This window comes from Pempheris klunzingeri, chromosome 10 (genome assembly GCF_042242105.1).
Source record: "Pempheris klunzingeri isolate RE-2024b chromosome 10, fPemKlu1.hap1, whole genome shotgun sequence".
NCBI classification, from domain to species: Eukaryota; Metazoa; Chordata; class Actinopteri; order Acropomatiformes; family Pempheridae; genus Pempheris; species Pempheris klunzingeri.
Window position 1 is genome coordinate 5,712,416 of NC_092021.1, and position 71,530 is coordinate 5,783,945.

Sequence of the window (71,530 nt, forward strand, 5' to 3'; positions counted from 1 at the left end):
GTCCTCCTAAGCAGGTGCCAATCACAGCAGGCTAACTCGCCCAGGGCCCCGAGCGGCTGGAACTCATTAGAAAAAGCTGGGCATGTTCTGGTGCCGGCACAGCCCATATTCATCCAGAACCCAATGTGAGACATTCCTTGGGGCGGGGAGAGGTTAATCAGCAGGGCAAAAACAATGAGCTCCAGTCCTGCAGGTAGGGAGGGGGGGGGGGGGATGAGGAGGAGAAGGAGGCAGACAGAGGAGGGCGGATGATAGCGGGTGTCCGAGAGGGTGCGAAGGACGGCGTGATGGGTCGACTGTGAAATGAGGAAATGCATCAGGAAATGCACAAGGACATCCAGGATGCTACGCATTTCTGTCTGCAGCAGATTTTTTGTAATGCATACAAAGCAACAGCTGTTACAAGCGAAAGGTCTCATGTTTTAGTAAGACAGCACAGTTCTTCGGTGGCCTCTGATCCCCTGGTATGCATTTGCCATTATTCATTTTCACTCCTTCGCCTTTGTGTTGCAAAGGCAATTGTTAGGCAAATGGTTGCACCTCATCAGAGCAGCACGCCTCTTAATGTTATTGGCTGTTTCGTTACAACAGCATAAAACAGACGTGCGGAAACTAAGCCACATTTGCGAGTAGAAATCAATGCTGTAAAAAAACTCAGAAATAGAAATCGAGTGGAAAACCGAGGAAATGAAGAAACGTGTTTGAGTTACGCTTTATTTTCTTGTTCGCTTTTAAATCATTTTTACTTTGACTCATTTCAAACGGGAGACTCCATCCATGTAATGTGGACGCAGATCTAAAATAAAAATGACTGGGTAGATTGCGCAGTTGGATATTTTCACCACGGCCCATTTTAACCACTAATGGTGTGGGCCTAGTGTCGATCCAAGGCCAGTCCAGCTGTAAGACTGTGTGGTTAGCGCTTTATGAGACATTCAGTGGACAAGCCTCTGGCCCTAGCCCATGACAGGCTCACCACAGTTCCCTGGCTCAGTCACACATACTTTATAGGACAAAAATATATTGACCAGCAAACATAGTTATAAAAAAGAATTATTCACATAAGACACCAATGACTAATCTACACATTTTCCTGGGTGACTGTAGGAAAGACAATTAAAAGAGACCATTAGCTGAGGAAATTAGGGATAAATCAAAAGTATCTCACTCACACTCGGTGATAACACCCGCCTACCTTTCTCCAGTCCTCTGCCTTCACCTGCTGCCACAGCCGCAGCTGCTGGAGACATTAATTAGCATATCTGGTCATTTCCCTTGTTAACATGCACCAGTCTTATTTGTTCGTGCCTGAGTTATCAGCCCGCACCTTATGTTGTGTAGGTGGTAGCACAGAGTCCAGACAGCACCTTTAGCAGCTCTATCTACTGGCCCCCGCGACTTTCCTCTTAGTTTGACCACTTCACAACATGAGTTTATTCATCCCCTTCTTATCTTTGTGTGTGTGTGTGTGTGTGTGTGCATCTGAAAAGGCTAATGATGCACATTATGCGCTACAGGCATTAGTCATTCCTTGGCAAAAGTGTGCAAGTGCGATGCCTGAGCTACACTAGCTTGTTTTCAGGGTTTCTTTGATGTCACCTCTCGTGAGGCTGAATGATGTGTTAAACTCACCACTCCTGTACAACTCTGTCTTTGCTGCTTTGTGGTTTCAACTTAATTTGACTTTGATGGGGTTTTTTTTTGAACGCACATCAACTCTATTCGTCGATTCGGATCTCCCTCTGGCTCAACTTCTTTATCGTGTTCACTTCCAGTACAGTGCAAACAGGTGCGTGTTCCTCCCTTTCTCCAACAATTGCAGTCTTTGCAGTGTTTTTTCCCTCTAATTATAGTTGACTGAGCCCCGACCATCTTAGTTACTGATTAGTCACCGCTAATGACGGCAGATTTATCATGCTCAGTTTCGGTTTTTAAAGATCCGGGCTGAATTTGTGACAATAAGAAACCGTAAAAGCTTCCTAATATAGGGTCACTATATACATTTAATAACTGCATATATGATTAGGTGCTGTGCATTGACCCAAGTGAAGCATCTTCACCAGCTAATTTACTAGACAGTAATTACAGAGCAGTATTGTTCTGGTGTTCCAGATGATATCTGGTTCTTCAGTATTGTAATATTAAAAAAAAGATGATATATAAAAACAAACTGTTTTTTTTCTTACATAATGTCATCCAGATGTTGACTATAAATTAAAAATAGATAGTTGGATTACCAACACAAAGGTTATTGGCACAGATGTGTCCATTCCTTTGACTTTTGCACCACCATTTGTGGTTTTACAAAGGTGATAGTAAGACAAAGCCTCCATACCCTTCAGATTCAAGCACCCTTCAGAAGTATCACCATCTCAGCACCATGCACACCGCTTTGGAATGTTGAGAGTCAAAGCTTGACAGACCTGCTGCGGTCGGTTACACTTGCTTGGAGAAGGGTCAGACAGTAAACGGTCAGTTATGTCTTTAAGTCTTTTTTCCACATAGAAAATGAGACATCCAAATGGGGCCCCAGAGTTATTCCCACATCGTATTTACAATATGTACAGTTTGGCCCCACAAGAAAAGTCCTCTCACTTGTACTAATTTCAGTTGTTACCCCCTCATAAATCTTTGAATTCAACATTCTACAGCTAATAAATGTGTGTCCAATGACAATTACAGTAGATGTATTCAACAGTTCATCTGGAGTCATTTTGTTCCCAAATGACCACACCACCCTGTGAGTTCCCACAGTGGCCTCATTATGTTCTATATATATGTATCAATTTATTTGGCCCCTTTCTGTGGTTAGTTTTCCAAAAAAAAAACCCAATGGAGCTTTGACTAACATGGGAATCATTTGTTAATGACTGAACGATGGAGAAATTCTTTTGAAAGCATATGTTAAAGAAACACCAGATGGAGCATGTGGTCAGATCCATGTTCCCATTAATTTGTCAAAATGTTGTCCTACGGATAGTACAAGACTGATTCTTTTTTTGCAGGGAGTTGATGGTGTTTTCCTTAGCGCTCATAATTAAATGACCACACATGTCCGTTCTTCACACCCTTTCCGAGTTTGTAGGGGGGAGCAGTTGGAGCAGAGAAGTTACCGACGTGACATCGGATCTCACCTGCAGGGGCTCCATGATCTCAGCTGAAGCCAGATTTCAGATAGAGGGGACGGGTTGCCCAGTCAGGCAGCTTGGACGTGGGCCAGTCGCACAAGCTGTGAAAAGGTCCTGCGGCCTCCCTCACATTTCGCAAGCGTTACATTTGTTCTAGCTTCTCTTCACTTCCCCCGCCATCTGTGGTCTTAATGAAGCTGTCAAGAAGCTGTCATTCACTCATGAGTGGCTGTGCCTCACAGCACGATGGCTAACATTTAGCCAACAGGGACTCGGCAAAGCCTTGAGCTGTGGCATAAAGTTCCAGAACTGCTGTGTAAACGACTTTCAACACACCAGACATCATCGCTTGTGAACTTCTTTTTGCCTGTGATGATGCGAGCTGGCTGAATTAAATAATATAGACAGGCCTTTGCTTGTACTCGTTCTTGGGAGAATAAACTCTCAGGGTGTATTAACCGAATGAATAATGACAAATCACAGCATGCCATAAAGTCTTGGACCAGACTGAGATGGTAGTCGTGATGAACAAAAGATAAAGTCCTACTGTTGGTGGCTGAGGAGTCATGGCAACAACAGACTGCTGGGAAGTTGATGAATGACAGAAGGGATTTTGATTCTTGTTCACATGGTGTTGCACATGTCTACAACCAGACCAGAGGCTTTGTGCCGCTCCGTGTGTCCACGGCCTCTGTTTATTGACTGCCAATGTCCACTATTTCACAGGCTAAGTGCCCCCCCCCCCCCCCCCTGTCTAAAGGTAATTCACCAAAGACAATCTGGAGCTAGAAAGTAGATTGTGGTTTGCAAACAACCATGCACTGCACTGTGCTAAAATAAAACCATTTCACTGGACAGTCGGGGTCTAAATGAACCGTAATAACTGAAGACATCCAAAATGTTGGAAATCAATTTGAAACCAAACCATGGAGAGCTTACCTGAACCAGATGTGCAAGTTATTTAAAAAAAAAAAAAAAGATGTGAAAGGGGTGTGAGAACAGTCACACAGAATCCAAACGATTATCACAGTAGACGCCATTCAAAATGAGGTCTCGGGTCTTACGTAGGATCTCGGTTCCTTGGTAAGAGACTTGTGGTCCCAGTTGTGGGTCGGATAAGACCGCCGCTCAAATGAGCACAGGCTATGTAATGCCTCCTGTATAATGAGCCTAAAATTGCACCGGCCTGTATTCTGCGTCTGTGCATGTCCTTGTAAAAAAAAAAAAAAAAAAACCTTCACTCTTAATTACTGTTCTAATTCAGCATTATGTCTCATGACCATCATTTCCACACTAATGTCATAATACCCGCTGGCTATAGCTCTGATGATGGTGAATTGTGGAGGAAAACGAAAAGAAAAAAAAAAAATAGATTTGGATAAAAGTTCAATGTCTTTGAGGGGAGACTTTTGAGTATGGGAAAGAGGTGTCGCTTTTTCCACCGGAGCTTGTTGGGATTGTGAGAGGTGGAGGGGTTGGAGGCTTTTTAGCGAGATGCACGGTGCCAAATGGGGATGAGTAAGCAGTCCTAAGAGCCAGAGGTTGTTCTGGGCTATGAGGAGTGTGGCCACACTGACATTAGCCAGCGCTCTCCTTTTATAGAGGAGAAGGGTATCGCCTAGCCAAAAGAGGCAGGGAGCCAGCCAAAGCTAGCAGCACATCATAGTGGCTGCGGCCTGCTCTCATCCGTGGGATGCTAAGCCTGGACAGACACCCACAACCGCAGAGCTTGGAGTGGGTTGTTGCTCAGTCCCTTTCATTTAACCAATCACTCTGTCATTTCTCCAAATCCGGCCCTTCTCTTTCGCTCTCCACACATCTGTCTCTGTCAGCGTCTCCCTCCACCTTTTGGCTCCTTCTCTATCTTTCTTTTTCCTTCCCACTTTTTTTGGCTCCCCCATTTGTCAATCTGCTGCTAAACCTATTAAGGATTACTAAGAGGGCAAAAATGTGGCGTCATAAAATAACACGGAGGAATAACACTCCGCCACGGGGTGAAGATGAAACCGGTCTATTTATGAGCTCAGAACAAATAAACTAGCTTTGAGGGTGTGCCTGTGCTGTGTTTGCCACAGAGGAGTGACAGGGCCGCAGAAAGCAGCTCTCTTCAGTTCAATAAAGCTGAGGGGAAAATCCATTTCACACCCATAACTGAGGTCTTTACGACCAAAAAAGAAAAAAAAACATTGGCATTAGCAGCAGTGTTTCTGCCCATCTTGCCTGAGGCACTGATATTTAAAAATTGTATGTATCCAGGGTAGAGTTTTAATCAAAATGTCTGGTCTTGCTCTTTAACACTCAGCTTTACATTTCACCACTTATACAAATTAGCATGTTTGAGCTACTGAATGCAAAAATAATCATCCCCTGTTGGCCAACTTAAGAAGATATCCATCCTCAAAGTCTGTAGTGGCTCTAAAGAAAAAGCAGCTAAGAACAGTATCTCATTATCAGCCACATTTTTTTGACGGTGTATGCTTTCTTTTTTTCTCTTTTACGCAGATAGCTGACATGCTGTTACGAAGCTACACCCGGCGCTCGATAACATTGTCTCTAAAATGCTGACAGTAAATTACAGGTTCTACAGTTGGAATCAAAGAGCAAGGGCTTCTTTCCAGACATCCATTATAGACAGACACCATTTTTTTTCACCACCTTCAATAGACAAAAATGCAATGCAGCCAGAGAAGTGCTCCTTTTGTTCTGTCACGAGCACCATCACTGCTGCTCTTACCACCTTAAAAGCAAAGCCAGGCCTGTTCTCTGAAGATTGCTGAAAGGCATAATAAGACTAACTAGAACTGTAGCACGAGGCACGAGGATTGCTGCTATGGTTACTTGTAAACACTGATTAAGAGCAGCAGTTATAGAATGTTTGAAGTGGACAATTAGAAACCAGTATTTTCGGAATGCTTATTATCTGTCCATTACTCCATTTGCAAAAGCAGGATGAGAAGATTTATATCGACTTCGTGCCTGTGAATGAAGTGGAGTGACGCGTTGGTCCACCATCTTCCTTTAGCATGTTAGGAAGCAACATTTTCAAAGTAGCCCCCGTGGTGGAAATGGAGGAGGACTGCAGTGAGACTCCATCCCGTGAGCGAAAATTAGGAGGGAAACCGTGTTCCTCCTCCAATTTTGAGAGTGCATTGAAGTGAAGCATTTATAATTCATTATGCTCGAATGCACCACAAATCCAGCCACGGTCCGTACGGCCGACGGGAAGGCTCGATACCACACAAGGGTGGTAGTGTGGAGTTACTGCGTCAGCAACAAACCGACGACAAACTGAAAGCTTCTTACTTGTGGCTGGCAAGTTAAAGGGACAGAGAGTTCTGTTAGCAGTTGTGTTGAAGAGCAGTGTTGACAAAGTTTTAACTGACAGTACAAACTGCGAACGTCGCTGAGCATCTATGTTATGAGCCACGTTTTGTGATAAAAAGACGAGTTTGTGAGTTTTGCGAAGGCTTTGGTGCATTTATCTTGCTGTGGTAACACCAGTGAGCTTTGCTACATGGAGAAGGCGTCTCAGAGCTTTTCAGCCAGCTATGGCTTAAACTTTGATGTCATTTATTTAAATGTGCCTAACATTTCAAGGCTAATGATTAATTAGTTGCCAATCAGGACTTTTTTCATGTCTCAACATAACATATATTTTATATTTGGAAATCTCTCTAATGACATGAGCAGCAGCTGGTGAGTCAGCGGACCGTGAATGAATGAAAGATTTCATTTCTGCTAATGTAAAGGTTAAACAAACGAGGTAACAAACATGTTAATAGGCCTATTTTTCCACGTTGGATGGAGCGATGCTAATTGTTTCCCTCTGCCTCCAGTTTTTATACTTAGCTAGGCTAAACATGTCCTGACGACAGCTCTGTACTCAGAGACGTAACATTATCAATCCTCTCACTTACTTACAGAAGTATAGCAAATAAGCAAAACCTGGAGCTGCGCCTGTATTATAATTCAGCCGTCCACCAGCTTACCCTCTTGTACTTCCACTCTTTCCCCTAACCTTAAGTTTCTTCTGCACAGCATTGTGAGCTGTAACTCAGTATGCCAGCGCAGGGCTCAGGACATAACGCTTACAGCTACAGGACAGATTTATTCCAATATTCTGGCCGTGTACAAGGCCAAAAAGATCTTCAGCACCTCCCGGAGCACCGCTGTCCTCTGGAGCAATGAGGACAAAGAAAGGGAACGAGCCACGGGGGCCTCAGCAGCAGTCAAGTGTGCACTCAGTGGCATGGCAAGAGAGATCAGATCCTTTCCACCAGCGCCGTCTTTCTCATTATACACCTCCCTCACTTTGCAGTAAGAATTCTCTTCCTCTAGTGCGTTCTTTCTCTCTTTCTCTGTCTCTCACACACACACACAAGTATATGGAGGTCAGCCATCCATACAGATTACAACACCCACCGAGGGGGATGAGGATGAGTTCTTGCCTGATACTGAAAAGAGCTCTCCCTTTTACTCTGGTATTTTTGGAGCACCTTTGTCTGATCATCATCAGACTATCTGCATCTCTCCACTGTAGCCTACAGATCACCTGGAGGCTTGTTTGCACACAACAGCCCTCTACAGCCAACGTGTAACATGATAAGTAGAGTGTTTAGAGCTAAACTACTAAAAAATGTGTGGCCCGGAGTGTTACAACTCTGATCTTTGTAATCAACAAAGCCTGGAGTCCTTTTCATTAAGACAATCTTGAATTTGTTTGGTTTTGGAGGAACAAATACACAGTGTTTCAGCATTTTCAGCAGTTAATATGGAGAAGTAGAAGAGAGATGAAAGAGATTTCTAAAGTCAGAATTTAATGAAGCATCTTGTTTAACTTTCTCTGCCTAAACCTTCTCCCCCAGTACCTTTTAGGTTCATTTAATTGCATAATATTTGAGTAATGATGACACTAATGACATTTGTATTTTTGTCAGTGATAATATATATTAAACTAACCGAAGCTGACAAAGCAGCTTTGTTGACTCATTAATGCAAACTTGTACTAAAAAGGAACTAGTATATTACCTGCAACATCCAAGGCAACTCAGAAAAACCTAATAGTTTGTGGTAGTACTTTTTTTTTTTCTGGTGGGAATGTATTCTTTATTCAGAACAGTAACTTGCGCTTAGGATTTGTGGTTAAGCGCCGGTGAAGCAGCTCTGCTGACACATCTGAAAAAGATTCAGATTCAGGAAATAGGTCAACATTAATCCCAGATCGTTACAATCATCTTGGCAGGCAACCACAACTTGAGGTAAAAAAAAAAAAAAATCCTCGTTCCTGCCGCATTTGAAATACATTAACAATGTTGTTTAACTTCGCCCTGTAGTTTGTGCTGCTGTAAAGCCCAAAGAATAAGTGTGTGTTTTTAAATCACGCTTCATTTTCCAGGTGAAAAACCAAGCTGGATCTGCTTCAGCAGCTTCCCAAAAAAAACACGTTTTGGCAGGCAGAATGGTTTTGGGCTCAAGTGTAGCTCATAAGCTGTTGATTTGGGTTTTTTTTTTTTTCTTTTTCATTTTCAAATAATGCTAAGCTATCATTAAAATCAATTTCGTGTAATGATTGTGTTTTTCAAGTGGATTTTATTTGATCCCACTCCTTCTCTTGACCCCAAGGGTTGGAAAGGCGTGTGAAGCTCAGCCTGCGTTTTAGACGGTGATTTTAAAAAAAGCACGCTGCAGAAACATGGCTGAGGACTGAAGCAGATAAATAATAAAAGAATTATGAAAACTGGAATGAGTCTGAGTAACAAGCATTAGGTCTACCTCCCGTGTCTGGCACCTCCTGGGAAATCTTGCAGAGCAACAGATGGTAAACTCTGAATGACTCAGCCACAGTGCGTCTATGCATGGACCTCTACTGTCACCTGCTGGTCACATGCGGGAAAGATTAACTGCGCTTCGAAATGAAAATAATGGAAGGAAGTTGCCTAAACAGACCTTATTTGCTATGATGTGAGATGCTTAACTAGAATGCATATTACAGAGCACCCCTGTACCATCACATAGTTTCAGGAATGGCTTTATGAATCAATTCAGTTTCAATAAATGAAGTTTAGACATCCATTGTGAGTGATGATGAAGAGATCTCCACACAGACATGGGCTCTAATGATAAACACATGTGAGTCTTCCCACTATCTGGCCCAATTATAGACAGCAGACACTTAACAATCAATCACAGTCGTGCAGAAAAATGACCCCCCTGATACAAAAGGAGGATGAAAAATGACATGGAATGTGAAGAGGTGAGAGCAGATGGATTATGAACTATAAATGTATAACAAATGAACCGAGCAGGGGGCTCAGGACTGCCAGACCCGCTCAATCAATCACTGCTCTAACAAGACTGTGGGCAGCATGTTGTCCCTCGGAAGAGAAAGGACCTGCAGGCGGCAAATTCCGTGCTCAGAGGAGAGTGGCGCGCACAAACGCACGTATCCATACAGAAAGAGGTATAGACCTATAGCTAAAGATCGCCTCTCCGCGGGCCATTTGTTGTGTGGCTCTGTGAGGTTGTAACCTCGTCGTGAACCAGCCCTCTCATCCCCTGCTCACGACTCTCCTCTCTCCTGTCCCGGCATGGCCACAGGGACGGCGATGCTCTGAACCTATTTGGTTCAGAATGGAAATTTCTGGACAACTATTTGATGGTTTCATGGTTCCAAGACATTGAATGCTAATGACTGAAATACCTGAACTTGTATCTAACAATAGCTTTTGGTTCTGAGTGAATTGATTTCCAGGATGTTCGGCACTGACGTCCATGTTCCCCACAGGAGGAGTTTAAAATACTTTAATGATGACTGTTACTCTAATCATCATCAAGCCAAAATGTGTCCATTGCTCTGGTTTGTGACAAAAATACATGCAAAACTAAGTCTGATTATCGTCATTTGCCTGTTAGTGTTGATTTTCATGTAAGGAAACCTGAGCATGCTGATGTGCCACGCTAAAATCATCAACACGGTAACATTTGCATGTTAACATTGTCTCTGTAAGCACTGTTGCAGCTTCCAAACATCTCAAGTTCAAAAACAAAAATGTTTCCTCAACTTTTATCCATTCATTTTTCTTTACGTTAGCAGCTAGCGCCGCTGCAGACTAACCTCCCTTCAACCACAGTCACACAATAAATCTAATGAAAGGAACTGAGTGAGGAAGCAGCATTCCAGACGTTCCCGTGTTGTGCGAGGTAGAATGGACTCTTGTGGCTTTAAAGGGAGCGATATAACATCTTATAACAACAAAAAGGTTATGATGCTCTAACAAAAAGGTTTATCCTTTCACTAATGTTTTTTTTTGTTAAGGTTTGGACTGAAAGCAAAGCAAATAGATCAGGCACAATTACATACAAGTCAGGGGATTTTCTTCTTTTGGATCATCTGTGTTTGTAAGACCCTGTAAAAACCCTTCCTCTGCTTACAGTTTGAGATTTTGATCATTTAATGATATTGAAATTATTAATAATATTAATTAAGGGAATGTGATTGTCACTGTTTTCTCTTGGAGCATTTATGTTTATCATAGAACCACTTTCTGTAATTAGACAATGGCTCAAATGCCGCCTGCTAGAACTGGAATGAGGCTTTACTCTGTTTGCCATCCCTCACCTCTCCCTCATCCTAATCCTCTTTGTTCCTGCAGACAGATTCTCCTTGTTTCGCTCAGTGTAAAAAAAGACAGACAGTGTCTTTAAGCCACTACCTTTAGCCTGTATCCTCCCCCCCCCCTGTACCACTGTTTCCTCCACGTCTTCCCAGTATAGATGACCTCCCTGGCCGGACCCCCACCTGCTGACGGCACCACACAGACTGAGCTCGGGGGCCCGAGGTACTCAGGGCCGGGGGATGAAGCGCCACATGCAGCTGTGTCCAATAAACACATTGTGAGTGCAGGCCGTGCTGTCAAAGTCCAGCGAGTCACAATGAGCCAACAGTGTGTACACTGGCTGCAGCGAAGCCATGGGAGAGGGAAGTCCTGTTGTCAGGGCCCTGAAACTTTCTTTAGGACCGGAGGGAACAGAGGGATTGAGACAGAGGAGGAGGAGGAGGAGGAGGAGGAAGGGTGATGGTGATTTGGAGGACACTGCAGCCCTCCTCACCCCACCCTGCACCCCACTGTCTTCTCAGAGAGTCACAGAGGTGTGGAGGAGTGAACAATGAGCCTGAGAGAGTGAGCACACACACAGAGACACAAAACCTCTCTCTGCTTTGTCTTCTTTGTGTCTTTCTTCTTTTTTGAAGCATGATACTATAGCTTACATGTTTTTAACTTGAGAATCACTGAGAAGTGCTTTGGTTTGATCCTGAGGATGGAAAAGCCATCTGCGACATCAAAACTCTCCATTGACCCCCACCCCTCCAGAGCTTTTTTTTTTTTTTAATCAGTGAGCAGCTTTTTAAAGCCTGGTGATCCAACACATCTTCTGAACGGCAGAATATCTGACCTGTAAATGATGCTCAACTGTAAATACAAATAACAAATACATATTTATCTATATAAAGCCAATGTAACTGTTTATTAACTGACTAATGTTTAATGTTAACATTAAAGGACAAATCCCTTCTGCAACAATGTCCTCATTCTGCACAACAATGGATGACAAAGTTTAGATATTTTCCAAAAATTTACAGTCAACATGTGTATGGACATGCACAAATTCGTGAACCTGTCCTTTAAATAATCAGTTAAAATTCTAACGTTAGTTCCTTTTTTTATTCTAAGAATAAAAGAATATTTGATGAGTTCAACTTCAACATTCTTTCTGTGTGGCTTTCTCACAGTTTCATGGGTTTAAGTGCACTAATAGCATCATTTAATTGTCATCAAAGAGGAATCACAGCAACAGTAAAACTATTTTCTTTCACTCTTTCATGTCAGAAACGGAAATGATTCACCTCGAGTGTCAAGGTCAGTACGCACTATATTGGCAATAGAGCGAATGAAACCTAACGCAGACACATGCACTCAGGCATTTGCAAACTTGCATTGCGCGCACACACACACACACACATACACACACACCCACACACACACACACACACACGTCCACACATGCACTTGGGTTCCCCTTCCCTCTCAGCTTCCTCCTGGCTCAGCCTTTATGAGGAGAGCAGTGTGAAACTGACACAGCCATTATCTCGGTTATAGCTTTCCCACCCCTCCATCTCCCCTCCCCGTGCCCATCTCTCACACACCAGCGACAGGAGTCTCCTATCAGAATGAAAGGACTGCGACCGCTTTGTTAAACATTCTGGTTTAAGGTCACTGGTTGGCTTGTGAAGCCATGCAAATACCAGCATGAGTTCATAGCGGAACTGGTCTCGGATCATTGTTCAGGCACGCTGGTCCTGGAAGCCTGCGTGAATATGACCTACACATTTTCTTGCCTTTTGCCAGTTTTTTTTTTTTCTTTCACTGTTCTTATTTTTAGATTCTTTATAATAAGTTCCCTTGGATTTTCAGTCTCCATTAACCATAATGCCCCATCCTCCCGCTATACACTTTGCAGCCAAAGCTGACAATGACCTCCTATAGGTGAAAGAGCCATTACTTTTGGTTATGGGAAAATGGAGCCTCAGGTTTCATTATTTTTATGTTCTGCTACTTAAATTTTTGTCTGGGGTCAACCATGTATCTTCCTTAGACAATTGCAGCCAAGTGGAAACCTTCCCGCCTGCAGTCGTGTCACCTCCCAAGGCTCCTGTGTTATAACTCAGAGAGCCGCTGCAGAGGGCCTTGCTTTGCTGCATCACCTTCATTAACCACCGTGCTGGAAGCTTCTCTGTCATCCCTGATTCGATGACTCTCCTCTCAACTACGGCTTAGTTTCCCCAGTTTATTTTTCCACTTATCTGTTGTGTGGGGGCAGAGGGAGGCGGAGAAAAGGGGAGATACCCGAGGCTTGAGTTGTGTTTTTTAATCTGTTATTCTCCTGTATTGGCACGGGCGTCTCCAGTGCGGGGATTATGAATCCAGACAGAGTGATGGAGCTCGACGCTGACCCTGAGGGCAGCTGAGGACTGGAGGAGGAGAGGGGAGAAACAAAATAAATCATCTCTGTGGAATGAAAGTGAGAAAGACGGAGACACAGAGGGGCGGGTGTAGGATTGTGAGCTTGCGTGTGTGTGTGTGTGTGTGTGACAGACAAAGCCTTAGACAGCAGAGAAAGCGAGGTGCTAACAGTAGTGATGGTCTCGTTGAGGTAGGGAGCAGTCTCAATGCTGGAATATGACCTAAGAAATCTGAAGGTTGCCTCACAGAGCTGTACCATACAGCACTGTGATGATAACCAGCCAAGGGTTGGTGTGTAGGAGTACTTTCACACCTCATTTCCACATGGATGAATGTATCAGATGAATAAACAAGTTCAAGGTTTCGTGCATTCTTGTCTATCAGCTGCAGAGGCAATGCCATTCCTCAGCATACAGTTTTCTATCTTTTTTCACAGCAGCGGAGAGGTTACAGTGTTGCTTCTGAAGGAATGGTGTCCTGTGGTTTTTAATTGGTCTCAGATGCATTTTCATATGACCCGGTAGAAGAAAGATCACATTTGCAATTGTTGTTTCAAGTGTTCTTTATTGTTGGAGCATGTAAACATCAGTTAGACTCCATTTCCCCTTGACCTGTAATGGACTAACATCAACAAACTCTCTGAAATAAACAGATGGTAAAATTAGGACAGTGCGGCAGGAATGAAAACATGGGGTCAACTCTATGATAGCATTATAAAGGTAAAAAGAAATTACACCTTTTACGCTATTGTCTCAACCTGAAAGGATATGTTTGAAGTTATTGCATCCTAATGTGAGTGCAATCAGGGACAATCAGGAACTTGGCTGCGCTCCAATACCCATACTACCATTCTATTAAGTATGCCAGAAAAAAGATGTCTCTCTACGTCTGGTCACATTTTTGCAGAATGCAAGCCAACATGCTTTTCTGCGAGGTGGAGGACACGTATTTGACTGAGCGGGCTACGTCCGAAAATGTCTGCAACCCGACGTTCACAGCCACCTCAGGTAAGAAAGTAAGCTGGGTCTGAACTTCTCATGCTCTCTCTGAAACAACTGAGTGCAACACTATCACTGCCTAACGGGACAATCGCGTCCGAAAACCCACCATCAAAGCTTCCGCTGAACCCTGGGAAACATGCTGCTCGCCCAGCGTGTGTGCACTTCTTATCTGCATGAGACCACTGAAGTCCTTCTGCAAACTAAGGACGCCTTCTCTGCATACAAAAAATCACATAAATATTAACATGTATCTTTGCAGTTTTGTATTTTCAGGCTGAAACGGATATCAAGTGTCTTCTCCAAATGGAGTAGTGCTCCTTAATCGTTACCAACTGGAAGAAAAAGAGATTGCGACAAACATCAAATACTCTAACTTCTTGATCTTATTGTCTTTCGGCAGACCTCACACTGTCACCCCTGAGTCTGTACACTCTGACATCTTCAGTGTTTTGTTTCCCTGCATTTCCTTCCTGGGGCTTTATTTGTCAAGATTGCTTCCTGGCTCAAGGTCATTCCTCCTCATCCCCTCCTCCTCTCCTCGACGTATCGATGCCAGTAGAGCCATGGTTCTTGGCCGCTAAAGCAAAATCGATATCCCTGAGCGCTCGGCGCTTGTGCTCTAATATCCTCCAAACACCACCTGCCAAAATATTTATACTGTATTCATGGAAGACGCTTAGAGAGAGACACAGAAGAACAAGGAAAGACACAGCCAGCGGCTTGGTGGGATCTTAAATAGAACACTGAGCAGCTTGTATCAAAGCAGCTTGTGATTTATACTTTATTTCAACTCTTATTGAATGTCGCAGGGTCTGCACGGCTAACTTAAGCTCTGTTTTTCAGTCTTAGTTCAAGTTTGGTGAGGAGAGTAAATATTATTGACGTGTGGATTATAGTTTGGAATCACCTCATGTGGAACCGGGCTTTTTTTTTTTTTCTCTTTCCGCAAGAGCGATGGCAGCCATTCCTCTGATTGTTCTGTTTATTTAACAGAGACAGAGAGAGTAATGAGGGTGGATACGCTGGAGGGAGCAAGCTCAGGCATGATTAAATGATACAGCATTTGCTTCCAGAAGCGGAGTTCGCCAGCTCTCCACACCCTGACCACTAGTAGATGGAGGATGTTTGCCACAGGTGTTAGGCCTGACAGCTTTCAGCCCAGCCAGATGGGCGGAGAGAAACAATACAGACCGTGTTAATCTCTGGTTGTCTTCTTGCCCTTGAGGAGAGTGTATGTGACAGCCGTGTGTGTGTTTGTATGAGGCGTATTGATGGTTTGACCCCCTGACTTGATAAACTCCTCTGCACTTCATCCTCCTGGACAAACAAAAGCAAAGAACAAGGGGTGGGTTTTTGCTATTCTGGCGGCACATGTCCCATTGTGCCCCTGTCAGATCGCGGCGGGAGGTATCGGAGGCCGAGCAGGGGGCGGCTGAGCTAGGCCTCGGTGGTTAACATGCAAATGACGGGTTTAATGGGTCTGAAAAGGTCAGGCAGGTCGAGCTCTGTGATAATTCAGTGTCAGATTAAAGCGCCATCGGTGTTGTGCATGTGTGGGTGTTTGTGGGTGGTTGGTCGGCGCTGCAGCTGGACTGTTCAACCTCGTGCAACATTGTCAAAAAAAAAAAGAGACCACAAGGCCTTTAAGTGGCTGCTGCCTTGAAAGCCTGCGAGCCTCGTCTGTTGTGCAACAATCAAGCGCAATGAAAGAATGGCAACAGACAGAGAGCAAACAATAAAAGCCACGTGATGTTGGCAGGAGACAGGGACAGAGAGCAAATAAAGGGCCAAAGAAAAAAAATGATGATGATGATGATGATGGTGGTGGTGAGAGAGGCTGGCTTTATGGGGTGGGTGTGCAGGTTGTTTGTGGACAATCAATTTTGTATGATATATTTCTTTATTTTATTGATATGCTCCCTGGGGAGGTAAATGCCATCATGGCGTGTGCAGTAGATGTCTGTTTGGTAGACGATTGATTGGTCTGGCATTTGATCCTCTGGCTCACAGTGAAGGATGGTGTGAGGGAGTCATGAGAGCACCCATGGTCGTCTTCCCCTCCGTTCCCCACCCCTGCCCGTCCCTCTTATCCCCTCATCTCTGCTGCTTCCATCATTTATCTATCCCCTTTGCTGCCATATATTCCTCACTGTCTTGTTTCCCACACAAGTGCCTCTTAAAGAACACATGTGATGTGAGCTTTTGTGAGGTTTAAAGGTTTTGTTCAGGGGTTCATGGCTGACTTCTACAAAACAGCCACATATTTAGCGCCCCATCAGCTGTCCGTTGGGGTGATTCCCTCTGGCCTCATCTGTCTGTCTGGTAACAAAATGCTAAACTAATGCAGCTAACAACCTTTAATGTTCAAATAGTAAGTAACCCAAGAAGCACAGATATATTCTTCCTTCTATTCTTATTTCAGTTGAAGCTATTTAATTAACCGCTGAACACGTGTGTAACACTCATTTAATGATGCGCAAGACACACAAGCAATAAAAGAACGAGGAAGATAGACAGAGACCGAGAGAACAAATCAATTACATCTTTAATTTTCTAGCTTAATAAGGCACTAGATGCATATGAAATCTAGATTCCCTTAAATGGGTGATGAATGAAAAGGCGCAGGCATTACCATGAGGCACGTCAGAATAAAAGACTCCACTGCAAAAGGACAGGGAGAATATGAGAGCTGTAATTGGATATCTGTGAATTAATTTGCGCAGTGAACATACTATGAATCACTTCGGGTCATAAAACCCAGATGGAGCAGAAGGAGAACTGGCACAAGGTGCTGAAGGCAGATATTTAACATATCTGCCTGAGTGTGGAGTGACACTTGCAGTGGACTGCACTGCCATCATGTGGAGAGGAACAGGGTGAACAGACTGTTGGTGAGCCATGACGAATAACGGGGATTCATTTTGAAGTGCTTTGCTTTGCGCTGCCAAATATTTTACCTTTCAAATGAAATTACTTTTAAAACTATTAATCAAAGCTGGATAAATATTTGCAGTGAGCTCTTATCCCAATAGGGAGGAATGCGGGGAACTGGGAGACGAGAGCTAACCACTCTGTGCTCACGAACCTGTGAAACCTGACCACCACTTGAACATGGCTATTGAAGAAACTCCATTTCCTACGGGGAGACTCAGTGTAAAAGAATGCAGAGTGGGAGAGAGGCCTGGAGTCACTCCTATCACTGCCACCTCCTATAACCGAATTTATGAAGACATTTCTTTGGCGTGCTCTGCATAAACGTCACTATTATAATCCTCAATAATCCCCACCAAGAGGGTGACGGAGGATGTGTGTGACAGCTAGAACTGTACCTTTCCCTGCGGACAGGAGACGTTTTTTTCACCCTAGAGCAGCAACACAAGAATGTTTCTGTATGTTTGAGCAGCCATGCATCAATGTGAAGAATGTGGCTGAATCTAAAAGAGGATCCCTGCTCATTAATTATGCCCAAATGCCCCATGCAATATTAGAATAGCGCAGGGATAGAGATGTAATTGCAGCGCCCTGCTTTTAGCCCCCTCGCACTCTCATTTCACCGTCTGTTACTCGAGTCTCAAGGTCTAGCACTTCTGTAATATGACTTCATATTGGGACGTTGCAAAGTGTGCCAAGTGTTCAAATAATGGCCTGCGTCTTATATAATGAGCCGTTAAAAGTGCAGAAATGAAAACGGGGGGGTTTCGGTGCTGAATATCCCAAAAAAAAGTGCACTGCCGTCCCTTGCAGTTACTTTGTGTTTTTAAACTGAAGCGGGGGCCGAGGGGGAATTCTCTGAATCAGTTACAGCATTAGCTGGAATTACTGTGCAAATCCATGTGTCTGCAACAGGATACCACTAAAAGCAGGTACAGTACAGTACAGTAACGTTTCAAAGCACTGAAAGCAGGAAGCACAGGACAATAAAGCACAAACAATACTACTGCAGCTACTACTTTGATCGCTCAGTGAAGGTTTCAATTTAAAATCAGCCCCATCTTTTGCTGCAAGCCTGCAAAATTAAGTGACAAGAGCCCAATAACGTGATGTGTGTGATTCTGAAACAGGCCATTCTGCTTAATGACTACTTTTACTTTTGCTACTATTTCTGTTTTGTTACTAAGTATATTTTCATGCAAATGCTTTTGTACTTTAACTTAACTTAAAATTTTTAATGCTTGTACTGCGATTTATCAGTAACATTTTTTTTACACTCTGGTATGACTAGTTTTACTTCAGTACAAAAAAAAACTGAATTCTTCTTCCACCATTACTGTCTACTACTACTACTACTGAGTTAACTACTACAAATAACTACTTGCACTTCTACAAATAAAGTGGGTCAAACAGGTATCAGTAATTAACGAAGGGTTAAGGCGGAACCCTTTAGCAAAGTTACGTTGTTCGAGTCGGACTCATTTGAACGGTGCACGCAACGGGGAGGACAGCAAAAACATGAATTTCTTGAAGAGCACTTGTGATGCCAGTGGATAACTCTCAGCTGCAGCCCAGCCATGCTTTGTCACTCCGTGAATAAGCGGTGAAAATACTCGACTTTAGGTGAGTCGTAACATGAAACCCGCATTCTAAACGTGTGACGTTAATTTTGAAACGTGCTGTACGTAGAAAGGTAACGTTGTGCTAATGTTGTGCTAGCTTGCTAGCTTGTTAGCCTCACCTGTCCACAGGACCAGGAAACAGACACAGAACCAGCTTTCAAACAAAATATCACACACTTGAACAAACAGTACAGCTCTAGTGTGAGGTGCCTACATAATGCTGTGATGATACATGTGTATATTTTGTTATGGAAGGAATTTAACACTATTTGACTCTATAACACCAGCATCACTGGCTGATGTTAATTATACTGCCTACCATCCATGTCATTCCATTCCTGTCTAAAGTGTAAATATCCTATGGTGTAAATATTTATTTCATTTCATCACAATCCATATATCTATATTTATATTTATATTTATTTTTGCTATTTTTGTCTTTTCTATTGCTTTGTTTTTTTCACTCTCCCTGTCTATATTGTTGCTGCTGTAACAAGAAAATTTCCCCCTATGGGGGATCAAAAAAAGAAGTCTAAGTCTAAGTCTATGAGCACATCAGTAAAATATCCGATCAGGAAGTTGCTGCCATACTGCAGTTCTTCAGAATGAATTGACACTTAGATCCAGAGAAATTGTGACAAAGTTGTAGCTGAGCAGGGCTGACAGCAGCTCACATTTTAAGTTGAACCATCAGTCGAAGGCAGAAGTGATGAGTGATAATGTGATGCTGTGCTTTTCTCAGTTGCAGGCAGATCTGAAATCTGCGGGTGTGGGGGAGGGAAAGATGCTCCTTCTCCGCCTCAGCCTCCGCCTGTGGCTTCAGCCTGGGGCTCCAGCCTGCGCCGCAACCCGGCAGAGTGTCCATAAACTCGCCTCGCTTCAGAAAGCCAAAACGCTGCCACGAAAAAAAGTCCAAAGCTTGCTGTACCCCTTTGGCGAGCTGGAGGCTTACCTGGACAGGTACTGTAACGTTTGGTCAGATTGCACATGGGATCATGCTTTTTGCACTTCCCCCCCGAAGACGATGGATTCTTTCATAGACTGACTTGGAATTTTCAGGTCTGTAGACAAGACGCCCTTCCAGCTCTTTTATCCCAGTTTGGAGAACATGGTCGAAGCGGAGAAGCTCTTTTACTCTTCGCCGTCTCATAAGATCGATTTCTACATCTCTGTGGAGAGGATGGACCACGCTCCTGACCTGAAACAGCCAGAGGTCAGTGGGCAGCCTTAGTCACATTGTTTTTGTAGGTCTTTGTTCAGTAACCTGTTGCGAAGCACTAGTCTCTCCACGTGGTCCTCCTACACCACTGAATAAATTAAGTTGTCATGAAATGTACATATTAACTGTATCTATAATGTGTGGAAATAACGAAAAGTCATTCAAGCATGTTGACGTATTTTCATAGCCCTCCGCAGATATAGACTACAGCTCCAGATTACATCTTAGAGTGTGCATTATCTGGGATTTAACTAGAATGAGGTTCTCTTTTAACTAACCTGATAGATGGGAACCCTGCACAAACATTTCTAATTGGGAATTTGTTTATAAAAGGACAAAAAAAACTTGCTGTGAGCTGCTTCAGATAACATTTCTGCCTTCGTGGCCCTAATTGACGGATTTGACGTGCTGGCCGAGGAGCCGAGGAGTGCTTCATCTCACAATGCCACTTTGTGTATTTTTGCTGTCAATGAATGACCAAACTATGAATGTATTTAACAAGAGCTTGGGAGCTTCCCTCAACAGTACTGTGTGCCTCTGACTAAGGCTGTAATCAGACTGAGATTAGCTCTGCGTTGTAAAACCCTGGTGGGTTTTTCTGCATAAAGCCTTTATGATAGTATTTCACAGTACAGTGCAGCGTTTTGAATCCCCCCCCCCCCTTCTATGGTGTGCAAGGTGTGATACTGTTTACCACCACAGATGTGTCTGATACAGTCCACCGTAAAAACATTTACAAGATAAGACACAGATTCCAAATACGTTACAGAACAGATTTGGAAGTGTTAGTTTTTAGTTGTTTTTGTTTTTTAGGATTTGCATCCAAATGTTCAGATTGCATCCCAACTTTGTGAAGCAAATGTAATTAATCATCTCTTATGTAGAATCAGTGGAAGTCTTTTTTTTTTTTTTTTTATCTGTGGTCGAATAGTCAAAGAATTTACGTCCTCATGTCTTTTCCCGAACATGTTTGCCTGACCTCTGTGGAAGACGTCCTGATGTCAACGACACATGTGAAGGAGAATTCATAAGCACTTAGGAAAAGACAACCGCGATTCTGAGAGAATCCAACTGCCCTTACACTAGACTGCATTATGTGACAGTGGGAGTTATTGATATGAGTCACTTTAAATGCTGCCGGCACAAGGAATTGTGGGACCGCGTTATCCCCTTTCCTTTCGTAAAGTATGGTCTGAGGGAGATAAGGAAGGCAGCGCTGAAGCACCTTTCCTTTATCATTCAGAGAATTTAGATACTTGCGGGTCATTTCACTCAGTGAGGAACCTTCCTCAGACACTTTTTCACCACAAACAAAGTCTCTCTTTGTGCAGCAATGAGCAGGATTCCTGGTGAATGTTACATCACTGTTTACAATCTAGCCAGATTGGACCGATCCAATAAAGTACAGTTTATACTTTTATGACACGGTGTCATCCGGGCTCAGACCGATTCACATTACAGAATCATTCCCCCCTCCTTCATTGGCCTCACTCACCACACCAGTCGGGACAGACATGTTTGGCTTACAGTCGGCATTGTCATTAGCCAGTGTGATTATCGTTAAGAGGTGAACAACAACAGCACGACTAAGAGAAAGAGAATGTTTAGGCATATATGAGGATGTTGAGCAGGAAGTTGTTCACATTGCCCTTCCTCAACCCAGAACACTGACACTCAAGTCTGTGAAAAATGTGTCGTAATGTCTCTTTACCCCCCCGCAGCCGCATACATAATGAAGCATTAGTTGACATTCGATAATAAATGACCAGATTATATAGATTCATAACCGTATAGACAGTAGCGTTCACCAGAGGGCTAAGAATGGAACACTGTGTTCATGGGACAACGGGGTGTTGTTGGCATGCCAAGTTGGTTACCACTCCGCCTCTCTGCTCTGTCACAGGATGATGTATTCGTAGTTTACTGGCAGCACGAACCTCCATCCATCTGTCTTGTGTCGGGGAGATGGATGAGCCTGAGCCGTGTCCTGTGGGACTTGGCGGTCGTTGGTACTGCGGTAGCGAAACCGTGGCTGCCAATTAGAGCAGCCAGTAACGGTCAGAGCAGGTGTGCCGGTTAGAAACGTTCACTATGTGAGGAAAACCAGGAAGGCCTGTAAGGAAAATCTTCAAAATCATCCATTGTTGAACACAGTAACACAGCACTTCAGAATACAGGACCTTATGTCTGTGTGTGTGTGTGTGTGTGTGTGTTTCTAGGTGTGTTTCATCGGCAGAAGCAACGTGGGCAAGTCGTCTCTTATCAAAGGCCTGTTCTCCCTGACTCCTGAGGTAGAAGTCAGAGTCTCCAAAACTCCAGTGAGTAGTCTGAGCCAGCACACAGTACGTCTGTTTCACTTTCAAGGTTTAGCGCGCCGTATAGAGTTAGATTATTCATGTGTTCTGTGCTCTTCTTGACTCAAGGTCTACTTACTGGCTTTTCCCTAGTACTTCCGACCACATTTATTCATCTTCGTCAGCAGATGGTGTATGTAGACCTTGAGACTAGAGTCAAGATTGAGCCAAAGCATCTTTTTATCTCATCTTTTTGATTTGTGCTGTATTGTTGGGGTGGGTATAATAAAAGGAAAATATGGTAATATGTGATCGACTGTCCCGCTTTCATAAATAAAAAAGAAACAGTGATAATGAAAATGAAACACTGTTCATACACATTTGTATTATAATGATACATTTTATATATATATATATGTATGTGTGTATATATGTATATATATATATATGTATATATGTATATGTATATATATGTGTATATATATATATATATATATGTGTGTGTGTGTATATATATATATATATATATATATATATATATATATATGTGTGTATATATATATATATATATATGTGTGTGTGTGTATATATATATATATATATATATATATATATATATATATATATATATATATATATATATATATATATATATGTATATATATATACACACACATATATACATATACAGTGCTTTTCAAAATAAAGTGCTTTACATCTTTGAAGTGGGATTAAGGTATTTCAGGACTGCAATGAGGAAAATGATATTAGATAATTGAAAATAATACAACAGTTAAAACGATGACCGTAATAATAGAACAGATAAAACATATTGGAAGTAAAACGGTGTTCTAGTGTTTCTAAAAACTTTTTTTTTTAAAAGATAAGTTTAGAAACTAAAGGTGTCACTGATTCTGCAGCCTCAGATTTTCAGGCAGGAAGTTCAGAGCTGAAGGGTCCTGATTGCAAAAGGCCGGTCACCTTTAATTTTGAACCACGACTCAGGAACAGCCAGCCGCCTGTCTGAGGATCTGAGCTCGACCAACGCTGGGCTTTAGAGGTGATCTGTAAAATCTTCAGATCAGTTCAGAAAGTGACTGGTCACCAGTAAAGAGGGGAAGAAATGGGGCTTATGTGACCCGGACTTCTAGTATTCATTAAAAAGCCGAGCGGTTTTGTACCATCTGAAAATAATCTGTCATAGATGAAATAAAAGCATGTATGACCTTCAGGCCGAGAGAGAAAAGACCAGATTTTTGTCGTGCCCCTCAACTGATAAAAAAACATGATTGAACATCTTTTGCAACGCGCTTTTCAGATGAAAGGTCACTGTCAGATATCAGTGCCGGGTTTCTGGCCGCAGGTTTGACATTTGTAGACAGGCAGCCGAAATGTTTTTGTAAAATTGGAACAGACTTTGAAGAAGTAAAAACACTGAATTCAGATTTATTTTCATTTAGCTTGACAACATTTCGGGGAATCCAGAACGTCACAGGGATCAGCTAATCATTCTAGATCTACATAAATCTCCTTAGTGTTTGTGTGACTTTTCCCCCATAGGGTCACACAAAGAAGATGAACTTCTTCAGGGTGGGCAAAGCTTTCACCATCGTCGACATGCCAGGCTACGGGCACAGAGCGCCCAGAGACTTTGTGGATATGGTGGAGCCGTACCTCTACACAAGGAAAAAGTGAGGAATGCACCTTAGATAGCCGCCTGTAGGAGGCAGGTCTTGAGGTAGTGCGTCTCTACTCTGGATTCACATGGTCTCAGCACAATCAGGGAATAAATAGCCCCCTCACACACACACACACACATGATTGATGTCTGGAGGACAAAAGTAACACTCCCACGAACCATCTGTCTTGTAATAAATAGAAAAAGTTGAAATAACCTCCCATCATATGAGTCAGTCTCGTACCACGCTGCAGAGGTTGGGAAGAGATTTTACTTTCTGACTAGGGCAGAGCTCCGCTCATGATTATGAGCCTTTTGGGAGGTGGAATTCATTCATGATGCCAAAATCTATTTGTATAATTCGCTCCGTCAGAATGATACATGAATGATTATCCGTGTGAGTTTCTGTGATAAATCACCGTATCACGTTACTGCCTGTAGTTTTACAATCGTGGGGTCGTTTTAGGTGCAACCATCTTCAAAGACAAAGATTTGGAACTACAAATGATCAGTCGCACCAACCCTCTCAGTGGAATCACTGCACTCGGGGCGGATATCAGCCATCACACACTCTCATAAACTAATCATAAACCATTTAACAAGTTAATTTGTCATCAAAGGGAAAAAAAACCCTGTAAATGTTTTTCTGACACACAAATATACACAAATTCCAGACAGTTTAGGACATAAACATGGCTTCTTAGAGGTTTCGCCTCCTCCGTCACCAAGTGCGATCACATTTTTAGATGCTACGACTCAAAGGCAACATTGATACATTTTCAGCACTGAAGCAATGAGGTTAATCTCTTCTGTTAATAGTACCCGTCCTTTTCTTACCTGTTACCAGATCACCTGGTGTCCACTGACTAGGTTGTAAACACGACTACATACACTCAGGTGCTTTAGTACTTTCCTCCTCCTCCCCCCTGCACCTGTTCAGTAAAATACTTCTGTTTGAGACTTATTGTGGTCCACAGCCACCCTCTAAAGAGAAATGATCTGTATGCAAATATACTAAATTCTTCTTTGGTCTTTGTTTATTTGTGCCCTGGCTCTCACACTGCTCTGTAATGTTAGGCCATGATACAGATAAGTCAGTGCCACTGAGCACAGTTTCCTTCTGGATTGTACTACCTGTGGATTGTGACCTGGTCCACAGGGTGGTGCTGTGTAATCGCTGCACTGTCTCTTAAAGTGTATACGTGTTCTACTTCAGCCACGCTGAACATGGTGATGATCTGTGTCGTTAAACGTGTGTTCTTACTGTTCTGAAGACCTTGAAAGCTCATGAGTCCCATCCATTGAACTGGTCTCTGTTATATGTCAAATTTGCTAATCTTACTGTGTCGTAATCTGTCAGTCTGGTAAGGACGTTCCTGTTGGTGGACGGCAGTGTTGGTCTTCAGAAGCTTGACCTGATCGCCCTGGAGATGTGCGAGGAGACCAGAAATCCATATGTGGTAAGACACACACACACACACACACACACACAGAATATATGGAGAACACTTACTTTCATCCATGTAATCACAGATCTGAACGTTCTGGATTAGATTTTGGGCTGATGGTCACATAAAACAAATGAAAAGACATCACCTTCGGCTTTGGGAAACCGGGATGAGCCTTTTTCTGCCATTTAGCAGACAAAACAATTAATTGGTGAAGTAAGAACAGAAATTTGGCAGATGAATATTAAAAAAAAGAAAAGAAAATTTCACACACTTGCCAAATAGCACTTGGGTGGGGGGGGTGGCATATTGTGACATGCAAATTAGAGGCTCTACAGCCTACTCTGGAGCAGTGACTGAGAACACACAGTACCTGCTGCACCAACTCTGCTGCGCCCCCATTCAAACGTGTTCATATTGGGCCCATATGTAGTTTTCTTAAAGACGATGGTTCCTGAGAAACAGCAGACTTCATGCTGGAGTCTGCTGTTAAGTGGAGGTGGTGACAGCGACGCTTAACTAGCTTTTGCTCCTCCTCCTCTTCACATTTTGCTCATCCTTCTTCCAAATCCTCATCATTATGTCCACACTGAATTAATGCTGAATGCTCTCACTCAGCTATTTAAAAACTGCTGTCCCCTCTAAAATGCCACCGCTGACACATTATAATGAAGCACCCCCACTCTCTTCGCACTCTGCAGTCAATTATTCATGCTCTTAGGTTATTAAACACTTTGGCCATTATTAAGGCTTTGACAGCACAGCTTTTAGCAAAGACGAACTCCCACTACTGAAAAGCAAAGGAAGCACAAAGCCGTGAATGGAAAGGGTCACTTTCAAAGACAGCGGCAAGACCGACAAGCCCAAACTTTGATGCCCGTGATTAAAATAGTTGCTGGACTGACTAGTGGGTGTCAGAGTAAGTCTGTTGGACATACTTGTTTGGTCAATCAACACAATCTGCTCCCATAAAAAGCTCTTTAAGCTCATTCAGATTTTCAGCTTTATTGCCGCAAACACTTAAAAACACTCAAATCAGAGAGAGCATCTTCACAGATGTCATGTCGACACTCACGCATCAAGCAGGGCAACAGGTGGAGTGGGTGTAGCCGACGACCTAGAGCAGGACAACTGTGAGGAGAGGAGGGGGGGCATGAAGGGGCTACAACCTCCAATTCGTTATATAATATGTAATGCCGATTAAATATTCTTGTATCCTCAGTTTGTGTCAGTCTGTATAATCATACTGTGCATGAAGGCACAATAGTGACGTGCAGACATTTTATTTTGCAGATCGTGGTGACTAAGATTGACAAATGCGGCCACGGAACATTGCTGACGAACTTACTGAATCTTCAGGACGTGATTAAAACACAGACCTCCAGCTGCTTCCCCCAGCCTTTCCTGGTCAGGTGAGAGTCCCTCTTTTCTGTCTGTACTGCTTAAAGAACAAGGCCGGGATATTTTTCAAAAATGAAACGACACAAACTAATAAGTATCGTCTGCGTGTAAGATCCCGATCCATCTTTTTCCTCCGTTCAAAGCCCCTTCAGTGAGCCACGCTGGGTTGTTGTTCCTTCATTTCCATAAAAGCGCACACTTTAATTTATCTTGACACAGTCCCACACACCCCGTCCTGCTGTCGCACACACTCTCCCAGTAAATGTGTATTAATCCACAGATGAAAATAGTCCCAATGAGTTGCACTTTTTACTCCTTACTTAAAAACTACAGTACACTACTACTGCTTGAGGAAATTATTGTATTTGTGACTTTTTTTTAAAAGATTTATACGATCACAAGGAACAAACGGACACAGCGGTGAAGTCGTAAAGTGTTTGGTTTTATTGAAAGTAAAAAAAAAAAAACATGGATTAGCACCAGTCTTACCTTTTAAGGGTTTTTCATGCCCAAATGCTAAAATGGAAAATGTACAGTTCCACAGCATCATCTTCTTATTACAACATCATAGTCACGATGTCTTTGAGTTTCTCTTTTTAAAGGGAAACAGTACGATATCGCAGTATCTCAGACCAAAATGAATGTGTGCCTCACCCCCCTCCACTGCCACGGCTCCTCTTCCTCCTCCTGTACACAGCTGCTGGCTGACTACCTCTCTTAGATCTTTAGACTTGAGCTTTAACAAAATGCACTTCCCTCCTCATAAAACATTTGCAATCTGATGTTTTTATAAATCCGTGTTTACATCCAGGTTTTACTAGCTTGCAGTCTTTCTCACTTTCACTGTCTTTGTTGGTGCATTGCTGCAGATCTCGGGCTGTTACTGCCATCTATAGATCAGTGGAACTGTGTGACACCGTTGGCTGGGATGTGTGTTGTGTCACAGCGTGCGTGAAGAGCATTTCTTAAAAAATTATACTGATCAAGGTATATTTAGGACATTTAAGATAAAGACACAACCATTCATGAAATCACAGCATGCTAAAAAAATCTATATTTCCACTGATGGAGGGGAAGGAGACAATAAGGGACGAACGTGTTCATGTTATGTTCTTTGTCATCATCATGCAGCACAATATTATTTAACAAGTGGGAAAATACAGTTTGCAGTTGAACAGCTTGCATCAATTATTTCCTTTCCCTCTCTGTCTCTTTCTTTCGAACAGCTCCCTCCAGTTTGGGGGGATCTACCTCCTGAGATGCTTCATTGCACATGTAACAGGGAGCATCAGACTAGCAGACACCTCTCAAAGCTGACTTCAGACCAGCTGTAGCCTGTGTCTCATGTGAACTCCATATACATCCACATTGTTTTGGTCTCTAGACGACCGCCTCAGATGCTTTTATTTTGTAATAAAATGTAAAACACTCCTTTGTCTTTCCAGTGTTTCATTAATCTTCCATGTTTGTTAAATTATTCATATTTAGTTGGAACAGTCAATACACCAAATAATTACATGAATTAAATATTCATGATCAGTTGGTCAATGGACCAAATTATTAAATTAATTAAACATGAAATTATTTAGTATCATTTGATTGAGTTCACTTCAGTCCATTAGATGGATGACGTGTCTCCACTTCCTGCCCCTGTACAACAGTGAAGCCAACATTTTTTTTGCTGGTGCAGTCGTGATCGGGGGGGTCAAGCAAAGGTATCGCGGCCGTGAGTTAGGGTTTCGTGTCCACGGTGATGTCAAACCGCCGTTTTATAGGATCAAATAAGTAATTAAAACCAGAGCACAGTAGTGTGACAAAAGCTACTGACTGACAGGAACCATCTTTGGGAAAAAATAATTCAATGTTTACTGAGGGGGCAGGGTTTCAATCAATCAATCTTTATTTATATAGCGCCAATTCACAACAGCGTTATCTCAAGACGCTTTATAGCCTATACTGCAAGCCAGCCTACAGAATAAGATGTCTTGGCTTGGTTTTTGGGGAGCTGACATGACGTTAACCTGACACACCAGTTGATTTGTTACACGCAACCATCTGGTTCGTTGTACGGCACCATCTGGGAAGCCATCCGTGGAAACTCTTCCTAAAGGGGGCAGGCAGGTTCAAAAAAAATCTGGGAGGGGTCAGAAAACCAGTCGGTATCTGGTGTGACCACCATTTGCCTCACGCAGTGCAACACATCTGCTTCGCATGGAGTTGATCAGGTTGTTGATTGTGGCCTGTGGAATGTTGGTCCACTCCTCTTGCCTGTGCCAAGTTGCTGGATATTGGCAGGAACTGGAACACGCTGACGTATACGCCGATCCAGAGCATCCCAAACATGCTCAGTGGGTGACATGTCCGGTGAGTATGCGGGCCATGCAAGAACTGGGATGTTTTCAGCTTCCAGGAATTGTGTACAGATCCTTGCAACATGGGGCCGTGCATTATCATGCTGCCACATGAGGTGATGGTCGTGGATGAATGGCACAACAATGGGCCTCAGGATCTCGTCACGGTATCTCTGTGCATTCAAAATGCCATCAATAAAATGCACCTGTGTTCGTTGGCTATAACATACGCCTGCCCATACCATAACCCCACCGCCATTGGGCCACTCGATCCACTACGTTGACATCAGCAAACCGCAAACAGGTCTGCGGTTGTGAGGCCGGTTGGATGTACTGCCAAATTGTCTGAAACGCCTTTGGAGACAGCTTATGGTAGAGAAATGAACTTTCAATTCACAGGCAACAGCTCTGGACATTCCTGCAGTCAGCATGCCAATTGCACGCTCCTTCATCTATGGAATTGTGCTGTGTGATAAAACTGCACATTTCAGAGTGGCCTTTTATTGTGGCCAGCCTGAGGCACACCTGTGCAATAATCATGCTGTCTAATCAGCACCTTGATATGCCACACCCGTGAGGTGGGATGGATTATCTCGGCAGAGGAGAAGTGCTCACTAACACAGATGTAGACAGATTCGTGAACAATATTTGAGAGAAATGGTTGTTTTTTGTATATAGAAAATGTTTTAGATCTTTGAGTTCAGCTCATGAAAAATGGGAGCAGAAACAAAAGTGTTGCGTTTATATTTTTGTTCAGTGGACAATAGAATATGTCAATAGCTTGCTAGCTAGCTAATAGTATTGGAGATATTTCCCTTTCTGACAGGTAATGTACTTATTCTCAAGGTAACTTAAACCTAGTCAATTATTATACACAGTTATTTTTCACAAGTTCAATCAATCACAATCAAACGTTTTCTTAGGTAAGATTAGACTAATTGTAAAACAAGACTTACATGTATCAGATGTACAAAGGGAGCTGTGCTGAGCAGTGACATGTGGCAGGCGAATAGTTGTCGGCAGTAAATACGTTCCTAATTGCAAACATGTACAAATTTCAAAGGTTCCCACCAAATACCATAGTAAATTCATGTGGGTCATTTCTGACCCATGTGTGTAAACTTGATGTAGACATACACAAGCTATGCTAGTTCGTGAAGTAAGAAAGTAAGACATAAATATGATGATTTGTGCTAAACAAAAAAAGAATATTTACTGAATCCTTACATGAAATACCATAGTAAATGGGTATGGGGTATTGGACCCATGTTGTGCATTAGAAGGGTAGTGATACAAAAAGTCTTTTTATTCCAAAAGTAAGAAAGGAAAAAATAAAAGAAGGATGTATTATGATCAAAAACAAGTTAATTGAGGAATACCTGGAATACTGAATGATTTATTGCAAAGATATAGCACATAAAAACTTGGACCCATGTTGTGCATCAAAGGGTTAAAAAGGAAGAGAGCAAATGTGTGACTTGAGGTGTCGAATGGAATTTTTTCTCAGCCCGTCATTTCATAATGCACACAGACCTTCAGCGGCCCGCCCTGTGTGTCAGGTGTAGGTCAACCATTAGTAGACATGAGTTGTTCATAAACCTTGGTTTAGTTGTAATAGTTGGTCAAGTAAATTCTCAGTCTGTGGGGAACACTGCTTACAAAAACTGCTTACTGCTTATTTAAATATGTATAAAATCTATTTCAATGTCATATCACGGTTTATCTTAATGGCTTTTCACTCTTACTGTTTTATTATGTTACATAAACACTTAGTGCAAAAGTTTATTGTCATCCTATAAACCAGATAAACCATTATGAAACCCATCACAATGTCGCCGTGTCTACTTTAGAAAACGTGGATTTTTAAAAAGATGAGGAGTTTGGTTCCAGATTGGAGCGGGTTGGAGCAGGAGATAAGGCCACACAAAAAACCTTTCAAAAAAAAAAATCACTCTTGGCTCAATCATAACCTCTGCTTGCTCCACTCACGTGCCCTGCTGACCACCTGATGAACCCACAGACAGTTAATACCGATCCTCCTCAGCTCCATGAAGCATTTTAGTGTCTTCTGCTGTCCAAAATTCTACGTGAAGTTCCTTTTATTTATTTATTTATTTATTTTAATATCATCCCTCAGGATTTTGGGGCCAAGCTCGTTCACTCCAACCACTTCCATCAACGCTGTTTTACATGCAGCGTTCAGCTGTTCTTAGCAAAAACAAACCTCCATATAAACTCCCCAGACAGCAGACAGACACAGTTATGAACCAGCTGGTTACTATATTGGAGCTTTTTGCAGCTGAGGAGTTTTCTCTGGAGTTAGTGGGATAAAACAGCTTGAAGAGAGTGAATATTTGACTCAAAAGATGTGATTGTTGTTGTGGATTTTGTCAGATGGACGCGCACACAAGTGGATGTGTAAATAGATCAATGTTGTGTCTCAGTTTTTTACATTTCTTCATATGGAGAATAAACAAAAGGTAAATGATAAGATGTTGACATCTAAATTTTTCATATTGTCAACTAACTCAATGCCAAAATGTGGCCAAGGGCCAAAACTGTGACAAGTCCTGGGAGACAGGACAGGCTTGCTTGCTTAAAAGGGTTTAAAATATAAATGTGGAAATGGCACATCAGTGTTATATTGGTCCTATAAAAAGTTATGCGGTCGTTGTTCTTGGGAGGCAGATGGTGAGTTTCCATGGCTGGAGACTGATGGCCCTGAATGTGCTAAAGAGAAGGACTCAAGTGTGATAACAATGGCTTCCAATTATGACACGACTCAAAGGCAATTTTATTCCCTATAGTCTTTAGTCAAAGTCTTTACATGCGATGATAATTTCATCAAAATGAATGTTGCTGTATTTCATCACCTAATATTCAGGAATAACTCTTAAGAAAGTAATATGGTGATGTTATTTTATTTTATAGTTATCTTGACTGTAGTTATATATGACTTTATGTCACATTTCCAACATTAAATGTTGGACAAATCATGAAAACCTGTTAAAGCATCATCACAACATGGAACATTATGTCAAGTCCCTCAGATAAGGACTAGCGATGCATTTGGATTTGAAACAAAAGGGAAGCAAAAAGGTTTTCCACATGTACAAGCTACGAGCAAAACTCGGTATCCCAATTTCATTTCCAAAGCCTTTATTCAAATAAAAATTAAATAACATAGAAGAAAATGAAAATACACAGGGAAGCAAAGCTGCGGCAATAGATAATTAAATACAAATGAATGGAAACAAATTCAGTCAGGTAGTGAAGAAGTTACGGCTGATAAACAGTAGAAGAGAAAAAGAGAAAAGGGTTGTGTGTTTGTGCGCAGTAGTGATGTTAATGATATTTATGTTGTAGAGATCTAATGAATATATGAATAAAGGTCCATGTCACAACTCAAAGCAACAACAGATAACAAAAAAAGTTATGGAGGAGTGAGACAAAATAACAATAATGGTAATTATAATGGTATTATTACATATTATTACATAATACATAGGTATAACAGGTACCGAGATGGCATGGCATCTACTTTTACATCTCAAGGTAACTTTAAAAACATGTTTTGCTCACTAGTTCTGGCTAAAAAATGTAGTATCAATCAATCAGACTTTATTTGTGTAGCATTTTTCATTCAAACAACATGTCAAACAAAGTGCTTGACATAATAAAACCATTTCACCCCATCCACACACAAAGCAATAAATCACTCTGTAATTAATTAAATTAAAGCACTGCATAATAACAGCACTCTATAAAAAGAGGAGCCGAGGAAACACTCTCGTAAATGTCTTCGATTTGCAGCGAGGAAACACCAGAGGCAGGAACTTCAAACAGCAGATAAAAGCTACATGAAAGGTCAAGAGCACAAGATTTAAAAAAAAAAAAAATGGAACTAGCAACGAGGGAGCTCAGCGCTCTGTTCCTGCTGTGTTCAGTGTTGCACGCAGTTAACCTGGGATCACTCTAGCTGGGGATAAAGCATGTTGAACAGTAACAGAGTAAAAGTGATTTATGTCACGTTCATTTACTTTAATTATACAATAGTTGCTTTTAGTATTCATTTGGTGTCTCGTTTTTGGTCTCTACCAGCACCAGCTCCTATTGATCACTTTCAGTGGAGAGTAACATTATACTGTACCTGAATACATACTTTACTTTTTTTGGTAATTTAGAGCTGCAAATAATGAATCAGTTAAGGAGCAACTACTTTGATAATTGATTACAACAGTTTGAATCAATTTGAATACATCTCTCCTGATGTAAATCATAATTATATACATTTTTTGCTATTTTCTTGCACTTAATAGACAAAACGATGAAGATGGCAGCTACAGTGACATGAAAGGTTTTCATTTTTATCTTATTTTCAAAAACCATATGTGTATAAGAATAGAATTGTTATTCTATTTAAATCTCTTTATATGTTATATACAGTCTATTAACAACCACTGAACCCTTCCATGTTTTATGTGTTTTACATAGATTTGAAAAGAATCTTTTGACACCAAAATAAAACTCAAAATTATATATTTTAAACAAATTATTCTGCATTTCTTGATGTCCTTTCAGTATTATTAAGCCACACACTGGCATCATGCTGAAACGAGTTGTAGTTGACAATCTTTTATATTGTGTTTAATGTGCGGTTACCAGATTTTGAAAATTAAAAGTAAAAGTTGCACAAAAAATCCAAAATGAACATCTCAAACAAGCCAATTCAGTCACTTCTATGTAGATGTGCCTTCACAGAATCCTGCCGAGCAGCAAACCGCTCCGGCTGCTGAATACATTGCACATAAGTAGACATGCAGTCATAAACTTTTTTATAGAAGCCAGTCGGCAAAGGGTCAAGGTCAAATTGTGAAAATCTCATTGTATTCTCCTTCCCTTTTTTCTAGTCCTCTCCCTGGGAGTGGGACAGTTTCCCAAATGTGTCTTATCATTTCCTCATTTTACCAGTGGAACAGGAACACAGTGTGAGGTATGAACATATCAGATAAGATAGTTATCAGCAATCTGATGGCCCGGGATGATGGCCATGACATGACACAAACCGTCGCGCACTCATTCACACCAGGAGCACAGAGATACTTAAAAATTTACTGCAGCCTGAATGAAGGACATGTCAGATGGAGAGAGACAGATAAAAGCTGATGAGATGGATAAAGACTGATAAGACGTCCTCTGAAGAGCTACCATAACTATTTCACTGTCCCTCTCCTCATACCACAGTACTGACTTACACACACACACACACACACACAGCGAATGACACTGGGCACACACACCCTCACGGTTTTATGAACAGGATCATGAATCAGTGCATGAAGCTTTTAGTGGTTTACCTTACGTATCCTTCTAAAATCAATACGTTTATATTCATTCCTTTCATCGGGAGATATTTCTCTAATATAATTGATAAGAAAATAAGACCATCATTGTGAGGATCTGCCAAGGAAATCTTTATTGCCTTGTCCAGGATTTCCTCTGTCCCGTACACCCTTGAAAATATATGGAAATTCAGGTATTGTGCAGGACCAAAATAATAAATAATATTTTAAACATATTAGATGTTCAGAAATCATTTCATATCAAGGTTGTTCATCTATTTATGAAACTACAGCGAAATGTGGCACATTATTGTTCTTATCGTGTCTGATCCAGGTTTGAGTTTCAAAATGTAGCTACATGCCGTCTTCGCTGTTGAACAAAATATCATTTGGAGTGGTTGTCCTTTAACTTTCGCAGTTAGACATTATCCTCTGCAGGCACTTGCAAGCAGGCAGACAGACACCGATCACAGACAGAAACGTATGAAAAGCTTGATCATTCGGATGATTCCAGAGGTACAGTCTCTTCCAGTGCAATTTTGTTTTTGTAGTTATTTGGAACTATTGCGTTACTCCTTGACTTTGAGCAAATGTTGGTACATGAAGGCCGCAGGGACTGACTGTCAGCTGCAGAACATTATCCACCTGAATTTCTCCATTGCTCATCACCTTCTTTTTTTTTTTTATTGTTTCCACATTATCGTGCGCACCACGTTGACGTAAAGTGCCTAATAAAATACATTCATTCCCACTCGGACCTTTATATGTTTTATTGTTTTACAATGATGTTGAATTTGGGCCAAAGTAGTTAAGGTTTTTAAACACTTAAAGACACAAAAAGACTTAAATGTCACAGTGGAAACAAATCTCCCCGTCCGCTGCAAACATAAAATGTAAAATAATTGCCCGAATGATTGAAGTCAATATTTAAGCAGAAGCAATTTTATCTGAAATTACATAGCTGTGACGCTACGTGGATACGTTTAGCAGATCAAGTGAATTTAATCACAAAGTCTGGACTGAATTAAAGATTGGATTGAAACAACAAAGCAAATAATAAGCAGCGACTGGTTACGTGCATGGGCAACATTTTTAGTATATAGCATCAGCGCCAGTGTTCAGTGTCAGTTTACAGCTGTATCTTGATCGACCTTTCTGTACTCTGAAGGATATTCAGTGCCTTGGGAATTTTCCTCTATCATTATTAGTATTCACAGAATGTTGCAAATGTTTTGAAATGTTCCTTTTACTTAGTTTTTTTGCCATGAACATGACTTTTATAACTATTAACTTATATAACATTTGCAGAGACTTTTATTTTGACATTTAAGACTTGTTTTTTTCTAGTGATCAAAAGAGGCAGAGGGGGCTAATTTTTACTGGCAATTTGCAAAGAATAACTTGTACTAACAGGGTGTTCCCTGTCTTTGAGATGTGTAAACATTTTCCTGCCCACTGGCATTGAAGGGTGATGATGCTGCATAGCTTAGCTGTCCAATAAAGTTTTAAGAGGCCAAAGGGCAGTGCATGGATGGATCTATGGTCCAATTACATTTCACATTTCAGAATGATTCTCTTTTTATATACATGTGCTTTTGAACATTGACCCCATTAAACGTTAAGTATTGGTTAATTTTTGGTTAAAGTTTTTTTTCCACTCAATTTTCCCTCCTAACTTTACTTGGCTGCAGCTGATAAGGCATAAATATCAGCGAGCTGGACGGCTGTGCTCACTGCCGCCATCAGCTCCTTGGATACTGGAGAAGGAGAAACTGGAGCAGTCTCGTGGAATCTAAGAATCTCAAGCTCTGAGGAAACTCTTCGCCAATTTCATCTGAAATTGGGAGCCACTGATTATCCTCTTCTTCTCTCATTACATTCTCCACGCTAAAAACAACAATGTCCACGTCGAAGGTGGCAGCTGTCTGCGACTCTCTTGCCACAATCTGTTCAGGCACAAACTGCCTCGTTCCTCCCAGCACCTTCAATGATACACTGAGCCTGGCGCTAAGCATAGTGCTCACCGTAATGCTTGCTCTAGTCATGTTCTCCATGGGTTGCACTGTGGATACTCAGAAACTGCTGGGCCACCTCAAGAAACCGTGGGGCATCATCATTGGCTTCCTCTGCCAGTTTGGCATCATGCCTTTCACAGCCTTTGCCTTGTCGCTGGCGTTTGATGTGCTACCTGTGCAAGCTGTTGCCATCATCATTATGGGCTGCTGTCCTGGAGGCTCCGGCTCTAACATCATCTGCTACTGGCTGGACGGAGACATGGACCTGAGGTAAGACAGCAGCGGGGCTGACTGGTCGGCACGCTCAATGGATGATCTGATGTTAGGTTACTGGATGACTGAGTGGTGACAACGCATTTTATTCTTTTTCTCAGTTTAAAGGAATCCTTTTCAGCACAATACACTATATAGCAGCATGAAGTAGTATTTTGAATGCACTACAAAAACTAATTTATATGTTTGATAATTAGAAAACACAGACAGCTGCACAGTCAATGTCTAACACAGGTTACTGATAGGACACCATCTAGGTCCCATGTATTGTGTGCGGTATGGGCTAATGACTGGACCAAAATGGGAGCAACTCTCTGTATCTGAGCCTGATACAGAATCAGCTGCAGCATTCACCTATCCCTTATTCTTAGCACATGTGCTGATCTAAAAAGAAAATGTGTGCTTGGCCTAAACACTGTCTGCATTCTCCCATCCTCAGCATCAGTATGACAGCCTGTTCCTCTATCCTGGCCTTGGGGATGATGCCTCTCTGTCTGATGATTTACACCTCCGCCTGGACTTCCACCAGCACTATCCAGATCCCTTACGACTCCATCGGTAAGTAGACAAGCTGATGATTCATTACAAGCCCATAAGACTAACGGATAAGAACTCTACACTTGCTAAGGCACATCCTGTACACTCTACGTACACCATGTGTTTGATTTTGTTGTGTGATCGCAATTATAGTTTTGTTCCAAAAGCTTCATAGAAGTTGATCAAAATGCTACAATCATCAGATGATGTGAAAATCTGTGTGTTCTCAGGTATCACTCTAGTGGCCCTTCTTATACCAATTGCTGCGGGGATGTATGTGAGGCGCCGGTGGCCCCTCATGGCAAAAAAGATCCTCAAGGTAGGGAAACTCTGCAATTTACTGAATGTTTTACAAAAAAGAGGGACTTCTAAAACCATACTCAGATCATTTTTGTCACATTTACATTTTGCATGGCTTCATCCGATGACAATTCCTGCGCTGTCTTCCTGTCTGCCGTGCACAGATAGGGTCCATCGCAGGCTTTGGTCTCATTATCATCATAGCCGTGGTTGGAGGAATTCTCTACCAATCGTCCTGGAACATTGCTCCCTCCCTGTGGATTATTGGAACTATCTACCCCTTTGTTGGCTTCGGCCTGGGGTTCGTCATGGCCCGCTTTGCAGGTCAAGAGTGGAACAGGTAGGGTGGCATCATTGTAGTGAGTTTGGCACAAAATAATTTTGTTACGTAAAGATAATGGCTTGATTTCCTCAATTTTCTAAAGTATATTATAGTTGAATTCAGTTTTGAAAATCACGAAATCCACCACAACATGCACTTATGCTTGTACTAATACATTTTCTTACCTACTCATTTCCTGCTTTGTTCAGATGTCGAACCATCGCACTGGAGACAGGTTTCCAAAACTCTCAGCTGTGCAGCACCATCGTCCAGCTGTCCTTCACCCCTGCCGAGCTGAACGTCATGTTTGCATTCCCCCTCATCTACAGCATCTTCCAGCTGGTGGTGGCTGTCATTTCTGTGGGAGGTGAGAGTTTAGCAGGCGGACACGTTATACAATACGACACATGGGATTTTGTCTTTTCAAACGATAGCAGCAGTTTTGTGAAAACTGGATGTTGGCCACTCATCTGCCACCAAAAATAATGCCTAGAGAAACAGCCGTCTCGATCCTCCACAGTTAAACCAGGTCTCTAAAACCGGGTTTTAGGGTCAGATTATACTTGGAAAAGAAGGTTTGTTTGATCGTGTCAGATTCCAAAATGGGCCACAAGCAAAGGAGGAGTGGAAGGAGAGAGGGAAGACTGATAATGCTTAAAAATGGGAAGTTCAGGGTCAATGATCAAAGTTAGTGGGAAAAAAAAGCATATGATAAGAAGCTGTATAATTTGTCATTTATGGTGGGCTTTTGTCAACCCCTGACCAGAGCTGCTGGCTTATGCTCACGCTATTTCCTGTGCCTCCGGATTTTTGCCATATGCAAGTAAACAAGGCTGGACCAGTTCACAACCAGGAGTAGATTTATCTGGTCCCCTCCCTCACTGAAATGAGTGAGTGTGGAAGGGTGAACATTTTTCCCAGTTTCTGCTTTTCCCAAACAAGAACAAATGAGTTGCAGAACAAGAGACAAGCCCAACATGCCAGAAACATTGTCCAAAGAAAAGGTTTAATCACTGAAGCCTTCTTCATTTTCGATGCTTTTAACAAATGCCAAGATGACTGACTGTTCTTTTCCTCTACAGCCTATCAGGTGTATAAAAAGCACTGCCTCAGGTCATCTGATGCAGACAGTGAGGCTCCACCCCTGGAAGCTGACGATGGCGAGCCGGTAAAAGAGAAGGACTATGGTTTGGAAAATGCTGCCTTTGAGATTAGGGAGAGTGGCAGCAGTGATGAAAAGGGTAAAGACATTCACAGGAACACCCAGATGTGAGATTACAGACAAATCACAGACTTTTGGACTATCAGTGAGAACAGACAGCAGCCCAACTCAACTATGGACACACACTGCCCTCTGCAGGCCGGGGGTGTGCACTACTACAGCTCCTGTTCCACTTCACTTTGGAAAAAGTGTTGCAAGAACAGGTGTGGCCACAAAAACTGCACTTCATCATACTGAACTGCAGTATATTAAGATTTGGACTGGGTATCGTTTACCAGGTTTACCACTAACCTTTAAGTGACATTGATGCCAATGGAGTATGTCATTCAATACCTTTTTGCCATGCTCGATGAGGTGCTTCATCATGTTACTTGTATTCCCGGTTCATCCTGAGGTAATCCCAGTTCTTCCCTATCCATTTTATGCCCTTATTTTTATCAGACGCCAAGCGTGGAGTATAGCCACACCACGCTCGACTTCACCACCAAAGACTGCATGGGTTGTGGCGTTTTTTTGTTATAAATATGTTATTTCTATCAGTACGGTAAAGGTATTCATTACTGATGCCCAGCCCCAATTAAGATAGAAGGCTCTCCTTTCCTTAACTTATTCATAAATAATTATTTAAACTAACTGAGGTGGATGATGGATGAGTTTTGACTCAACTAGCGGCAAGATGGCGGCGCGCACAGTTGCAGCGGCTGATGGCTCTTGTGGAAGATACAGTTTGATTATGTGTGCGTGTGTGGGAGCGAGTGATTAACGAAGAGCATTTTAAATCTCGTTGTATTGTAAATGCAATGACAATAAAACTATTCTATTCTATTCTAACTCTGTACGTTCCGTCTGAAAGGCTGTTGTACCCATTTCGCGTCGATAATTCCACGTGAATAATAAACACTGTTTGCATGGATGAACCATATGTCCACATGTAGCTATTCACTGTTCATAATTCATCTGGTAAGACACAGAGTTGTGTCACATTTATTTAAAAATACATATATTTGTAGCCGTCTTGTCTCCTCGGATGTAGCAGATCAAATCGATGGTTGGACCAGCTTTGCCACTTGATGCAAATGTTGCTGTGTGTTCTTTGCTCTTTCTGTTTCTTCTACACCTCATTGGAAAATAGAAGTAAGAGTCTTAAAAAAACGAGGATGGGGCTCGTCATTGTTTTGAGGCTAGTGGTCTTTACATATCTGTCCACACTGAAGAAACATATACAGCAATAATCCCAGTGTATTTATTGACCATATTCAAACTTTAATGAATTTATGGTTGAACAAATGTGATAAACACAGAATTCAATGACATATTTCATAATAAAATTGCTTTTATATTAATCTCTGCTCGGTCTATTGAAAGCTTGCCTTTTTTTTTTACTTCTCATACACATACAGAAACAAAATCCTTTACTAAACCTCTGTTCTTTCTTATTAACACTACGTTTTACAAATGTGCAATGTTGTCCATTTTATTGTAATAATTCATGTTTCGATGTGAATATATCTACTAGTTTTCAATAAACATATTCATATTTGTAAAATATCCCTCTATATTGTATGTTTATTTGATGTAGAAGTGGAGAATCTAAGTGCGTTTGAATATATGAGAATAGTCATTTTTTTAAATAACGATAAACCATGTGTCCTCATAAAAAAGTACTCACGTGGAGATTTTCTTTTTCTAACTTAACGCAGCCACGTTTTAACATTTACAGACCACACTGTTCCAGTACAAGGTCGGACACATATTGCTACCCAATCATAAAATAATCACATTTAATTCTTATAGTTTTTCAAAGTCCAAACTGTGACAGCAAGAACACATCCACTGTCACGTAACGACGCGAAGCAAGCAAGCGCTGTCATGTGATGATAAACGTGTTCAAAGAGCTCAACCAACACCCTCTGTTTCATGAGGAGGGCACTAAAGCTGCCTTCACTGTTGAGAACACTGAGAATTTTCACACTTCCCCATAACCATCATTGCAAAATAATATGCATTTCGCCATTTTCATGCAAGAAAATATAAAAACATCGGTGGATTTGTTTACCTGTACCATTTCTTTTACCATTATTCCTAACGGCCCTGTGCACCCAACTAGGGCCCACCCACACGGTGGTTTTCATGTGTGTTGCATGGACTCCTCACGGAGGCTCACTCACAACTGTCTTGGCAATAGCTGTATAACTTCAGCAAAATACGTCAAAAATGATCTCACGTGTTTCATTACTCTCACACAGTAGCATAAGTTGGTCTGATAAGGTTAACCGGACAAATTAAATGTAATTATGCCTAAATTATGCCCCATTCCGGCGCTGCATTCCAGCGGTTTGGATTGTGGGACACAGAAGGGAATGTAGACTGGTCTGGGTCTTTTTGGCATACTGCAGATTCTCTCTTGTGTTTGTATTTTACACACCACATTCTACAGTTTGGCCAAGTCAGTATAGTAGGTGATTTCCTCAAGGTAGTTTTGTTGCAAGTGGCACAAAAGTTTGGCATCTTATTGCAGCATACAGCCTCCCATCATCGTGAGGAGAGGTCTTGTCAGCGGCGTTACCATCAAACTCAGACTATATGAGTTTGGCAAATACTAAGATTACGGATTCCTGATGACATACCAGATATACCACCAGCATCTTCTTCCTGTAGATAAGCTCTGTGGGTGTATTCATTTTTATATGATTAAAAAGTATTCACCGATGTAAAAGTGTCATCAATAAGACCATTTAGTTGCTTGTCGGAGAAGGGACCAGCTGGAGAGGTCTACAGCTGTGGCCTTGCAAACACTATAAGCCATGTACACTAGAAAACACAGAGGACCACAGATCAGATTTAAAAATAATAATAATAGAAAATGTTATGAAAGGTAACAATTTTAGCAACTACTAAGCAAAGAAGAAAGACTAATCTAGTTTATGCATTTGAGACACAATACTTGAATTTCAGCACAAATAATGTGGTCTAATCAGTGAATAAATGCAAACAATGTGGGGCTTACGAAAAAATCATTTGGAACTCTTGGTTGCCCCATGGCACACGTTACTTCCACATTCTGCAATTACAACAGCAGTGTGTGTGCGTGTGTGTGTGTGTGTGTGTGTGTGTGTGTGTATCTGGTGCCATGGTGACTCTCCATTGAAACTGCCAAGCTATAATCATATCATTTCTTTTCAGAGAGACAAAACACACTTTGTTTTGGTGAATCTGCAAAGTATACAATTTGTCTTCTGAAATAATTTTGGTACTTTAGTAAATCCATATCTTCCCATTAATCAGTTTTTTCTTTAAGAAATAACAATGTTATTAAGCCTGGGCTGTAATTCTCTTTTTTTACATATCTTGGGTTCTAAATAACTGGTAGGACTTGGGTTAGTAGATCAGCTGGCAGCTGAGAATGGGCAATGAGACAGGCTGTAATGGCTGCAACATAATCCTTCGGGGTGCGTCCAGTACAAGTGCTTATTGTTGCCGCTGACAGGCTATTTGCAACCGAATACAGCACAAGTTCCGTGTTTTGCTCATACTTTCCACATCTTATAACCAGACCTAGCAACAGTGAGTGAGACCCTCAGCCTGCTAAAGGGATGAAGGATTGCACATATTCAATAGATCCCTGTGTGCGTGACGTCCCGAGCGGGGACCAAATCTAAACAGAATGTTTTTACACACCTTAACTCAAAGGTTGAACAGGCAAAAAAAAAAAAAAGTGAAAAGCCAATAGCACAAGTTACCAAGTGCGGCGTATGCCAAGGCGATGCACGATCCCCGCTGCTGATCTGCATAAGCCTGAACTCCTTCGGCCAGATCATCTCAAAGAGTGGCTACGGATACCGGTTCCGAGGCCGAGTAACCGTCAGTCACCTCCTCTACATGGATGACATCAAGCTGTGTGTCAGGGATGAGCAAGACAGACGGAAAAGGTCTGAGCCATCAACACGCACTGGTATAATAAACTGGAGAAAGGAGGAGATAGAAGTCACCGATATCAAGACAAGGAAGCTCCTCACAATGCATGGAGGGAGCTCATCTCGACCTCAGGAGCAAGGGAGGCCGAGAAACCACCAAGACCCAGAAATACATCTGGATGATGGCCCTGGAAGGTGAGCTGCTGAGTCAATACCTCAGACAGCAGAATCCTGATGATAACGCAGAAGAGGAGGACGAACAGGCCCCCCCACACGGCATGTAGATAGAACACGTGGCTGATACAGCACGAGAGCAGACTGTGACAAAGTGGGTGAGAACGCTCACTTCTCCTCACCACTTGTCCCTGGACGCTACATACTGTTTTCCCTATGTGTATTTAGCTTTAATTTAACCAGGCCATAACGTAACATTGAATTGTTTGTGTTAGTATTATGTTACGGTGTACATCCATCACATGAAGGATTAAAGTAAAACTCAGTTATCTTTTATTAAGTTTCAGGTAAAATGTGGTCCAATTGTTTGCTCCTTTGTTCATACTTACCTTTCTTTGTTTGTTCTGGCTCACAATGCGGGAGTAGTGTTTGAGAGGAGGCCGGCCCAGCACTTCCCCAATTTATGGTGTTGGTGATGTCAAAGTGACATCATTGGGTCAGACCGAGGGGAAAACCCTCCCCTTTTCCTTTTGATAAATCAGAATCAGAATCAACTTTATTGGCCAAGTTTGTACAAGCAAACAAGGAATTTGACTCCGGTGAAACTTGTCTCTCTACGTACAGTAAGAAAATTAGAAATAAACTACAACAATAAGAATAAGAACAGAACAGAACAATCTAAGTACTCATAACAACAGTATATACAGTGGAGGTAGGTGTGGTGCATTTATGTAGTGCGAAAGTAGTGCAAATATAATGCAATGTTTCTTTTGGTATTAGAACGCATCAATTGGTATTGATTTCACTTGTTTAGTTTGCAGGGAAATATTAAGAAACGCCGAGAAGTTTGTAGTGTGTACAAGGATGATATTTGCAGATTTGTTTGCATTCAGGGTGCAGAATAGGTCACCATGCTGCAGAATGGTAGAGCTGAAGTGAGCATGGTGTGAACAGAACGCCCTATAGAATGAGTAGAGATTTGGCTGCCCTCACAGAGAGAGAGGGGTGAGGGGTGTGCTCCCAGTGTGACAGTTTTTGTTTGAGTAGCTACAATTTGATTTTAAAGATATGTTTCTTTGTAAATTATTTTTTGTATTGTTTTGTAATTTAAGTTACACTTAATGGAGAAGCACTGTAAAATAAAATCACCACTTTTGCGTACAGGAAGTCTGCTGAGTCTGCCTGCCTACCACCTTCCTGTACACACTCTACACCGACACACCAGACAGGACCCTGGTGCAGGCTGTGCAGAGATGCTCCTGAAACAATCCAGCAGGGTGTAAGACGCAGACAGGAACAGCAAACATGGGACGCCATCACCAAGCAGCTGGCATAATGTACAGGAACATCTGCGCTGAGTACGGGCTGGAAGTCTCATGGTCAGAATGGAAGACTCCTCCCAAAGTGAGCTAAGATCCCCTGGGACTTCCAGGTCCAGACTGACAGACTGGTGATGGCTAACCCACCTGACATTGTGCTGATTGACAAACAGAGGAAGGCAGTGGTGATAGATGTAGCAATCCCGAGCGGCAGCATCAGGAAGGAGGAACGTGAGAAGCTTGAAAAAAAATACCAGGGGCTGAAAGAGGAGCTGGAGAAGACGTGGGGAGTAAAGGGAGCAGTGGTGATCGGAGCAGCGGCTGCAGCAGATTCCAGGTGTAACATCTGAGGATTCATTTAATTAACACCGGTATTATTAACTTGTTCTGTGCTAGTTTCATCTTTAGTGACCGGTTCAATGTTGTCTCACAGTGGACAAAATGCATATATTTCATAGTTTGACATATTTCAACTCAAAACCGACCTTTTGTTTTGTTTGTGATTCAACTTCATGTGCATTTCAGTTTCTAATCCAAAATAAACTGGGAAAGTAATCCTAAAAGAAGTGACCCTAAAGTAAACCCTGAAGAATACTGGCCAAGTCCCTAACCCCTCATATATATGGTGTGTGTCTATAGAAATAAATCAACATTGTCTCTTTTGTTGTTGTCTGCTTTTAAAGCTCTATTTAACATCCATGGATTCATGGAATCCTTTTTTTTTTTTCTTTAAATGATGCCACTTGAATTCCTAAACCTTCTCCATGCTCTGATTAAAAGCAGACACACAGATATCCAGAGGGCAGTAAAGTAGTTACTTGGTGAATCTTACGTAGTTCTGACTGGAATGAACGCCCCCGCTATGAAGCTAGCGCCAATGGGAGAGAGAGAACTTCCTGTGATTTCTCATAAAATAAAAGCCGCCTTGTTTCTGGTAAACACTTAGAACACCGAGTTACAACTTTTGTATCATGTCCTGCCTCCTGCAACCTCAGGCTAAACCAAACGGAGTATCTCAGTGGGTAACAACACGTCTGGCACGGACAGTCTCCTGCTGTGTGCGTAGAATGTGTATTTCGGCTGTATAATGTGAAAGGGCGACCCCGGATGTCCGGACCTGATTGTCCTAGTTTTGTTTTTTTTTATAAGAGAAAAAGAGAATTCGGCTCATGTAAGGACGGGAAATGTCATTTTTAACTCACATACTACATACTGTCATTATCATTTCTCCTATTCGGTAATTATTTTTTTTTACTATCGATTTTTTTTGTACCTTTCTATTTCTGCAATTTCAGCAGGCAGCAATCTTTACGACTTTGCAACATAGACGCCGGAGTTTACGAGGAGACGTGAACGCAGCAGCAGCAGCAGCCCGTTCACAGGGAGACAAACGACAGAAGAAGAAGATCCAACTACCGACCGTGAGTAACTGCTCATTACTACACCGATATTTCCCTGCATGCACTGCGGACACACTGTTTTAGGGTGAACAAACTGTCCGGTACCGGAACATAAGCTATCTTGTGTCCAAGCAGCGTTACAGTCGGCAAAGCTCTTTAAAAAAAAGTCTCCTCATCCTCATTTCCTCTCCTTCAACTTAACCGTTATCACGGTGGGTAAGGGTAAGTTATCAGGTTCGTTTTTAATGTATCAGAATGAGACAGGTGATTAACTTATAACGTAGTTAACTAACTGCTTAGTCAACGTTAACACTCACTAAACTACCCTCTCAGTGTGGCCCTGGACACACTAACGGGCTGCATTCCTGCTCTTAGTTCCAGCTAATGTTAACGGAGCTAGTTCGAACTGTGACACACCGAGAGATGCTGTAACGGCAGCTAACGTAGTACTAGTTACTGTAGTTAAAGGGGAAGTGGTCTGTGGCTGGTTAACCAGTGGGTGTGATGTCACTGACATCAGCTGTCACCATCTGTCAAGGTTTAAAGGGGCACATGTGTTGGGACCAACAACCCTGGACAGAATCAGAGTATCACAAGTAAAAGTAGAGTGTTAAAGTATTAGTTAAAGTCCAGATTGTTGTGAATCGTATGCGCAAAAAGTAAAAAGAAGATTACTATGTGCAGCATGATGATCACATTTAATACACTGATAATGTACTTTGTATGGAACTACAGTAGTTAAATAGATGTAGTGGAGTAAAAAAGCCTGATATCTCACAAGTGTGAAGTAGCACAATAAGGAAATACTCAAGTAAAGTACAAGCATTAATTGCACTGAAGTACAGTATTTGAGTAAATTCACCTCCCACCTCCTGATTTATGTCGTTGCTGCACATCAGTCTCTCCTCAGACCAGCGTGATGACTGCTCCCTCACCGATCCCTCCCTCTTGGCGCACACTCGGCCAACTGTGAACAGGCAGGTAAAAAAAATACAGACCAACTGCTAACTCTCTCTGGCAGGTATGTCGGTGACATGTCGGGACACAACCATGTTGATGTAGTGAACTTTGTAAAGCACTATGAGCCACTCTGTTGTGATATTGGGCTATACAAATACATTAAATTGAATTGAATGTAACTCTGCTGCCAGGTTTCAACTGAGAAAATGACTGAATGTGTCGGAGATACGCTGAGTGAGCAGGAAAAGAAAATCATCAGACGTCTTACAATTCAGTAGCTTAACCTCAACTTAGATTATAGTCACGAAAATCTTAGACTTAGACTTTTCTTTACTGATGCCCCATAGTGGGAAATTCACATGTTACAGCAGCAACAATAGAAAAGAAGAATAAAGAAAACAACAGTAGAAAATAAGCAATAGTAAATAAATATATGTTGTAATGATAAATAAATATTTACACTATGGACATAAATGTACAAATAATCAGTAAATCAGAAGAGTCCTTGTTATAAATACAAATTATTTCAGCTTCACCAAGCTTTTTTTTGTGTTGCATTACAAAATAGAGGGGTAGCGGTTTTGTGGTGTATTTCAGTGAATGAATTAGTCAAATTAAACCTTAATTCATCCAGACTCACTGAAGATGACACACTGGTTAAGCAAAATTGTATTTCAATGTATGAGGTCCCTGTATTTCAGATATTCTAGTCTTACTTAGACCTCGTCTTGCCAATATTTATTCTCACTAGGAATTTTTTTTTTTTTTTTTGCTTTCTTGGTGTTGTTTTACTGACCACACTGCTAAGCCCCTCTCCTCTTTTAGTGACGTGTTTATATATTTTATCTCTAATAACAAACAAAACCAAGGTGGCTCTTTATATCAGCAACAATCAGCTGTGTGGACAAGTCAGAGCTAGGTGTGTAACTACGATGTCACGACCTCCGGAGGTGTTTGCTCATGTGACAGGTCGATAAGATTAGTGAAGAGAGGCCGTGACGCAACAAAGGCGAAGAGAGGGGAGGACGTCGTCGCAGGAGCTCGCGGCTGGTGCGGCGCTGAGGAAAGAGCTCAATGTTCAGTGCAGCGTGGAAAGTTACTGCGTTGATACCCAAACTCAAAGAGCGCAAATGTTAAACCACACCTAAGCATGCACTCGATCATCAGGAATATTGTAAATAGTTGTCTTTCTGAGTCAGCCCTTGTAAATCAATTATGGCTTTTTCCTTTGGAGGTCACATTTAACAGCACAGAGCTACTGTCTGGATTACACGTTATCACTGTGTTTGAATCAGAGTGGGGCAGTTAAGTACTTTAGAGCTGCATTAGTCAATTTAACCTATCAGTTGGTTGATTATTGATTTAATCTAAGTTTATCTATGCTTGTCCTTGTCTTGTGTAAGCTATCTCCATAAGGTTGAATGAAATCAAACCCCATAATGTAGTGGTTTTTGTGTATATATATATATATATATATATATATATATGTACACACACTGTTGCCCATAAAGTTGGAATAATTGTTTAATGCCCCCAATTTTGTTAAAGCCTGAATACACAGTTTGCAAAGGTTAATTGTGGTTTAAGTTTCACTGTGATGTGTTTGGAAGAGTTTGATCAATAAAGTTGAGAAGATATACACTTTATTTATGAAGAATAAATCACACTGTCACAAAAACATTTTATTCCAACTTTATGGGCAACAGTGCACATACATCTATATCATTCATATCTACATTTTTATGATCTTCCTCAATGGCCATTCATTGAAGCAATGCTACAATGAATAACAGAGAACGACATTAATAGTGCTGCACAAGCAGTTATAAAATGGAACTCTTATTCAGTGTATTCAATCAGTCAATCAATCAATCAATCTTTATTTATAGAGCGGCAATTCATAACAGCGTTATCTCAAGACGCTTTACATAAAGAGCAGGTCTAGACCAAACTCTTTAATTAACCCCTTGAAGGTCCTCAGAAATAATCACGTTAAAGATCCTTACACACATAAATGTGTATGCATAAAAACAAGCCATAAAAATGTTAAAAATCTTTCTTTTTTTTAAATTTTTTTAAAATAGTTTTTTAGACCAGCATCAGCCCTAATCATACATATCAAATTTTAATTAGTTTTTAAAAAAATTAACCCTTAAATTGCCATGTTTTTGTCATGATGCGCATCATTTTATGGTCTAAAATACACAAAAAATACATGAAAAAAATTGAGAACTCTGAAAAATTCACCATCTTGCAAAATTATAAGCAATATGCATGAAAAACTGATAAAATATGCTAAAAATAAAAATCATAACACACTAGAAAGTGCTGAAGACCCTCAAAGGGTTAAGAGAGAGACCCACATGAGCAAGCATCAGATATTATATCAGGCAACAGTGGCAGAAGAAACCTCGGCCAGAACCAGACTCGGATGTGGGCGGCTTTCTGTCGGGGTCCGTGTTGTCACTACTGTATTAACAGCTGACTGTTGTCACATCATTATTTTATTTCATCTATAATGTCCACCGTAGAGGAGATTAGGTTCAGTGCCGTTCCAAGTGTAAATGATCAAGTGATCAATTTAAAAACTAAGAAATCAATAATCGTGGTTGCAGTTAGAAGGATTTGCCACACGTACAAGAAGATTGTGCGACTGGAGGATTTCTCCCCAGAGCCGTTGCCTCACAGTCTTTCTATGGCTCTACTTTTCCCACCTGACTCCAGGGCCAATGGCAGCAGTCGGGTGCTCTGTGGATCAGAGTCACAGGTGAACACCCATAGGAGCGCAGCTCTCTACAGCCATAACAACTAGCACTATGCTGCTAACACACAATGTGTTTTCATGCCATATACTGTACATCAGGTACCAGTGAAACAGGACCTACATTTCCTGGGAGCCTTGTGTTAAAGCATCACAAGGCACCTGACCGAGCTTTAAAGTGTGCTGAGGCAGGTGTTCCCCTGGAGGTTTTTTGGTGGTATACAATCAAAGTTCAGCCACGGGACGTTTTTGAAGAGCAGAAAGACCGGCAGAGGTGTGGTTCGATGCTCTTCTTTGAAATAACACTTTGATCAGAGTCACTGATTCAAACGACACAGAGGGGTCGGGTGATTTTCTTTTTTCACATCATCCAATCATGGTTACACTCTAAATTTTGAACCAGTCATTACAGTTTGAATTAATTTTTCTACCAAATTTGATATGGTATGCTGTGAATATTTTCTCAGTCCTCTGATGTCTCACACCACCTACCTGCTAGCATTGAAGTCTGTTGGCATTTTAATATGCCAAGAAACGGGGGAAATTGTCAATGGGCTATGGCCACATTCATATGCAATTCGTGATAACTTTTCTAAACACTTAAATGTCTTTTTTAGAAAATGGTCCAGTGAGAGCAGACGATGCCAGCTATGAGTCAAAGTAATCCCTGCCTATGGACCCGGCTCCCCCAGAGCAGCCGGTCCCCCCGCGACCGCTACAAGCACGCCTGCTGCAGCTATGATGGAAATGTCTATATCCTGGGAGGTAGAGACAACAGCTGTCTGAGGGACTTCTGGAGGTACAGCGTGGGTAAGGACTTTTACCACCACGCCCCAAAAGAACAATGGTGTTATCATTACTGTGGTAAAATCTAACATGTAATTATCTACAATACTATAGTGTGCAATGAGTGGACTGAGTTGAATTGCACTGGCGAGGCTGCACCAGAAGAACTGGAGGAACATTCTATGGTGGCTCATAAGGTACAAACACCAAGATCAGTTAATGTCAGTGTTCTTTCATTTTCAGTGGCATAAAAGCATGTGAATTATCTCATGCTGCTGCTAATATCCTACTGCTTGGTGGGTCAAGAATATGACAGCCGTGCCCCTTTTTCAGGGTTTCCTGTACATGTTTGGAGGAATGCTGGATTCTGCATACACCAAGTGGAGATGTCCCCTCTGGGTCTACGACATTGGTGAGTTTCGCAGTGTATGCACAATACAACCAATATTGGCAGGCAGTGTTCAGTGTTGCTATTGTCTGCAAATGCTGCTCGGAAGCGAAAGCTTTCATGGACTACGTGGGTTTCCCAGACCCTGTATGTTTCCAGAAAAAAGTCATTCTTAAATGTTTGAACAAAGAAAAAAGAAAAACCCAAACTATACATTAAAATCAACTATTCAACAAGTAACAACATAGGAAGATGTAGTTTATGCTGAAGACAAGCTGTGAAGGCACAGTTCTACTAATCATCAGTTAGAATACCCTGGAGTTGGGACATACTAACAGCACATGCTTCCTGCTCTAAAAAATGCCACAGCTTGTTGGTTCCTGTTTCTCGTTTTTATTCTCTGTCGTTCACTTGCTCTGTCTTGTGATGCATTGGAAATGTGCCTCGACCTTGATATTGGTTAGTGCGGTTAATGTGTAAAACGAAAACAGAATTGCACAAGGTTTTATGACAGATTCAAATTGTTCAATTGTTTTGTCTAGAACATTCTGTTTGAATTGAAATGTTCACACACAGGAAAAGTTATGTCTTATACTGATTTGTGTATTGAAACGACATTTTCCCCTTGATTTTGTAAGGGCCCTTCCAACGGACCTTTATTCTTCTTTTTTCTTTCCACACCAATAATGATTCTAGAAAGAAGGTGTGCACAGTCCTTCTTTCATTCGTGGGTGATTACACTGAAGAGACCTGTCCACACACATATATCGGTCAGCTGCGTGCGTGACATGGAATTAGCATCATTATTTAAAATATCATTTCCTACCGAAGCGCCGCTCCGTTTTCATTTCCTCTGTTGTCTGTTTCAGGAGAGCAGAAGTGGGTGCACTACCAGGGAAAGATGAGCACCCCTCAGGTACAGAGCGCCCTGCATTTGAACAGATGACGTGAAACTGGCAACAGTTGTAAAAAGTTTCGATACCACCAATAACACAAATTTTATATAGTACTTCTTTTTTTATAGATTTATTGTGGCTTAAACCTGAGAGCGAAAATTTCGTACCATCTCATGTGTAAATGTGTGCTGGTATGACAATAAAGTTCCTTGAATCCTTGAATAACACATTGGTGAAGTTAGTTTGTGAATGAGAACAACAGGATTACTAACAGGCACAGTAGAAATGACTGGAAATGACTCCAGCAGTGTTTTCTTTTGGGAATCAATAGAAGAATTGCCTTGTTAGCATCAGTAATGACAGCTAGCAAGGCTAAAACTTACTTACTTCATTTATGCACAGCCACTGAATGTCACATTGTTAGACACAGAGAAATCTAAGCTCTTAGAAGGTCCGGAGTTTCTAAAAAAACGACTTACAAGTTTGGAGGCACTTAGAATGGATGTTTTTCAACATGCAAGTCGGAAGTGTCTCAGCTCCCAGTTGTCCTAAATAGAGCAGGACAAGTCTCTGCGCACACTGACAGCCCCCACAGCAAGGCTGATGTCAGCTCTGGAATTCGGTAGAATTCTGTAACCTGAACAAGAGAAATATAAACGCATTATAAACAGGCTGTGAATAGGATATAAAAAAAACCAAAGGTGAGGGAGGTTTCTGGTTAAAATAGAGTCAATAGAGTCCTGGGGTGTGTAAATAAATAACCTGCCCACTCTCACAGATGTGTCTGTCTGTGTGTGTTTATGTGTGTAGACCCAAATGCCGAACAACAGAAAAGGACACAGTGCTGTGGTGGTGGGCGCTGCCATGCTGGTGTACGGAGGTTTCATAGACATGAAAGGATCCTCGCAGGACTTCTGGAGTTTGGATTTTGGTGAGTTTAAAATATCTTTTATTCCCCAGTGGGAAAACGTGTCCTCGTCCTCATTATAAATACTCACGAGTGCACATATCCATATTCTTCTCTACTGTATTATTCACATCATCAGCCATGTGTTCAAATACGCCGAGGGAGGCAAAACCAATCCCCCCTAAAACGCTTGCAGCCTCTCTGAGTTTTTCCATTTGTTGCTTCAGCTAAACTTACTGCTTCTTCTGAGTCAGGTATCAACCAAAACAGACATTGGTTGTTTTTTTTAATTTGCCCCACAGCTCCATAAATGTCGATATGTTTGTGTGTGTGTGTCTCGTATGCACGACAGATACCATGGCTTGGTCCCTGCTGAATGGCCCTCAGCAGGGCTCATTAGGCCCTGGCCCAAGACACAGCCACTCAGCCATAGCCCACCAGGACTGCATGTACCTGTTTGGGGGTTTGAAAGGCTTACGGGAGCAGAAGGACTTCTGGAAGTGGAATTCCACCAGCCACACTTGGAGTTCCCTCAAAAACAAGTGAGTGGTGGTTCTGTCGACTTGTTTTGGGTGTCGGCTTCGGCCCACAGCTGAATACAGTATTGATATTGCAAGAGAAACCTAAAATGCTGTTTCTCTAACACCGGCTAGATGATGGTTCCTCAAGAACGTCTACTAAAATCCTGTGAAGTAAGCATACCCTGAATTAAATGACTTACTGAACATCCTTTATATCAAATATAAATGCAATACAGTATTTTCCTCACAGGTCGTATTTAGTTTCTACAACACAACAATGCTTTATAGCATGTTTGCATGTGCAAAACAGTCTTGTCTGACATTATTCATGTCACAGATGTCACAGTATTCAGATTATCGGCCTGTGAGCGGCTCCTCTGTCACTCTGATGAATTACAGGAACACTCACAGTCTGCTGGTGCTCTATGGAGGGTTTGTAGGTAAGGGCCGTGTATAGCATTTGTGTGGTGAAGGGAAAATGCCCTGCACGTTGGATTTGTTTCTATGGCAACATATCACTCATCTGACTGCTGTTGGATGAGCTTTAACTCCTTTACTTTTTATATTTCTCTTTGTCTGACACTGTACAAACGGGCTTCTGTGCCTCTGTCGTGATCGTTTCTGTCTGACATGCCAGAAAGCTCTGGACAGACAGACGTGGCCAGAACAAACTTCACCTCCATTTTTTTTGGCCGCTAAGGAAAAGAGTCCCCCCCCCCCTATACGATTGGCCTCCCGACAAGGGGTGACAGTGACATGTGCTGAAAAGTTCCAAGGTTTTTGGCTGCACAAAAGCTGCTGGAAAAAGAAAATGGGTGCAGCGACACTGTTGTCCACCTGGACGGAGCCAACTGTACAGAACCTTCATCATGGGAGATCATGGTCTATAATGGAAATCCCATATTTACGGAGCTCGTCGGCAGTCACATACTTGCACGCTCTCCTGTCAGGTTCTTGGAAGTGTTTGAAATTTTCACAGTTAGTCTTTTTCAGACTGTCTTTTTGAACCGGTGATGTGTGACAATAGGAACTCTGGGCTGTTTGACAGATGATCCAGCCCATCGTCAGGTGAGGCTTTTGGCTCATTTTCACTCGTCGTGAATTTAATGGCAGTGTTTGGCGTTTAATGAGCCACTAGTCTAAGTCCTGTAGGTAAACTGGGCTTCATTTTCAGGCCCGATTAACCCAAAGGAACTCATTACGAGTTATGAGTGAAGACACTCGGTAGAATAGCAACAATAAAGCTACCAACAGCCCATAATGCAGCACTCTGTAGAGTCATTTACAAAGGATATGTTTCTAGTTTGTGCATTATTAGCCTGCTTTTCCAGCTCTCTCTTCAACTATACTCTTGTTGACTGCCGTTAGTAGAAGATTTCCATCTCATCCCAGCTGGAGGTTACATACACAACAAGACCAAAGGCCACTGCACACAACAGATCTAGTTTTGTGTGTTCCTTCCTGCTAACACCACCTGTGGTTGTCCTCAGGTCCGGACCCTCCAGACTGATGGGCCACTCAGCTGTAGCCTTTAAGGACAGCATGCTGCTTTTTGGGGGAGGTGAGAGCCAGAGCTCTCCAAAGAACTGCCTGTGGAGGTACAGCTTCGCCACTCAGACCTGGGGCCAGATCGCCGTGCTGCCAGGCTCGAGCCCCCCAGACAAGATCCACCACTGCTGCGTGGGGCTGGGTCCCAGCTACAAGTCCAGCTCCAGCAGCCCCTGCACAGGAAGCCACCCCGTGCTTCCGGATGGGAGAACGAGGCCTTTCAAGAACAAGTGCTTCCCCGCACCGCTCACTTTTCTAGGATCAGATGGGGCTATAGAGCTGGAGACGTTCAGCCCGGACAGGTGCTACGGCAGCAAAACACTCACACACTCCTCAGAACTGAACAACAGCAAAGAGGGCTTGATAGAGAACGATGGACAGGAGGTTGGAAAATGTTTGACCTTTGAAAACAAGGCTTTCCTGAGACAGTGGAGCTGCACAGAGGAGGAGCTGCTGGACAAGGAGGATGGAGACATTGCACTACATCTGCCTGACATGCTGCTGGTGGTAGGGGGAAGACCGTGCACCAGACACAGTCCTATCTCCATATGGCAAATGACTCTGACGGACTCATGAGTGCCTATGAAGAACAAACTTTACACATATGTGTAATACTCAGTATGAAAAGAGTATCAACAAGTATGAAAAAGCATCAGTGTTATCACTTGACCTTTGTTAAATCTTTTATATATATATATATATATATATATATATATATATGTGTGTGTATTAAGAGTTTACTGACATTCTGTGAGAAAGAAAATAACTCCAAATATTTTTTTATAATACTGTTTTTTTTTGTTGTGAACTTCTGCATGTAGCACACATTTCCTTTGTGCAGTACTCAAATAAAAGATCAGAAAACTTCATTAAGAAAAGCTAGAACACATTTTCAGTCAATCACAATTAGCAAAGTTGTAATGTAATTGTGAAAAAACACACACACAAGCATAAAAATAATGTATTCACTGTACTGTCCGTGACATATTTTAGCACCACAAGCTACCAAAAGCCGGTGAGGACACGCTGCACACTTCACTATGACCTGACAGCGTGATGATCATACTGCCTGCCATATGATCTAATGACACAAGGTGGCGCCAGAGCTCTACGTACTGTCTAACTAGCAGAGCGTCTTTTGTTTGAAAGATGTGGGAGTAATGAATGCACAGACGCTCATGTGATTTCATTTCAAACTTTCACATTTTCATGAAAATGACACATTCACAAATGCATAATTAAAAAAAAAAAAAAAGATTTAACTCCCATAATGCACCTGAGTCACTCACCACACCACCAAATTTATACTAACCTACAACTGAAAACTGTCCCCAACAGCTGCACTATTTTTATCTGTTTGAGTTACATTTGCTAAAAGTTACTGATTACTGAGCCTTTTAAAAAAGATATTTTTGAGCTGTAAACAATGTTTTTTAGTTGGAACTGTAGAGCTGGACAACCACTCACGCTCACACTCGCACCTACGGGTAATTTTATAGTCGCCATTTAACCAAACCTGCATGTCTTTGGATTGTGGGAGGAAGCCGGAGTACCCAGAGAAAACCTACGTAAGACCCCGGGGTTCAAACCTGGAACCTTGTTGCTGTGAGCAACAACCACCGCACCACCGTGCTGCCCCACAGCTTCACCAAATGCATCGTTAACAATAAGTTACAACAATAAGTTAAATCAAGAACCTTTTCTAAATAAACTCTAACTCCACTGACTCCTGTCTAAATGTCTGTTTTATTTCTCTTCCATATGGTGCCATTAGGTTATATAAAGACTGGATGTAGAAGCACATGAACTTTGTGAACCCTACCTGCAGGAATGTAAACTAATTAGCTATTACACAGCAGGCCACGCTGCTTCTAATCCATCAGTGACTGTTGCTGCTGCGCTTCACGTCATTTGGCCCATTGACCTACATTACTGCTCCCACACAAACACACACACACACACACACAACACAGACCTGCTCCTCAGAACTACTACACGAACTCCTACTGGGACCCAGAGAGGTCCATCCTGTTCCTGTTTTATTAACCTTATCACACTAAGTCATTTACATTTCAGTACCCTGTATTGACTGAATTGACTGTCAGGTCTATAGCAGTGATTCCAAACATTTCAAAATATCTTGTCTGGACCCCTTACCAGAGGTAATGGCCTTAGTGTCGCCATCAGCTGTCATCAGTTAGACTTTTTCCCTCTCACATAATTAGATATGAAGGGTCACAGACTCCCTGTATTTCCCTGGACAGCTTTATCCTCGAATTTAACTCAACAAGTCCCTCAGTGGCAGCTACTAAACCTCCCGGTGCAGCCATGTGACCCAGTGTCCGTTTGTGTTCCCGGGACACCATTTCCAAAATGTTGTTCTGCCTGATTAAAGCCTGTGACACAACTCATTTTAGTAAAGAGTTTGTTTTTGTTATTAAAAAAAGTGAGTTTCAAACATTTTAATGATTCTAATACTCTCCTAGATTACAGTTAACCTGTCCTGACCATGTTTTATGAATAAGCTGACATGAAACAACTTCAAAAAAGTAATGCTGTTACATTATTATTATTAGTATAGTATTATTATTATTATTATTAATAGTATTATTTGATACATGATCAATGTGATATTTTTTGTCTTCTATATGTTTTTGTTTGTTTAAGATAAACAAACTGTGAGCAATAAATTGCACAAAAATGCCGGATGTACCAAAAATTATGCAAATTAAGACTTTTTAAACTTTTTTGTATTTTGTCAGAAGGTTCAATTTCAAAAAATTTGAGTTTTCTGGCAGTTATTTCATGGTTCGGGCATTAAAGGGTTAAAGGAGAAAAAGGCTCCTATGGGTTAAAAAGCAATATTTTTTTCACAATAAAAGCTTTTTGTGTAACAAAAGTTAAAATCTCCCTTGGTTTGGCTGCTTTTGATTCCACGGCCACTTCACTTCACATTTTGATTCATTTGCTTTGTCAGACGGTCGATATGGTGTGTTTACCACCGAGAACCAGGCTTCTCACAACATGTCTCTGCAGCCCGTCTGTCCATTCATTTCCTGATATATTGATTCTCAGTTTTTTCCTCTTCCTATGATAATATATTGCTTGTTTTTTACTACGGAAGCAAATAAATACTGTCTCATCAATTAGATTTTTATGACTTGCAAAATTACATATTCATATATTTAACTTTATTTAACCATTTTCTTTAATTTTGAAAAACTTAAAAAATTATAAAATACACATTATTAAAAATATAAACATAAGACAGCTATTAAACAGTTTAACTTACGTACTCTTATTGTACACTACATAACATTTTTGTGGGCTGATTTATAGTTTCTCTCAGTGTTGTGATCTCCAGGCATTATCCATTCATATAAAATGTAATGAAATATAATATAGGCATAAAAAACATTTTCAGTTACTCTTCATTATCATTATCACAATAACCTCTTTATCAGTTATGCTAATCCTGAATGCCACATGATTCCATAAATGAAGTTAATGATGAGTTTCCCTCCACCTGGTCTCCAGTGCATCCCAGACGTCCTACCACATTCAACCCTCTCACCCATATCCATCCATCTGTCCCCAACATCCAATACTTGAGCTTTCATGAAACTCATCATGCTGTGGCGTGATGCTCCAGGTGAGCCTTGCTGGTGCAGACAGGCTTCATCAGGCACACCTAGCTACAACTAAAGAGGCACCAGTGTGATGTAACAGTCGTGTCATGAAACAGTGTTGGAGAGGTGCAGATTCACCTGCACGACCGTTTTGTAGGATGCGCTCTGTCGGTGCTGTTGAACTGCATTGCACTATAAGGAGAGGTGTTATTTAACCTACACTGGGGGTGGACAAAATAACAGAAACATTATGCAATATTACGCAATACGGCGCCACAAACTGCATCCCTCCAACATGTTCATGAAAGTTGAATCTGCAGCTCTGTGAGACAGTTTCAGCAGAAACTGAACACAATCACCTCCATCAAGGGGCGGATTGGTTGAAGGGCTCTTGCACCAGACTGCTGTTTGAATTCATTTGTACAAATTGTTTTTTTTCTAATGTTTAATGGACTTTGTCTCTTCTTTCATGTGACCTGGCTGCTGTGCAGTTTCACTGTGGGATTGAAGGAGGTCATCGACTCTGTCCGTCTGTGCTGCTGCAGTGTGCAATGAGCCGTTTCTATCGGTAGGTGGCGCTGTTTGTCAGTTAATCAGAATCACGACTGGCCGTGAACTCATTTGACTTAAGTTCCAACTTTAATTTGCTCACACATATTAGATTTAGTTTGAATCCTCTATTTTTTTTATGTGTTATATTTAGATGGATTCTATGTGGGGGTTTTTTTTTTCTTCCCCTAATTTGAAATATTGTATTTATACATTTAAATCAAAGTAATCTGTTTGTAATTTGAACGTTTTTTCATCACCTTGAACGCATGACTGATTTAAACAGAAGGAGTCCTGTTTCTTTTCATGATAATATAAGTGTGATATTTTAACATCAGCCCACAGATTGTGGCCCACCGTGAATCACAGTGCTTCTCACAGCACCGGACTGGCACACAGCATCCAAAACTAAACCTTTGCGCGTTCAGGAACCTCCCATCTTCAAAAGTTGGACATCAATATTAGGTTATGTTTCACTAAATAACTGTGCGAGCCGACGTCTTGCCACAACATAACCTGGTTCCATCAGTGGAGTCGTGACCCTGGAGACGTAGTAGTTGTCTAATAATCCCTTGCGCCCAGTTGGCGGAAATCCCCACGTGGTTTCGATTCCTGTATAAAAACTTTGGGTGTGCGGAGCCCCTGTTGTCGTGATTGCAAAGGGAGAAAAGGGTCTCAGCGAGCAGCAGCATCTTGCAGCACGGAGCTGGCCATCTACAGCCCCGCGCACCGGGCACGGTACCCATGCAGGGGCACACACAAAAGACGCAGGACTCACAGAGCGTTTTTATTCTCTTAGGGGCTGCAGCTGTTGGTGCGGAGGTTCTGCGCGCTGTTTGAATGGGAGAGAGCGGACTATAAAACGCCTGTGGACACCGAAGGCTTGTTTTTTTTTTTTTTTTTGGTAAATTTAGACTCATCGGCGAGACTCGTTTCGATCAGACTCCGCGTCTGAGCTGAGCGTGCCGCGACAGACGCGCGTCAAACAATCAGAACTCCCGAGTGCGTCCCGCAGTCCCGCAGATAGAACTTTTATTTGGTGCAGAGAAAAGACGCGTTCCTGGATAACAAGCTGCATGCATAATGACTGGAGCTAATTAGCCTTACAGTCTCAGCAAGCACCCTTGTATGATTTGGGAATACAAATATTTCATTGACGTCTCTGGATGTTTTTGAGGCGTCTCACTTTTGGAGCGCGAGTGGATGTTCTCCCGGAATTTGCAAATTTGTATATCAAATTCAGCTTTAACCTCGGTGTTTGCATTTTCTACATCACCCCTCTCCTCCGTATAGCATTCGGACTGTGACTTAAACTGCAGAAAAAATGAGCGTGTACAGTCTGGCTTTGTCCTGTTTGGTTGCGTGCGTGCTCTCCGTGCGCTGCAGCTCGGTGAGCGGGACGGAGACCCAGAGCTCACCCCAGGAGTCGTGCGCGTCCTGCGGCCTCAGGGCGCCGGATCAGTCGGAGCGGGTGAACATAGACTTTTTGGAGGCAGTGAAGAGGCACATACTGAACCGGCTGCAGATGAGGGAAAGGCCCAACATCACCCATCCCATCCCGAAGGCTGCGATGGTGACGGCGCTGAGGCGGCTGCACGCCGGGAAAGTGCGCGAGGACGGCCGGGTGGAGATCCCCAGCTTTGACGGACAGGCTGCGTACAACAACGAGGTTCAAGCGGAGACCTCTGAGATTATCAGCTTCGCCGAATCAGGTAATAATCAATAATTCATTGCACGCATCTAACTCGACCCTTTGGTGAACCCATACACCTTTTGACTGTATGGAAAAACGCAGCCCGGGCATCCACGAGAGTTAATAACTTCACATCAGTCTCATTCATAGATGACATTTTTTTTATTCTGCAAAGCTTATCGTGTTTTTCAGACCGTGCAGCAGAGATAGATTAGATGAGATAGACATAAGAGTTGTTTTTTTTTTTTTTTTTTTTTTTAAAAAAGCCATAAACTAATTGGATCCTGTGCGGTCATCATTTTCATCATCTTATTACATCACAAGCGACTCCTGCCTGAACTCAGTGGCTGGTGTTAAACCCTCCTGTTTTAGCCTGATGAAAATTAAAAAGAAATCAAACTAAAGACAGAGTCCTTAAATTACCCTCATGTGTTGTCTAGGGGATAAAAAGAACCTCTGATTCCAATTTCATCACTAAAGCTGTGCTCACTCTCAATACTCCAATGTATAAAGCCCCCTTTTAAGAACGGATAAAGTCCCTCATTTGGCCATTTATCCCTTCCTCTAAGAGTGTGTATCTAACTAATTCTCAGAAGTCCAAAGAGAACACCCTTTCCTCTCTCTGCCTCTCTTTCTCACACACCCTTTCGTACACATACACAGGCTCACACACACACACACACACACACACACACACACACACACACACACACACACACCTAAAATCATCTGTGCTTGACAGAATCCAATAATTGTCAGTTAGCGCTGTGAGAACCACATCTTTGACACAAACTGTTAGTTTAACAAAAAGAAAACATACAATTAAACACACGCACGCACGCGCACACACACACACACACACACACACACACACACACACCCTATCCAGTCTTTTCCCATTGGCCCTGCCAGTACAATTAGCCTGAATGAGCTGCTAGGGCCCGCCTTGCAATGGGAATGATCTGTGCACCCTCATGACAAGGGAACAAAAGACAGGCAATTATTATAAGAGCACTATGTGTTCCTGCTGAACCCAACATGTCAACATTAAGCAGAAAAAAAAGCAGAGAAAACAAAAGAAATCAGAATAATGCATGAGACATTTGAGTTCGTGAGGGTTGGAATGGGGGAGTGCGGGCGGAGGGGTATGGTGTTGGTGATGGTAGCGGCGGGGGGGGGGTGATATTGTGTGTGTGTGTGTGTGTGTGTGTGTGCCCATATTGCAGTGTTGTAAAGAATGTTTTTGTCGTTCTAAAGGTTCGCTGGGCGCCTTTGCTTCTTCTTCTTCTGCCACTTCTGTTTTTTTTCCCCCTAGTTCTATTCTTCCTCACACCTTTGAGCCTTTGTGTGGCATTGTACCATGGAGCTGGCTTGGGTCCCTGCTCCCTAGACCCCGTCTGCCTCCTGGCCAGCTGGCTCACGCCCCCCAGATCGGATGCTGCCAGCCGGGGCATGGCTCAGATGCAAGGTCTCCAGAAAGCTCTGAAGCCAGGGGAGCTTGTCCCCCAAGCATGAGGGAGCCTGAATTGTTGTCACAGTTTAGGACAAGGCGGGTTGGGGGGTGAGGTTGGCATATGTTTCGCCAACAGCAAGCCAGCAAATGGATGTGGATAAGTGTTTATGCGCCGTGTGTATGTGTGTAGCAAGGAGCGAGGTCAACTTGCATCCTCTGCTTCTCCTCAGCACAGGGTTAACTGTATGCTTGTCAGCCAGGGAGCTGGTTTCTTATCTCCAGTTGCGGTAGCGGAGAGGTAAGAGGTCTGCCAAGCGGCAGGTGAGGGAGACGATGCCAATCTCCCTTCTCCCCTGACATGGTCCCGTGGGTCCTCGCTGAGGGATTCGATGTCCCGTATCCACAGGAGCGGAGCGGGGAACACAAGCAGGGAAGGAGGGAGGGCGAAAGAGAGAGGGGTCGATGGAGAAGTTTAGATCGGCGCTTCTTGATTGCTCACTATAGCCGTTCGGACCCAGTGAACTCAAAGTGAGTGGTCCAAGACACGGAATTAAGACTTCATTATGGGAGGTCATTAACTTCGGCCCGGTTCCCCCAGAGGATCGGGTTGGCGGGTTTACTTCAGGACACAACTCTTTCATGACGAGCTGTCAGTCATGGCCATCCTGGACCTGGTCCAGACATTTTCCGCGTTCACTCACAAGTGTGTGTTTCAGTCCTCAATGGCCCTGGCTGCCCCTCTATAGCTTGTGATCATATAAATGATTTATGCAACATTATTGAAAATGCTCCCGTCGTAGAGCTTTAATAACAGAGCCAGTGGCCCAAAGTCCAACGACTCAACCCTGCCTCTCCATCCTCTCCAGCTCCCTCCCTCCCTCACCTTGTCACCCTATGTGGAATTCCTGGAGTGCTGAGACTTGGGCCCGAGGGATGGCTGCCGCATGCACGCCTCTGCTCGTGTTAGAGCCACAAAAATACGCCGCGCCGCGCCCTTGTCCTTCCATGGCGTGTGGTCTTGTCGACAGCAGCTTTGAGTAATGAGCTCTGGAGCTGCCTGCCCGCTTCCATGGCCTCTTCCTTGTCTTGGTGGCGCAGGTGGGGACACGCAGAAGCAGCTCTTTATCCACACAAGCCCACCCAGGTGTCCTGCCTGCCGATGCTCACCAGCAACTTTTCCACTGTGGGGTCAGGCAAGGCGTGTCGGGGCCAGCTCCAAATTGTTTGTAACTGAAAGAAAAGAACAAGTTGTTCACTTCAGTGGAAAGAAGTCACGTGGCATGTTGGTGTGTGCTCTCAATACTGGGGAAGCCATATGGTCAAATGTGTACGCAGCACGAAAGACACATACTGCAGAAGTGATGCCGAGGAGGAACTCAGAGCCCCCCCTCCTCAGAGCCCCCCGCTCAGTGAGCGCTTCTTATCGCCAAGAAGCAGCTGAAGTAGTTTGAGTTGACACAACACTCACCTCGTGGCTGCTCTGGAGCTTCAGACCATATCACATGATCTTCATCAGCCTATGGATATTGCAAGTTGTCACAAACTTGTAGAAGTTCAAATTTGGCCACTTTCTCCAAGTTTCCTGAGCACTTGAAAGTTTCAACCAACATGCACAAGAAGTCCCTTAATGTGTTTAGAAAAAAAACAAACTCTATCTCCTGATGAGAATCATATGAGGATCATGTGATACGAGCAGAGCAACCACTTTCAACATCCTACATTTGCATTGTGTGCAGTGGTGGTGGTGGAGCTTCCATAAGTCTTTTTATAATGTCATTCCTCTGCAACAAAATATTAGCACTGCTAATTGTAACGGTCCAATGGGCTGTGAATTAAAGCTAAAAAGCTGTTGATACTTTAATAATCAATTACTCATCATTTAATTGTTCCAGTTGTGAAGATTTTCTTTTTTCTTTCTTTGAGAGAAAAATCTCTTGAGATTTTTAGAAGTTGGAGTATAGGTCAGACAGAGCAAGACGTTTTGATGCTGCTGGCCTTCATGACACTTTATTCTTGGACATTTTATAGAAGCAATGAATTGATTAATTTGTCAGATGGCAGATTACTTGAAGTCCTACTATAAATGGTGAGCAGCTATAACTGCTCAGGGTCTATGTATCCCATCCCATGCAGATGTCTTAACCAAGTTGTCTGAACAAAAACAACAGGTGAGTTATTAGATTCATGATCAGGCTTCATTCCCTGTCTGTTTATCATTATGTCACTGTGTGCTCATTGCTGTCGAGGCATGTAAGAACGCATGGTGCTGAATGAGGTGAGGGTAGTTACTTGTAGCCCCGAGGGGCCTTTACGGCAGTCGCAAGCAAAAGCTTCCATTCAGCTGATTCCTTTATGTTGTTCACTTCAGATGGATTTCAATATGTACTTACTGTGCACTTGATACTTTTACCCACAGGCTTTGGTATTGAGAAGGTTGATAGTTGATGTATCGTTTACTGTGGGGTTGGGTGAGTGTGTGTGTGTGCATGGATGGATGCAACTGTGTGTGTGTGAAGTGTTTGAGCTCCCAGCTGACATGCTACAGAGTGGAGAGCTGGTCTGAACAGGTTTCTGTGTGAATGTAAAGCAGTGGTTTACAGGAGGAAGAGGCGTGAGGCGCCTCAAAGAGGGGGCCCGTCTTTGGTGGCCACCTGTTGACACTGACACACACTAATCAGTCGGCAAACAAAGTAATTTAGCTGCTTTCAAAGGCGCTGCTCTGCTTGAGCACATTGTACCAAATCTCCTGAAATAGAAACCTTTCAAGTTACCTCAGGGTAATTTGGAAGACATCATTAGGCTTAGGGGAAAAAAAAGAAAAAAAAATACTGCCAGGGAGAGCCCATCACCACCTTAAGACTCCCGGGATCTCTTCATTGTGCTGCTGTAGAAAGTGACCATAGTCATGTAAATGGCTTTTATTTTTGCCTCATCATGCTTTTTGCTGGAAAGCCACGCGTTTCAATGCCGGGCTGCAGCGCGGCTGTCTCCCAGTGCCTCACAGGGGGCTTTGTGCTGTCACTCTCAGGGTGCTCACACTGGAAGGATGGGGGGAGGGGCGGGGGGTGGGTGGGTGGGTGCGGGGTTCGGGGGGCACTAACAGCGAACTCAATGAACCCCCCGGGAGCCTTGGCCGTGTCCGCCACCCTCCCACCTTTTCCACTTGCATCCTTCCTCCTTTCCTTGGTCTTCCTCCTCTTTGTCCCTCCCTCTCCTTCTCTCTTTTTGGCCCTGTCACTTACAAAGCTGGACCTGAGGCCAACTGGGCCTGATCCCAGAACTGGCCTGTCACAGCTGGCCTATCAGGAGCGCTACAGAGGTCACCTGACACAGTGATTGAGGGTGAACAGAGAAACCAAGAGGGAAAACAGCCTTTAAAAGACAGAGCTGTGCGCTTTTTTGGGAGTCTTTCTGCTCTCTGTGTGGGCACATGTTGCAACATATTCATAAATTATCTCGTGATTTCATCTCATGACCTTCAGCAGCAGTACAGATTGTAGTTTTATCGCATGATTTAAGTATGGAGCTTTGGTCAGGTAATAGCAGGTATTCTCAGGACGGGTGAGGGTTATCTTTGACATTTAGATTTAATATCACTTTGCCTTAACTGTTAAATTTCATCTGCTGACAAGGACCATGAGATGTGGCTGAAAGGTCCAGGAAATTTCCAGCTATCAAACTTGTGCTTAAAATTCTTTGTCAAACTACCATGTCCGAAGTCAATAATGAACCTTCCAGTTCAACATAAACATAAACCTTAATCCCTGTTATAAAAAGAACGTTTTGTTCATGCCACCTTGAAATTACCAATGTGTCACGTGTTCTACCTTTAGTTACTGTTGTAAAAATGGCAGATTGAGTAAAACCATTCCTCTTTTTTCTGTCTCCAACAGATGAGCACACATCCTCCAAGTCTGGTCTGTATTTCCTCATCTCCAACGAGGGAAACCAGAACCTGTATGTGTCCCAGGCGAACCTGTGGCTCTATTTCCGCGTGCTGCCAGCTGGTCCCGAGAAAGGCCTCAGGAGGAAGGTGACTGTCAAGATCCACTACCAGGAGGCTGGGGCTGCCAGCGGTGCAGAGGGAGGCCCAGGGGGTGGTGGTGGTGGTGGAGGGGGCACAGGTCGCTGGGCCCTGGTGGAGAAGAGGGTGGATCTGAAACGCAGTGGCTGGCATACTTTCCCTCTCTCTGAGGCAGTGCGGGCTGTGTTTGGCAAAGGTAGTCGGCGGCAGGACCTGGAGGTCCACTGTGAGGGCTGTGAGACAGCCGGTGTGGCGCCGGTGTTGGTCGACCCAGGTGACCCGTCCCACCGGCCCTTTCTGGTGGTGCGCGCTCGGCAGGTGGATGGAAAGCACCGCATTCGTAAGCGGGGGCTGGAGTGTGACGGCACAAGCGGGGGCCTTTGCTGCCGGCAGCAGTTTTACATAGACTTCCGCCTTATTGGCTGGAACGACTGGATCATCGCACCAGCTGGTTATTACGGCAACTACTGCGAGGGCAGCTGCCCGGCCTACATGGCAGGAGTGCCAGGCTCTGCCTCATCCTTCCACACTGCAGTGGTTAACCAGTACCGCTTGAGAGGGATGAGCCCAGGCTCGGTCAACTCCTGCTGCATCCCCACCAAGCTCAGTACTATGTCCATGCTCTACTTTGACGATGAGTACAACATCGTAAAGAGGGATGTGCCCAACATGATTGTGGAGGAGTGTGGCTGTGCTTGAGTCCACACTGACCCTTCATTATCTTTGAACTTGGAACAGTCAGAAAGGCCTTTTGTACAAACAGGACGTTATTGTACGGTACACATATATAATATATCTATACCTACTGTATGTGCAAGCAACATGCACACTGGTACAATCTAGCAAATGCAAGTATCAGTGTTGTGTCCATGTGTTTGCACATGTGCGTGTGAGTGTGTGTATTTATCAAAATGACATGCTTGCTGTCCGAGTTTTGTCTGTTTGGCGACAACTGGTCAGCGTTGGGATGAGAAGGGAATGATTATCACCAAATGATACTTTGCTCTAGTTTGCCATTTCTAGTCAAAAAATAATGGCTTATCATCTCCTCTTGATTGAAGATAACAAGCGCTTAAGGAAAGTGACAGGATCAGCCGATGACATTATTGGCTTCACCCCGACGCTCCCAACCCCGCTCCTCCAACCCTCTTAAGTACTTTAAGCACATGACAGACTTTTGTTTTTATAAAGCACTGACAATTCATCAGCTTATACAATTCAGAACACCAGCACTTCCCTACTATGTCGACAGACACAGTCTGACCGACCTCTCTGGTGGAATTAGACCGGCAGCGCTTAATGCCTTGCAGGATTATAGACTCCGCAGAAAGGCAGAAGAAAGTCCTCCACAGAGCTGCTGCTGCTGTTGTTGTCATTCTTACTGTTGACTACGGGCCTCAACCTCAACTTCCTGCCTAAGAGTGCTGCAGGCCCTGCTACCATGACAACCAGGTGAAGATAGATTTCATAAGTGCACTTCACTTGTGCACCGGGAGCGACAGAGAGAGAGAACTGCTTGCTCCTGCCCCCAAAGGCCCAGTAGAAGTGGGCCTGCGGATGCAGAGACTCTAGTTTTGGCCCAGTGGGTCGCCACAGTGCAGTGCAGCACTTGCAGAAACTGAAATGCACACCCTGAATAGCACTTGTATAAAGAAATGCCTTCCAAGGGGTACTGAGTGTCCTGTCCTATCACTAAATAAGTGCCACATGAGCTATGCAATGTATAGTAACCTATACCCATACTCGACATGCTCTATTAGACTGAATTCTCTTTCCGTCTGTCTCTTTCCCTCTCTCCTCCTTTCTCTCTTCAAACCTTGACTCTTTATCAATACTTGAAATGTAATCTTTCGCCTCCTTTCCAAAGCGAATGATTGTTGTGACGTTTGCACTGAAAAGTTGCGGGATTAGTGAAACAAAAACTGCCATTGAAAAGTTATTTTTATAGAAGTAAATTGAATTTTGTTTCAAATGTATTTTACCTAATTAATGGAACCAAAGAGGCCAAGATTTTAGCTATTGTACTAAGATGGCAAGGCCATTGAGTTACTGTGTACAATACTGTGTTTGATCATCTGCAATAGGCCTACCACTGTATCAGGGTACGATATGATTTCATTTCTTAGCTCTATTTTCATTCTCTGTTTTGTACAATAAGCAACACTTCAAGTTTTCATCTTTAATTCTATTTTTGTTTCAGTTTTCTATTTAATAAAAAAGTTATTTTTAGTTCCTGTCTAAGAATCATTTAGTCAAATAAATGTCATCTGTACAGTTTATGTAAAATAAAATGTTTTCTTAAATATTTTGTAACTTTAAATTCTTTTTCTGCATCATGTTGTTGTGACTTCATGTGTTTTTTCTCCTAATGAAAAATTGGTTGGGCCTATATCTGGATCAGTCTTTTTTTTTTTTAAGGCGCTACAGACTGATGCCTCATTAAAAACAAAAAAAGGTGCATTCGAAATAGCTGGAAGCTACAAGAAAAGCACGCACACACACTTCAGTCTTCACCCATTATGGCTGAAACATGTAACACCTCTCCTGCTGCCTGTCAGCAGTGAGTGTCTCTCATAAGCCGGGGCTATTACAACGATGATCTTCCATCCACAGTGGCAGCCAAGGAGACAGACCTTCACATTCAAACTCTCTGGCTGCAGCGTGTGTTTGCACATGCATGCAGATGATCGTGTATTGATATCTGCATCTGCAACGCTTCTCTCGCTATTTGCATTCCTCAAAGTAGTTTTACAGTTGCCATAAAATCAGGAGCAGTGCGTCAACGCTTTGTGCAACTTTGTGGAACAACACGAGGCTTGCCCGAATCAATGTCCGCCTGTGCCAACACCTACCAACAGCTATTTTACGTAATGTTTCTGCATGGCTCCATCAAAACAAATTGCATGGCGCTGCAAAATATCAGTCAGATAATTAATCTAAATATACCTATTAGGATCTGCCAAGGAGTATGATGGGATTTGTTTGCCTGCAGGGCAAATAGCATGTTAGGGAGGGATAAAGCTTTACCTGTAGCTGGATGGGTGAGTCAGCAGCAGCAGGAGCAGCAGCAGAACGTCTCTCTAAGAAAATAAATGAAGAAAACCAATCAATGTAACAGTGTGTGTGACTGACAAGCAGACAAACAAGAAGATAAATTACAAGTGCCAGAAGTGATCTGACAAGCATAAGGTTGTTTTTAATCTCCTCGGTGGAGCCAGCACATCTGTACATAATTGACAGTCTGTGCTGAGAGCAGGGAGAGAAATGCGTAGATGTCTTGTCATACTTCCCAATGCATGCCAAAATCTCAACAGCTGGAATGTTAATGACACCAAGCAAGAGTTATAAGGCCATTATAATAACCATGCTGCCGTTCATGGCTGCTCATGTAGAATCACATCGTAGGTGTGCGTATTCACACGTCTTTCTTTTATTTTTATTAGGTATCACTCAAGCATAGGTGCAGATCCAGCGCTTAGCATGCTCTCGCGGAGACTCTATCACATGTGCTCTTCCCAAAGTCAAGCTCACACACGCACTATAAACAAGACGCTACACCCAAATATGTATGCACACACACTCACACACACACACACACACACACACATATATAACCTCTACAACCCCTAGTTATCAGCTTAAACAAATATTGTCCCTCTGCCCTCCCTCATCTAATACCGCCACAGGTTGAGGTCATGACAGCTGCCAAGTTGACGAGGTCAACTGGTTTATCACCGCAATAGCATTCATTCTTCCAAATCAGCCTGGTCCGCACTCACTAATGAATTTATGACTATTCATCACCTGGGGCCAGGCATTCCACTGCTTCACCTCGCTTGTGTTTGGCCCCCGTGGCCCGGAGGAATACACCACGGTATGAGGATGATTTCTCTGATCACTCACACATCCTACGCTAATGAAATTAAATGGATTGATTTTCTCGTTTTCTTAACAGTATCTGACCCTATCAAATATTTTTCTCCAAGCTGTATCCCAAGCTTGCCAATACACGAGTGAACGCAACAGGATTTCTATCACAGCCGATTAAAGCCTGACCCGTCGTTTCAGCTTCTTGAGACCACGTAAAGCCACTCTTATTCTAAGGATTTATGGCGCGGGCCCCCTAAGACAGAGTGCTTATTCCAGCCCTGTTTACTTCTCCCTGCAACCCAAAGTGACATTTTGACCTTTGGAGCAACGTGGACTGTGGTCCCTGCAAGCTCTCTCTCACAGGCGGATTACCGAGGGAGTAAAAAAGGCTTTGCAACTTGAAAGCGTATTTGTGAGCACTAATGAGCAAAAAACTTCATTAATCCAATCATTCTTAATGGCTGCATTCTGTAGCGCTGCATTTTTCTCCCTTTTTCTACGTTTTTCTGTTATTCTGTTTGCCTCGAAAAAAAGAGGCCAAGAACAGAAAGACTTAAAGATATTAGTTGGATTTCACCTACTACGCAACTAAAGTAATCAGTTTCCCAACGTGATGGTGGACCAGTGGCTTTAGTATTGACTTCTCAACGTGGGAGTAATCCTTGTTAGTACGTATGATTTTACTCAAAACACGGAAGCACGGAGAAATTATTAGAGTTGAAAGATACATTGAATTTAACTGACACAACCACCAGCACTGGCTTTTGGTTTTTACAAATGACAAGCGCTGAGAAAATAGCATTAAGTAATTCTATTTTTTTCCCTCTGAGTGCTGTAGCTGAGGAGGTGACGGGGTCAACATGCCACAGAGCGTGGTGTGTGTGTGTTTTAGTGAGTTCACAATGTCATAATGTCAGGGTTGTTCCTCCCTATTTTAGCAAAACAACTGGAGCCTTGTCACCAAATTCAGTCCCCCCCCCCTCCACCCTAAACTATGCCTACCCGTCAGCCCCTAAAGTTTCTCACCTCCTCACCCCACCTTCCACCATCCTGACCTCCTGACTCCCAGAGTACTGAAGGCACACTCAGGGGCCACAAAGCCCTCATTTGTGTTGTCTACGGTGGCTAGAGCCGGCCGAGGGATCGTCTCCACTCACCCCCGGTCGGTGAGTAGGGCAGTGTGATTCTGGAGGGAAGCAGCGAGGGTGGTGGCATATGGTTGGAGCGTAAGGGTGCAAGATCACCTTCAAGTTTCTGTTCCTCGGTTTCTCCAAACCAGAATGTAAAGATCTGGTCCAAATCAGAGCTTCCACAAACTTATTTTACACCTTTTCAAGGTCATCAAAATGTTAGTATTTCTCTATAACTTTAACTAATTTATGGCTTTAATAGCTTTAATCCATTAGGAAATCATCTGCACTCTATTGTGCATTCATTTATCTGTGCAGATGCAGCAAACAGTAACAAGCAGCGGCGGTTGAAAAAGAAATCAGTAACACGCTGTAGGTCATCATTTTGTGAACTTCCATTTACACTTATCTGTTTCACATCGTTAACAGTTTTTGGTTCATCACACTTCATCAAAACTTGTTTGCTGCTTCATAGGAAGAGGGCTCATCTTATTGTTTGTGT

The 71,530-nt window shown here is 42.5% G+C and overlaps 4 protein-coding genes across 5 annotated transcripts; all 4 read left to right on the top strand.

Annotated features, from left to right (window-relative positions):
• Window positions 1-18,593: 18,593 nt before the first annotated feature.
• Window positions 18,594-28,174, top strand: gtpbp8 (GTP binding protein 8). Its single transcript, XM_070838248.1, has 8 exons — window positions 18,594-18,705; window positions 19,447-19,664; window positions 19,764-19,917; window positions 22,143-22,241; window positions 23,778-23,908; window positions 25,256-25,355; window positions 26,637-26,755; window positions 27,971-28,174. Exons 2-8 carry the CDS (start codon window positions 19,489-19,491, stop codon window positions 28,059-28,061), a joined length of 870 nt encoding a protein of 289 aa, XP_070694349.1. The 5' UTR covers window positions 18,594-18,705; window positions 19,447-19,488; the 3' UTR covers window positions 28,062-28,174.
• Window positions 28,175-36,295: 8,121 nt separating this feature from the next.
• On the top strand, window positions 36,296-39,570 carry slc10a2 (solute carrier family 10 member 2). The gene is made up of 6 exons (XM_070838109.1): window positions 36,296-36,722; window positions 37,165-37,283; window positions 37,493-37,581; window positions 37,727-37,902; window positions 38,094-38,251; window positions 38,967-39,570. The coding sequence occupies exons 1-6, from the start codon at window positions 36,337-36,339 to the stop codon at window positions 39,155-39,157; spliced, it is 1,119 nt and encodes a 372-aa protein (XP_070694210.1). The 5' UTR covers window positions 36,296-36,336; the 3' UTR covers window positions 39,158-39,570.
• A 7,243-nt stretch (window positions 39,571-46,813) lies between these two features.
• Window positions 46,814-55,335, top strand: klhdc3l (kelch domain containing 3-like). Of its 2 annotated transcripts, none has more exons than XM_070838375.1 (8): window positions 46,814-46,894; window positions 50,252-50,444; window positions 50,535-50,617; window positions 50,754-50,832; window positions 51,678-51,724; window positions 52,515-52,635; window positions 52,964-53,153; window positions 54,623-55,335. In XM_070838375.1, exons 2-8 carry the CDS (start codon window positions 50,276-50,278, stop codon window positions 55,254-55,256), a joined length of 1,323 nt encoding a protein of 440 aa, XP_070694476.1. In that variant the 5' UTR covers window positions 46,814-46,894; window positions 50,252-50,275; the 3' UTR covers window positions 55,257-55,335. The 2 variants fall into 2 exon arrangements, with proteins under 2 accessions (XP_070694476.1, XP_070694477.1); XM_070838376.1 differs by lacking the exon at window positions 46,814-46,894 and adding an exon at window positions 49,883-49,908.
• Window positions 55,336-59,519: 4,184 nt separating this feature from the next.
• On the top strand, window positions 59,520-68,284 carry inhbb (inhibin subunit beta B). The gene is made up of 2 exons (XM_070838377.1): window positions 59,520-60,570; window positions 65,898-68,284. Exons 1-2 carry the CDS (start codon window positions 60,183-60,185, stop codon window positions 66,725-66,727), a joined length of 1,218 nt encoding a protein of 405 aa, XP_070694478.1. The 5' UTR covers window positions 59,520-60,182; the 3' UTR covers window positions 66,728-68,284.
• Window positions 68,285-71,530: the final 3,246 nt, after the last annotated feature.

Bases quoted from the DNA above. Each gene is read 5' to 3' on its own strand.
- gtpbp8 (XM_070838248.1), top strand. From the start codon at position 19,489: ATGCTCCTTCTCCGCCTCAGCCTCCGCCTGTGGCTTCAGCCTGGGGCT. The intron at 19,918-22,142 runs GTCAGTGGGCAG...GTGTGTTTCTAG, and splicing joins CTGACCTGAAACAGCCAGAG to GTGTGTTTCATCGGCAGAAG. The intron at 22,242-23,777 runs GTGAGTAGTCTG...TTTCCCCCATAG, and splicing joins TCAGAGTCTCCAAAACTCCA to GGTCACACAAAGAAGATGAA.
- slc10a2 (XM_070838109.1), top strand. From the start codon at position 36,337: ATGTCCACGTCGAAGGTGGCAGCTGTCTGCGACTCTCTTGCCACAATC. The intron at 36,723-37,164 runs GTAAGACAGCAG...TCCCATCCTCAG, and splicing joins GACGGAGACATGGACCTGAG to CATCAGTATGACAGCCTGTT. The intron at 37,284-37,492 runs GTAAGTAGACAA...GTGTGTTCTCAG, and splicing joins GATCCCTTACGACTCCATCG to GTATCACTCTAGTGGCCCTT.
- klhdc3l (XM_070838375.1), top strand. From the start codon at position 50,276: ATGCCAGCTATGAGTCAAAGTAATCCCTGCCTATGGACCCGGCTCCCC. The intron at 50,618-50,753 runs GTACAAACACCA...CCCCTTTTTCAG, and splicing joins ATTCTATGGTGGCTCATAAG to GGTTTCCTGTACATGTTTGG. The intron at 50,833-51,677 runs GTGAGTTTCGCA...TGTCTGTTTCAG, and splicing joins CCTCTGGGTCTACGACATTG to GAGAGCAGAAGTGGGTGCAC.
- inhbb (XM_070838377.1), top strand. From the start codon at position 60,183: ATGAGCGTGTACAGTCTGGCTTTGTCCTGTTTGGTTGCGTGCGTGCTC. The intron at 60,571-65,897 runs GTAATAATCAAT...TGTCTCCAACAG, and splicing joins TATCAGCTTCGCCGAATCAG to ATGAGCACACATCCTCCAAG.